At 35.5% G+C, this 72,089-nt stretch overlaps 1 protein-coding gene and 1 pseudogene across 3 annotated transcripts; both read right to left on the reverse strand.

The window, feature by feature from the left end:
• Window positions 1-17,632: 17,632 nt before the first annotated feature.
• LOC308431698 (olfactory receptor 4A5-like) lies at window positions 17,633-52,858 on the reverse strand (the record flags this gene model as incomplete). 2 transcript variants are annotated; one of them, XM_080931243.1, is made up of 2 exons in its annotated part: window positions 17,633-17,704; window positions 51,986-52,858. In XM_080931243.1, the coding sequence occupies 2 exons, from the start codon at window positions 52,856-52,858 to the stop codon at window positions 17,633-17,635; spliced, it is 945 nt and encodes a 314-aa protein (XP_080787369.1). The 2 variants fall into 2 exon arrangements, with proteins under 2 accessions (XP_080787369.1, XP_080787368.1); XM_080931242.1 differs by lacking the exon at window positions 51,986-52,858 and having other exon boundaries at window positions 17,633-18,577.
• A 15,736-nt stretch (window positions 52,859-68,594) lies between these two features.
• On the reverse strand, window positions 68,595-70,324 carry LOC308431697 (E3 ubiquitin-protein ligase MSL2-like; annotated as a pseudogene). The gene has a single exon. The product of its transcript is annotated as an E3 ubiquitin-protein ligase MSL2-like (transcript).
• Between the last annotated feature and the right edge of the window lie 1,765 nt (window positions 70,325-72,089).

The raw sequence follows: 72,089 nt of genomic DNA on the forward strand, positions 1-72,089 counted from the left end.
GAACCAACTAGATTTAATAGATATCTACAGAACATATCATCTTAAAGTAAAAGAATACACCTTCCTCTCAAAACCCCATGGCATCTTCTCAAAAATTGACCACATAATTGGACACAGAACAAGACTCAATCAATATAAGAAGAATGAAATAATACCATGCATCCTCTCAGACCACCATGGTTTACGGCTGGTCGTTAACAACAACAAAGACAACAAAACGCCCACATACACTTGGAAACTAAGCAATACTCTATTAAACAATAGCAGGGTCAAAGAAGAAATACAGAAAGAACTTAAGGATTTTCTAGAATTCAACTAAAACAAAAACAACATACCCAAATCTATGGGATGCAATAAAAGCAGTACTGAGAGGAAAACTCATAGCCCTAAGTGCTTCCAAAAAGAAACTGGAGAGAGCTTACATCAGCAACCTGACATCACAGCTAAAAGCCCTAAAACAAAAGGAAGCAGATATAACCTAGAAGAGAAGACGGCAAGATATAATCAAAATTAGGGCAGTAATAGACCAAATAGAAACAAAAAGAACCATTGAAAAAATCAACAAAACCAAGAGTAGGTTCTTTGAGAAAATCGACAAGATTGATAAACCCCTAGCCAGACTAACTAGAGGGCAAAGAGAGAGTATACAAATTAACAGAATCAGGAAGTATAGTGGAGAAATAACAACTGAAACTGAAGAAATTCAAGAAATCATCAGATCCTACTACAAAAACTTATACTCCAAAAAATTGGCAAATCTGGAGGAAATGGCCGAATTCGTAGACAGATACAAGATCCCAAAGTTAAACCAGGATCATGTAAACCATCTAAATAACCCTATAACACCTAAAGAAATAGAAGAAGTCATCAAAAGCCTCCCATCCAAAAAAAAGCCCAGGTCCAGACGGGTTCAGTGCAGAATTTTATCAGACATTTATTGCAGATATAACACCAATACACTCCAAACTATTCCAAAAGATAGAATAAGATGGAATACTGCCTAACTCATTTTTTGAGGCTACAATAACCCTCATACCTAAACCACACAAAGACCCCACAAGGAAAGAAAACTTCAGACTATGAACTTATGAACATTGACGCAAAATTACTCAACAAAATCCTTGCAAACTGAATCCAAGAATACATCAAAACAATCATTCATCCTGACCAAGTACGCTTCATTCCCGGGATGCAGGGATGGTTTAATATAAGGAAATCCATCAATGTAATCCACCATATAAACAAACTCAAAAACAAAATCACATGGTCATCTCACTAGATGCTGAGAAAGCATTTGACAAAATTCAACACACTTCATGGTAAAAGTCCTGGAAAGAACAGGAATCCAAGGTCCATACTTAAACATAATAAAAGCAATATACAGCACACCAACAGCCAACATCAAACTTAATGGTGGAAACTTGAAGCAATCCCAGTAAAATCAGGGACTCGACAAGGCTGCCCACTCTCCCTCTATCTATTCAACATAGCACTGGAAGTCCTGGCTGGAGCAATTAGAGAGCAAAAAGAGATCAAGGGAATACAAATCGGAAAGGAAGAGATAAAAACATCACTCTTTGCCGATGACAAGATAGTGTACTTGAGTGACCCCAAAAATTCCACCAGAGAATTCCTACAGCAGAAAAACAAGTTCAGCAAAGTAGCTGGACACAAAATTAACTCAAACAAATTAGTAGCCTTCCTATACTCAAAGGGCAAACATGTGGAAAAGAAATTAGGGAAAAGGTACTCTTCACATTCATCGCAAAAACTATGAAATATCTAGGTGTGACTCTAACTAAGCAAGTGAAGACCTGTATGACAAGAACTTCAAACCTCTAAAAAAGAAAATTGAGGATGAACTCAGAAAATGGAAATATCTCCCATGTTCATGGATTGGAAGTATCAACATTTTAAAAATGACCATCCTACCAAAAGCAATCTACAAATTCAATGCAATTCCAAACAAAATTCCAACCCAGTTCTTCATTGAAAAGAAAGATCAATGTGCAATTTCATATGGAATAACAAAAGACCCAGAATAGCAAAATCCATCCTCAAAAACAAAAAAACATCTGTGGGAATCACTATCCCTGACCTCAAGCTATATTACAAGGCAATTGTTTTAAAAAGTGCATGGAACTGGTATAGGCATGCAGATCAATGGAATAGAATAGAAGATCCAGAAATGAGCCCTCAAGTATATGGTCACCTGATTTTTGACTAAGGAGCCATGAACATTCAAAGGAAAATGGACAGCCTATTCAACAAATGGTGCTGGTCAACTGGCACTCAGCATGCAAAAGAATGAAAACACACCCTTTCTTACAATGCTCAAGTGTAAGTGGATCTAAGATCTCCACATTAAACCAGATACACTGAAACTACTAGATGAGAAAGTTGGGAAAACCTTAGAACACATAGGCACAGGAGAAAATTTTCTGAACAAAACACCAATGCCTCAAGCTCTAAGGTCAAAGATTAACAAATGGGACTTAATGAGATTGCAAAGTTTCTGTAAGGCTAAGGACATAGTCAAGAAAACAGAACGGCAGCCAACAGAATGGGAAAAGATCTTTACCAACTCCACATCAGATAAAGGCCTAATATCCAAGGTATACAAAGAACTAAAAAGCTAGACACCAGAGAATCAAATAACCCTATTAAAAATGGGGTACAGACGTAAACAAAACCTTCTCAACTGATGAATATAGAATGGTTGAGAAACATCTGGGGAAGTGCTTGACATCTTAGCAAACAGAGAAATGCAAATCAAAACAACCCTGAGATTCCACCTCACACCAGTCAGATTGGCAAGATCTAAAACACAGATGACAACAGATGCTGGTGAGGTTGTGGAGAAAGAGGAACACTTCTCCACTTTTTGTAGGGTTGCAAGCTAATACAACCACTCTGGAAATCAGTCTGGCAATACCTCAGAAAATTGGACATATTACTACCTGAAGACCCAGCTAGCCCATTTCTGGGCATATACCCCAGAGATAGTTTAATATACAACAAAGGTATATGCACCACAATGTTCATAGCAGCTCTAATTATGATAGCCAGAAACTGGAAAGAACCCAGATGTCCTTCAGAAGATGAATGGATACAAAATTGTGGTACATTTACACAATGGAATATTACTCGTCCACCAGAAACAATGACTTAACCAAATCCTTAAGAAAATGGCTGCATCTAGAAAATATCATCCTGAGTGAGATAACCCAGTCACAAAAGAACAGACATAATATGTAGTCACTAATAATGGGAAGCTAAGCCCAGACGTTCACACTGCCCGAGAAACAACTCACAGACTGTATGAAGTCCAAGAAAATAAAGAAAACAAAACAAGAACCACAAAAAAAAAATAGTCATGCTCAATCTTTACTCACCAAGAATACATTGACAAATTTCAGGTTGTACCCTGTATTACATGTACTGTCTGCTCATTGTTAACAAAAAAAATCTTTACACACCAAGAAAACTTTGTCTATTTCCAGGTTGCATCTTATTTTGTATGTGCTTTTTGCTCATTGTAACTGGTGGGATATTGATCACACTATAAGACCTTTCAAAAAAAGTACTGGCAAAAATGTATTATATACTTTTAAGCAAAAAAAATGCTTAATATCTGTACATTTATCTTTGTTCTTTAAAATAAAGTTGTTAAAAAAAATCTTTACAAACCAAGAAAACTTTGACTATTTTCAGGTTGCATTTTGTTATACATGTACTTTTTGCTCATTGTAACTGGTGGGATCTTGATCACACTATCAAACATTTTTAAGAAACTGAAAAAATGTATTATATAGTTTTATGCAAAAAATGCTTAATTCTGTACATTTACCTTTGTTTTTTATTTATTTATTTATTTATTTTTAACATCTTTAGTTTACAAAACAAAGATAAATGTACAGATTTCAAGCATTTTTTGCGAAAAATTATACAATAAATTTTTGTCAGTACTTTTTTTTCAGATTTTAAAATAATCTATATGAAAAGTCAGTACTTGATTTTTTTTAAAGGTTTGACAGTATGCATCGAAAACCCAATAGTTACAATGAGCACAAAGTACATGCAAAACAAAATGTAACATGAAAATAGTCAAAGTTTTCTTGTGTAAAGATTTTTTTGTTTTGTTTTGTTTTCTTTATTTCTTGGACTTCCTACAGTCTGTGAGTTGTTTCTGGGGCAGTGGGAGCCTCTGGGGGTTAGCATCCCACTATCAGTAACTGCATATTATGTCTGTCCTTTTGTGACTGGGTTATCTCACTCAGAATGATATTTTCTAGATGCAGCCATTTTCTTAAGAATTTGGTTAAGTCATTGTTTCTGGTGGCTGAGTAGTATTCCATTGTGTAAATGTACCACAATTTTTGTATCCATTCATCTTCTCAAAGACATCTGGGTTCTTTCCAGTTTCTGGCTATTATAATTAGAGCTGCTATGAACATTGTGGTGCATATATCTTCGTTGTGTATTAAAGTGTCTCTGTGGTATATGCCCAGAAGTGGAATAACTGGGTCTTCAGGTAGTATTATGTCCAATTTTCTGAGGTATCGCCAGACTGATTTCCAGAGTGGTTGTATTAGTTTGCAACCCCACCAACAGTGGAGAAGTGTTCCTCTTTCTCAGGGGCCTCGCCAGCATCTGCTGTCATCTGAGTTTTGGATCTTGGCAAATCTGACTGGTGTGAGGTGGCATCTCAGGGTTGTTTTGATTTGCATTTGCCTGATGGCTAAAGATGTCCAGCACTTCTTCAGGTGTTTCTCGGCAATTCCGTGTTCCTTAACAGAGAACGTTTTGTTAAGCTCTGTACCCCATTTTTTAATAGAATTATTTGATTCTCTGTTGTCTAGCTTTTTGAGTTCCTTGTATACCTTGGATATTAGGCCTCTATCTGATGTGGTGTGGGTAAAGGTCTTTTCCCAATCTGTTGGTTGCCGTTTTGTTTTCTTGAGGATGTCCTTAGCCTTAGAGAAACTTTGCAATCTCATTAAGTCCCATTTGTAAATTTTTGACCTTAGAGCTTGAGCCATTGCTGTTTTCTTCAGAAAATTTTCTCCTGTGCCTATATGTTCTAAAGTTTTCCCTACTTTCTCATCTAATAGTTTCAGTGTATCTGGTTTAATGTGGAGATCTTTGATCCACTTACACTTGAGCTTTGTATAAGGAGATAAGAAAGGGTCTGTTTTCATTCTTTTGCATGCTGAGTGCCAGTTGGACCAGCACCATTTGCTGATTAGGATATATTTTTGCATTGAATGTTTATGTCTCTTTTGTCGAAAATCAGGTGACCATATACACGAGGACTCATTTCTGGATCTTCTAATCTATTCCATTGATCCACATGCCCATTTCTGTACGAGTACCATGCAGTTTTCAGCACAATTGCCTTGTAATATAGCTTGAGGTCAGGGATTGTGATTCCAGCAGATGTTTTCTTGTTGTTGAGGATGGATTTCGCTATTCTGTGTCTTTTGTTGTTCCATATGAAATTCCACATTGATCTTTCCAATTCCATGAAGAACTGTGATGGAATTTTGATGGGGATTGCGTTGAATCTGTAGATTGCTTTTGGTAGGATTGCCATTTTTAAAATGTTGATCTTTCCAATACATGAACAAGGGAGATCTTTCCATTTTCTGAGATCCTCCTCAATTTTCTTCTTTAGAGGTTTGAAGTTTTTGTCATACAGGTCCTTCACTTGCTTGGTTAGAGTCACACCAAGGTATTTCATAGTTTCTGTGACGATTGTGAAGGGTACCTTTTCTCTAATTTCTTTCTCCACATGTTTGTGCTTTGAGTACAGGAAGGCTACTGATTTGAGTTAATTTTTTATCCAGCCACTTTGCTGAACTTGTTTATCAGCTGTAGGAGTTCTCTGGAGGAATTTTTGGGGTCACTTTAGTACACTATCATGTGCTCAGAAAAGAGTGATGATTTTATCTCTTCCTTTCCGATTTGTATCCGCTTGATCTCCTTTTGCTGTCTAACTGGTCCAGTCAGGACTTCCAGTACTATGTTGAATAGATAGGGGGAGAGTGGGCAGCCTTGTCGAGTCCCTGATTTTAGTGGGAATGCTTCAAGTTTCCCAGCATTAAGTTTGATGTTGGTTGTTGGTTTGATGTCTATTGCTTTCAGTATGTTTAATTATGGACCTTGGATTCCTGTTCTTTCCAGGACTTTTAACATGAAGGGGTGTTGAATTTTGACAAATGCTTTCTCAGCATCTATTGAGATGACCATGTGGGTTTGTTCTTTGAGTTTGTTTATATGGTGGATTACATTGATGGATTTCCTTATATTAAACCGTCTCTGCATCCCAGGGATGAAGCCTACTTGGTCATGATGAATGATCGTTTTGATGTGTTCTTGGATTCGGTTTGCCAGTATTTTGTTGATTATTTTTGCATCAGTGTTCATAAGTGAGATTGGTCTGAAGTTTGCTTTTTTTGTAGTGTCTTTGTGTGGTTTAGGTACTAGGGTTATTTTAGCCTCAAAAAATGAGTTAGGTAGTATTCCATCTGATTCTATTTTGTGAAATATTTTGGAGAGTATTGGTTTTATGTCCACAATAAATGTCTGATAAAATTCTGCACTGAACCCGATTAGACCTGGGCTTTTTTTGGTTGGGCGGCTTTTGATGACTTCTTCTATTTCTTTAGGTGTTATAGGGTTATTAAGATGGTTTACTTGGTCCTGGTTTAACTTTGGGATCTTGTATCTGTCTAGGAATTCATCCATTTCCTCCACATTTTCCAATTCTGTGGAGTATATGTTTTTGTAGTAGGATTTGATGATTTCTTGAATTTCCTCAGTTTCAGTTGTTATGTCTCCACTGTCCTTTCTGATTTTGTTAATGTTTATACTCCCTTTTGGCCCTCTAGTTAGTCTGGCTAGGGGTTTATCAATCTTGTTGATTTTCTCAAGTACCAACTTTTTGTTTTGTTGATTTTTTCAATGGTTCTTTTTGTTTCTATTTGGTCTATTTCATCCCTAATTTTGATTATATTTTGCCGTCTTCTCTTTTTGGGTATATCTGCTTCCTTTTGTTCTAGGGCTTTTAGCTGTGCTGTCAGGTTGCTGATGAAAGCTCTCTCCAGTTTCTTCTGGAAGTACTTAGGGCTATGAGTTTTCCTCTCATTACTGCTTTCATTGCATCCCATAGATTTGTGTATGTTGTGTTTTCGTTTTCGATGAATTCTGGAAAATTTTTAATATCTTTCTTTGTTTCTTCTTTGACCTTGATATCATTTCACAGAGTGTTGATTAGTTTTTATGTGTACTTAGGCTTTTTGTTGTGTTTTTTGTTGTTAAAGACCAGCCGTAGACCATGGTGATCTGAGAGGATGCATGGGAGTATTCCAATCATCTTATATTGATTGAGGCTCATTCTGCGTCCAATTATCTGGTCAATTTTCGAGAAGGTGCCATGGGGTGCTGAGAAGAAGGTGTATTCATTTACTTTAGGATGATATGTTCTGTAGATATCTATTAATTCTAGTTGGTTCAAAGTCTCTGCTAGTTTTGCAGTGTCCTTGTTCAGTTTCTGTTTCCTTGATCTGTCCTTTGGTGAGAGTGAGGTATTAAAGTTTCCCCCTATTATTGTTTGGGGTGAAATGTATTTTTTGAGCTTTAGTAGGGTTTCTTTTATGAATGTGGGTGCTTTTTTATTTGGAGCATATATGTTAAGGATTGAGAGTTTCTCCTGATAGATTTCCCCGGTAATGAATAAAAAGTGTCCTTCCTTATCTTTTTTGATAACTTTTTTTGGAAATTTACTTTATTCGATATTAGAATAGCCACTCCAGCTTGCTTCTTGGGGCTGTTTGCTTGGAAGATTTTTCCCACCCTTTTACTCTGAGATAGTGTCTGTCTTTGTCTCTGAGATGAGTTTCCTGTATGCAGCAAAAGGCTGGATTTTGTTTATGCATCCAGTCTGATAGCCTATGTCTCTTTATTGGGGAGTTGAGTCCATTTATGTTAATAGATATCAAGGAATAGTTGTTTCTGTTTCCTGCCATTATTGCTTTTGTGGGATGAGTTGTGTCTGTGTATTTTTCTTCTTTTAGTTTTCTTGTTGAGGAGTTTTCTTGTTTTAATAGGCTGCATTTTTCCTCATTGTATTGGGTTTTCCACCTATAATTCATTGTAGTGCTTGGTTTGTGGTCAGATATTGTGTAAATTTTGATTTGTCTTGAAATATCTTCATCTCGCCATTGATGGTGATTGATAGTTTTGCTGGGTATAGCAGCTTGGGCTGGCACTTGTGCTCTCTTAGGTTGTGCATGATGTTTGTCCAGGCTCTTCTAGCTTTCATAGTCTCTGTTGAGAAATCGGGTGTGATTCTGATTGGCTTGCCTTTATATGTTAGCTGACTTTTTTCCCTTACTGCTTTTAGTGTTCTTTCTTTGTTTTGGGCACTTGGTGTTTTGACTATTATGTGTCGGGAGGTATTTCTTTTCTGGTCCAACCTATTTGGAGTTCTGAAGGCTTCTTTTATGCTCGTGGTCATCTCATTATTGAGGGTAGGAAAGTTTTCTTCTACGATTTTGTTGAAGATATTTACTGTGCCTCTTAGTTGATACTCTTCTTTCTCTTCTATTCCTATTATACTTAGGTTCGGTCTTCTCATTGTGTCCTGGATTTCTTGGACATTATGGGTTAGGAACTTTTTGTTTTTTGCATCTTCTCTGGCTGTTTTATCTATGTTTACAATATTATATTCTGCCCCCGAGATTCTCTCTTCCGTCTCTTGTAATCTATTGGAAATGCTTGCTTCTGTGACTCTTGATTTCTTTTTTTAGGTCTTCTACCTCTAGGGTTATCTCTTTTAGTGATTTTTTTTATTGTGTCAATATCCGTTTTAAATTCCCTCTTTTAATCCTTCTTCTCTTTGGTTGTGTTTTCCACTAGTTCTTTGAGTTCTTTGAGTGTTTTTCTTTCTTCCTCTTTAAAAGCTTCTGAATCTTTTTGCTTTTCTTCCCGTTATTGTTTAAGTATCTCTATCAGCATCTTGTTTCATGATTTCAGGTCTGCATCTTCTTTTTCTGTAGTGTTTGTCATTCCTATGTTTGCTGTTTTGTGAGAGCTGGGTTCTGGAATTGCCAGGTTGTCTTGGTTTCTTTGGGATATACTCTTTCACTTTCCTCTTGCCATTTTGTTGTCAGTGATATGTTCTTGCCTTTCTCTTGTATCTGGTCTGTGTCCCTGGGTCTTCACTGGTCTAGGTGGCATATGGGCTGAGCCCTGTTCTATGCCTCAGTGTCGCCAGGTGGAAACAGAAGTTTTAAAGTTCTGTTTCTGGTCCCTGGATCAGGCAGGGCTGGGCTGACACTTCTGCTCTCTTAGGGTGTCCATGATGTCTGTCCAGTATCTTCTAGCTTTCATAGTCTGTGTTTAGAAATCGTGTGTGATTCTGATTGGTCTGACTTTATATGTTACATGACCTTTTCCAATTACTGTTTTTAGTACTCTTTCTTTGCTTTGGGCACTTGGTATTTTGACTATTATTTGTTGGGAGGAATTTCTTTTCTGGTCCAACCTATTTGGAGTTCTGTAGGCTTCTTTTATGTTCATTGTCATCTTATTCTTAAGGGTAGGGACTTTTTCTTCTATGATGTTTTTGAAGATATTTACTGTGCCTCTTAGTTGATATTCTTTTCCCTCTTCTATTTTTATTATCCTTAGGTTTGGTCTTCTCATTGTGTCCTAGATCTCCTGTATATTTTAGGTTAGCAGCTTTTTGGTTTTTGCATCTTCTCTGATTTTTTTGTTTGTTTTCCATTGTCTTGTCTTGGACCCCAAGATTCTCTCTTCCATCTCTTGTACTTTATTTGAAAAGCTTGCATCTGTGACTCCTGATTTTGTTTTTAGGTTTTCCACCTCTAGGGTTGTCCATTTTAGTGTTTTCTTTATTGAAAGAAAGTGTCCATTTCCTTTTTAAATTCCTTCTTTCATTTTTTTATCTCTTTGCTTCTGTTTTCATCTAGTTCTTTGAGTTCTTTGAGTGTTTTTCTTGTTTCTTCTTCAAAAGATTCCTATTCTTTATGCTTTTTCTCCCGTTCTTGTTTAAGAATCTCTATCATCATCTTGAGGCATTATTTCGGGTGTGACTTTCCTTTTTCTGGAGTGTTTTGCATTTCACTGTTTGCTGTGATGGGGGAGCTGGGTTCTGATGTTACCAGGTTGTCTTGGTTTCCATGAGGTACTTTCTTTCGCTTTACTCTTGCCATCTTGTTTTCTGTATTTATACGTGGTCTTGTCAGTGATTGATTCTTGCCTCTTTCTTTTACCTGGCCTGTGTCCCTGGATCTCCGAGTGTTCCTGGTGGCAGATGGCCTGAGTGTTTGTTTTGTACTCACGGGCTGCCAGCTGATAACAGACAGCCCAATTCAGGGTTCCTAGTTCTCTGAACCAACTGGGGGTGGGCGCACTTTCTGCTTGCTCAGCAGAGATCTCTCTACTTCCCAACTACTCGGAAATACTTCTCACCAGGCCTGTGTCCCTCAGTAATGAGCGTTTCTTTAAGTTTTTCCCAGCCATTCAATATTCCTCAGTTGAGAATTCTTGGTTTAGCTTTGTACTCCAGTTTTAATAGGATTATTTGATTCTCTAGTGTGTAATTTCTATGTATATGTTGGATGATTACTCTCTATCAGATGTAAGATTGGTAAAGCTCTTTTCCCAATTGGTTGCTATTTTGTCCCTTTGACAGTGTCTTTTGCACTACAGAAGTTTTTAATTTTCATGAGATCTCATTTGTTTTTTCTTCCTCTTAGAGCATAAGACATCGGTATTCTATTCAGGAAATTTTCCCTTTGTTTATGTGTTCTAAGTTCTTCCCCAATTCTTTTTCTATTAAATTCCATGTACCTGGTTTTATGTAGAGGTCTTTGATCCATTTAGACTTGAAGTTTGTATATGGAGATAAGAAAGGATAGATTTTGCATTCTTTTGCATGCTGACTGCCACTTGAATCAGGACGATTTGTTGAAGAGTCTGTCTTTTTTTCTATTGAATGTTTTTAGCTACTTGTCAAAGACCAAGTGAACATAAGTGTGTGGATTCATTTTGGGTCTTAAATTATATTTTATTAATACACCTCCCTGTCTGAACCTATACCATGCAGTTTTTTTTTTTAATACCACTTGATCTGGAATACAACTTGAGGTCAGGGTTGGTGATTTTCCAGTAAGTTCTTTTAATGTTGAGATTAGTTTTTACTATCCTAGGTTTTTTGTTTTAATTTAATTTAATTTAATTTCTTAGAACTGTATTTAAAACAACAGAGATACATGTACATATTTTTAAAGCATTTTGGCATAAAACTATATGAATATAGGTTTTTAATATTTTAAATAAATTTGAAAATTGCTCTTTCTAACTCTATTAAGAATTGAGTTGGTATTTTGATGGGGATTGCATTAAACCTGTAAATTGCTTTAGGCAAGATGGTCATTTTTACAATGTTAATCCTTCCAATTCATGAGCATGGGAAATCTTTCCACCTTATGAGTTAGTTCTTCTTAAATTTTCTTGTAGAGACTTGAATTTCTTATCATACAGATCCTTCACTTGCTTGGTTCGGGTCACACCTAGGTATTTCATATTCTTTGTGACTATTGTGAGGAATGTTGATTCGTTAATTTCTTTCTCAGCCTGTTTCATCTTTGAGTAGTGGAAGGATACTTATTTGTTTGAGGTAATTTTATCACCAGCCATTTTGCTGAAGTTGTTTATCAGCTGTAGATGTTCTCTGGTGGAATCTTTGGGGTCATTGAAGTATAATATCATTTCATCTACAAATAGTGATATTTTTCTTCTTCAATTTAATTTTATATTGCTTTAATTTCCTGTTGTTGTCTAATTGCTCCGGATAGTACTTCCAGTACTATATTGGATAGGTAGGGAGAGAGTGGTCACCCTTGTCTAGACCCTGATTTAGTGGGATTAATTCAACGTTTTCACTATTTAGTTTAATGTTGGATTCTGTTTTACTGTATATTGCTTTTACTATGTTTAGGTATAGGTCTTAAATTCCTTATTGTTCTAAGACTTTTATCATGAAAAGATGTAGAATTTTTTCAAATGATTTATCAACATCTAGTGAGATGATCAGGTGGTTTTTTTCTTTGAGTTTGTTTACATAGTGGATTATGTTGATATATTTTCTTATATTAAACCATCCTTGCATCCCTAGAATTAACCCTACTTGATCATGATTAATGATCAATTTAATGTGTTCTTAGGTTTGGTTTGCAAGAATTTTATTGATTATTTTTGCACCAATTTTTATGAGTGAATTTGGTCTGAAGTTCTCTTTTATTGCAATGTCTTTGGGAGGATTAGGAATGTGTAAAATTGTGGCTTCAGAGATTGAGTTTGGTCTTGTTACCTCTGTTTCTATTTAAAGAGTATTGGTATGAGGTCTTTTATATATTCCTCATAGAAATCAGCACTAAACCCCTCTGGTCCTGGGCTTTTTTTTTTTTTTTACGGTTGTGAGGCTTTTGATGACTGCTTCTCTTTCTTTAGGAGTTACGGGGCTGTTTAGATTGTTTATCTGACCCTGATTTAACATTGGTACCCAGAATCTATCAAGAAAATTGTCCATTTCCTTATAGGTTTTCCAGTTTTGTTGAGTACAGGTATTTATAGTAGGATCTGATGACATTTTGAATTTTGTCAGTTTCTGTTGTTATGTTTCTCCTTTAATTTCTGACATTTTAATTTTGATAGTGTCTCTGTGCCCTCTCATTAGGATTTTGAAGGATTTATTAATCTTGTTGATTTTCTCAAAGAATCAGCTCCTGGTTTTGTTGATTCTTCGTGTAGTTCTTTTTATTTCTATTTGGTTTATTTCAGCTTTGAGTTTGATTATTTCCTGCCATCTACTCTTTTTGGGTGTATCTGCTTCTTTCTGTTCTAGAGATTTTGGATGTGTTGTCAAGCTGTTAGTGTATGCTCTCTCTATTTTTTTGAAACTTCTCAGAGCTATTTTAAAGGTATTGCCATTTGAATATGTAATAATTTGTAAAGTGTGTTTTACTCTTAATGTTATTTAGATCTTGGGGATCTTGGGGATGAACAAGAAAGTAACGTTTGAGGCTTAATAGTGATGTGTTTGTGTTTCAAGTTGAAAGTGGGTCAATTCAACTACTGGTTGGTTTTGTGTTAACTTGACACAAGTTGGAGTTATCTCAGTGTAATAACCTCAGTTGAGAAAATGCTTCCATGAGATCCAGCTATAAAGCATTTTCTCAACTAATGACAAAGAGGTAAGTTCCCAGTCCACTGTGGGTGGTGTCATCCCTGGGCTGGTAGACCATTGTGCTATAAGAAATCATGTGAGAAAGCCAGGGGAAGCAAGCCAATAAGTAGCATTCCTCTATCACCTCTGCATCAGCTCCTGCTTCCTAACCTGCTTGAGATACAGACTCTATTTCCATTAGTGATAAACAACATGTGCAAGTGTAAATTGAATAAATTCCTTCCTTCACAACTTTCTTTTTGGTCATGATGTATTGTCCAGGAACAGAAACACTGACTAAGACACCATTAGTTCACCATGGTACCCAGCACACTGGCAAGACAGTGAAAAGGAACTTCGAGCATTGAAGTAATCTCTTACCCACGTTTAAAGCGTTCTTTCCCCATTCCTTCTGAGTTACCTCATTAAGCAGGGCTTTCATTGGAGCATGATGACAGTATAAAAAGGTACATTTGGTCAAGAATTTAGAGGCTTGATATTGGCTCAAATAGAGAATATAAGCATATGGGCTGGTCAACAAACAGATCTGCACCCATTTGCTGGTATCTGGGGTCATATTTCACTTGATTCCTGCCTCCCATGGTTCTGTTCCCCCAGCAAATCAATAGCAGGACAAAACTAAACACATTGGATATTAACGTTATGGTACTAACTAATTAAAGAAACCTACACCTTCAAATAGCCAAGAATCAGTGAAACAAAGAGTTTACTACAAAAAATATTAAGGGGTCTTGAAGAAATCATTACTTTCCAAATTATTTACATTTAAATTATTTTATTCTATAGATTCATGTGAGCTTTGAAATTAATTCAGGTCTGAAGTTTATTTTTTCATAAACATATTACATGAGAAGCATTGGCTGTGTTACAACTACTCGACAGACATATCATGATAATATAAAAATTATAAGTATTCAACCAAATATATACTTGACATTTGCACATAAAATATAATGAATCAGAATTACAATTACTAGGGCAAGAGGTTATGTTTTGTAAATATGGTGGAAATATTTTTATTACCACAATAGTAAGAAAACAAGTTTTTCTTTTCTTTTTTTAAACTTTATTTTAAAAAAACATAGATAAAAAAATTTAAACATTTTTGCATAAATGTATACAAATACAATTGTGTCAGTGCTTGGTTTTTTTCTTTGTTTCTTTTTAAGGTTTGATACTCTGCATTAATATCTTACTATTTTCAACGAGCAAAAAGTACATGTAAAACAGGGTGCAACCAGGAATTAGTCAACATGTTCTTGGTGTGTAAGGATTTAGCATGACTTTTTTTTTGTTTTGTTTTGTTTTCTTTTTTTCTTGAACTTCACACAGTCTGTGAGTTGTCTCTGGGGCAGTCTGAGCCTCTGGGGTTAGCATCTCACTATCAGTGACTGCATGTTATGTCTGTTCTTTTGTGACTGGGTTATCTCACTTAGGATAATATTCTCTAGATGCAGCCATTTTCTTAAGAATTTGGTTAAGTCATTGTTTCTGATGGCTGAGTAGTATTCCATTGTGTAAATGTACCACAATTTTTGTATCCATTCATCTACTGAAGGATATCTGGGTTCTTTCCAGCTTATGGCTATTATAAATAGAGCTGCTATAAACATTGTGGTGCATGTATTTTTGTTGTATATTAAAGTGTCTCTGGGGTATATGCCCAGAAGCTGAATAGCTGGATCTTCAGGCAGTACTATGTCCAATTATCTGACGAATTGCCAGACTGATTTCCAAAGTGGTTGTATCAGTTTACAACCCCACCAACAGTGGAGGAGTGTTTCTCTTTCTCTGCAACCTCGCCAGCATCTGCTGTCATCTGAGTTTGGGATCTTGGCCAATCTGACTGGTGTGAGGTGGAGTCTCAGGGATGTTTTTATTTGCATTTCCCTGATGGCTAAGGATGTTTAGCACTTCCTTAGATGTTTCTCAGCCATTCGATATTTCTCAATTGAGAACGAAGAAAACAAGTTTTTCAATTTAAAATGACTTTAAATGAATTATGTCAGTCCACCAAAAACTCAAAGCAAGATAACACATAAAGACAACTTTATCTCTTTATGATACATTCTTATCTTATCTTATCTTCTTATCTTATCTTATTTCCTATGGTTTCTGCTGCAACTGAGGCTACGTTTTTACAAAGTCCTTTTTGAATCTCTCATAGCACCAAATTCCAGCATCTCAATGACTATTTCATGACTTAAAACCTGTGCCAACCAGGAAATACTACATAGACTCAACTGACTCTGACAACCAGAAGATAAGTCACAGCCCTCTCTGGATTACAGCTTCTATGTACTAATGATGAAAAATATTTATGAGAAGATCTTGCCTCAATTATTTGGTCTCTTTTTAATCACATCTGATTCTTCTACCATAGCAGACCAGTATAAATTGCCTCAGGAAAGTAAAAATGGTTGTGGTTTCTTCTTAATCAGAGACAATTCTTTAGCTCAAACTGACCAGTGCCACAGATTCTTTTTAATTATTGAATATTTTATTTATTTACATTTTAAGTGTTATCCCCTTTTCTGGTTTTCACCTTCAATGCCCCTATTTCATCCTCACTCCTCCTGCTTTCATGAGGATGCTCCCCCTCCCAACACTGGAAAATTGAGCCATTACAGGATCAAGGGTCCCAGTCCCATTGATGCAAAGTAAGGCCACCCTTTGCTACATAGCAGCTGGAGTCATGAAGCCCTCCATGTATATTCTTTAGTTGACAATTTAGTCCCTGGGTGCTCTGAGTTGTTTGAGTAGTTGATATTGTTGTTCTTCCTATAGGGTTGCAAACCCCTTCAGCTCCTTCATTCCTTTGCCTATCTTCTGGATATGGTTTCTACAGGCTCTTCCTCCCCCTTTTATTGGGTATTTCAGCTACTGTCATCCCTGTTTGGTCCTGGAAGCCTCTTGCTTTCCTAGCATCTGAAACTTTCTGGTGGCTATTCCCAGTTTCCCAGTTCCCCAGTTCCTCTTTCTTCCTTGCTACACACCTCTGTTCAATTTCTTGACCCTCTGTACATTATCCTGTGTCCTCCCACACCTGATCCTGCCCCAATTTTGCTCTCCCCATCTTAAATTTCTCTCAAGGCCTTCTCACACTTTATCTCTTATGACTGTTTTGTTCTGTCTTCTAAATAGGACTGAAGTATCCACACTTTGGTCTTTCTTCTCGAGTTTCCTATGGTCTATTAATTGTATCTTGGGTATTTTGAGCTTTTTGCCTAATATTCACCTATAGATGAGTACATGCCATATGTGTTCTTTTATGCTGCTCGCCCTTTAAACACATGTGATCCTTCTACCAGATTCTATAGCTGACCAGTATAAATTGTGCTGTGGAAGCAAAAGTGTTTCTGGTCTCTTACTAATAAGAGCCAATTCTTCATCTCAAACTGACCAAAACCACAGATTCATAATTTAAACTATGACATAGTGTCCTTGAAGAGTTTCATCTCTTCTTTCAAACTTCACAAGCCAGGCCACCATTTTTCAGCATTGCTCTCAATATTCTCATTTTGCAAGATTTAATAGAATATCCACTGAGCTTTGAGCACCCATGGCTTTTCCAGCCTAAAATTCAGGTGCCACCATAATTCTCAGCAAAATGAGTTTTCAGGTCTGTAATAATAATATCACAATCCTGAAACTTTTTGTCGTAATTACATTTCTATTGCTGTGATAAAATATCATGACCAGTGCAACTTGGGGGAAAACGTGTTTATTTCATTTTACAGCTATAGTCTATCATAAGGGGTAGCCCAGGCAGGAACCTGAGGCATCAGACTGGAGTCAGTGACTGAAGCAGAAACCATACACAACCCTTACCTAATAGTTTTCTCCATATTCTTAATAATTATTTTATAAAACATTTGCCCAGAAATGATAATGCTAAACCAACACAATCAAAACATAATCATTGTAAATATAAAATAATCTTGATAAATGCTAAAAATACCTAAATTCTTATGTGATAAAGTTAAGTTACAAGATCATCAAAATAAAATACAAAGATGGCACAAAACTCACAAACAAATGTTGTGACATACAAAATATTATTAGTTCACAGAATAGTCAAAATACCCCATTGGTAAAATTATATTAGATGTAGAATTTATAGAAAATTGGATAAAAACAGAAATATCACAGAATGAAAAGTAGAATACTAAATAAAAATAAATTATTATCATTTTCAGTAGCAATAGAGAAAACTAGAATAGCAGTGAATACCAGGCTTGTATCTACTGAATTCACAAAAATACCAAGTGCTTCACAATGTCAAGTGTTGGAACACTGAAGTCAAACTGTGAAAATTTATTATTATATGTTGCTTTACCATTATTACCATGTTCAGTGAGGAGAAACTCTTTTTATGTCTTCAGTGAACATTTTACCCCACAGCTTTGCCATACAATTTTTAATCTCCATGTTTCTTAAGGTATATATTAAAGGGTTCAACATGGGAGTAAATATCGTATAAAAGACGGTAATATATTTATCAACTGGAAAGTTTGAGACAGGTCTAACATACATGAAAATACAAGGAACAAAAAAGAGGATAACCACCATGATGTGGGAGCTGCAGGTAGACAGGGCTTTGCGTCTCCCTTCCTGACTGTGAGACTTAAGAGAGTTTAGAATGATTCCATAGGAGACAAGAAGGAGGATAAAGACCACTATAGACATTGCTCCATTATTGCCAACTACAGTGAGTCCAAGGAAGTAGGTATCAGTACATGCAAGTCCTAACAGTGGGTACATGTCACAAGCAAAATGATCAATGACATTTGGTCCACAAAAAGGAAGCAAATATACAGAGATCACTTGAAGCAGAGCATGTGCAAATCCTCCAACCCAGGACAACAGCAACAAGAGAATACAAACCTGTCGACTCATTATGGTCAAATAATGCAGAGGCTTACAAATGGCCACATAACGATCATAGGCCATCACCACCAAAATGAAGACCTCAGAACCACCAAATAAGTGCTCTACAAAAAGCTGAACTAGACAAGCTGTGAAGGAAATGATTTTCTTATCACAAAGTAAATCTGTAAGCAACTTGGGCAAGATCGCAGTAGAATAAACAGCATCCATTAGTGATAGAAAGGCAAGGAAGAAGTACATTGGGGAGCCCAAGGAGGGGCTGGCAATCACTGTCCCCACAATGAGCAGATTTCCCCCTATTGTCACAATGTAGATGAGTAAAAACATGACAAATAATACCCTTTGCCCAGTAGGATCCTGTGTGAGACCCAGGAGGATAAACTCTGTGACATTATTAGTCTCTCCCATTTACTCTTCAATAGGTTCCTTTCAATGATTAAGAGCTCAGAAGAACAATACTTGACATGAGTTCTGAACAAAACTTAGATTTTTATTCTTCCAAGAAAAAAAAAAAAAAAAACAGCTTAATCAGCATCCTCAAAACTGGTGGCACTAAGTGATTGTTCAGTAACTACTTGTTAAGTTTCTCTTGGGAATCTCTGTAGTTCTGCTCTAATAATTTTGTATGTGTTAGAATTTCTTTCAAAGCATCAATTGAATTTAAATACAGAGGATTTTTATTCATAAATTTCAAACTTCTTATTTAAAACAAGTTTCATCTTGGAACACATGACAACAAAGTGCCTGAGTATTCTTCTTCTTAATAACTCTGCAAAGTAATGATGTCAGTGAACCATAAATAAGATCACAAGCTAGTATAGACACAGTATTCAGTATTAATGTGTTAAGACAAAATGTTACAATATGATCTGTGTAGTACTCAAAACAACACTCATCCTAGAGCATCCTTGCAATGTTATTATATTCTAAATCTTATACATAGAAGCTGTACACTTTAAAAGACTTCTATTCTTTAAATTTCTTTTATTTGATCACAAAAGCCTTGATTTGAACTGTATAACATAGCAATAGCAATACTTAGCACAGTTCTGCCTGTAGCAATTTTTATACAAATGTGATTGTCGGGATTTCAGGAACTGTGAGGCTGTTCATTTCATCACTGGCTCCCACATTTATTAAACACATGTAAATAAGCCATAATTGCCCAAGTCCTTTTGCCTGGACTGAAATGACCGGCAAATGTGTACCTCTGCACCATTAGTGAAGTTTTTTTTTTTTTTCCGTCAGATCTTGTGAGATAAAGAAGTGATGGGGAGAAATGGAAACTGAGAGAATAATAGTGATGCTTCCTACATCCTGAGGGGTTCAAATAAAAATTCAGAAACCAGATCTTCAAACAAAGAATGTTCAAAGAAAACTTCATAACTAGTATGAGAAGGTATGGTTATGGATTATTTACTAAACATTTTATGAACATGATTCAGCTTGAAAACTGTAAAATAAAGAAATTAGACATGATTTAAAGATATTTTTCAGTCTAGAAGTCTACAGCACTTTTAATTCAAAATTAAATTTTACATGATACTGTCAGTTTTCTATTTCACATTTAAATAACCAATCTCTAAGATTATATTCACAGCTTTAATGAGAAATAAATGGGATACTATAACTTCTTTTAATTAATATACCATGAAATAATAACCTTAAACACACTTGAGAGAGAGAGAGAGAGAGAGAGAGAGAGAGAGAGAGAGAGAGAGAAGCACAGTGGTAAAATCTGTGTTACAGTGTCAAGATCATTTGCTCATTCACTTACTACAGGGATCATATAGCTCTTAGTAATACTGTACTTTCAGTTACAAGAAATCACCAGAATCTGTTAACAAGATTTAGAAACATATTCCTGGGTAGAAAGAATACTCTCTGGGTGTTTTGTGATGCACATTAAAACACAGGTAAAACATATGTTAGGAATTTTTTAATCCCATTATGCTTAAGTGCCCACAAAAGCTACCTGTGAAGGAATGTATTTTACCTTGAAAGAAGAAAGGGACAATTCATCCACAAGGAATTAATAGTGAAAAAGAGCTTGTACAAAGTCAGACTGCAGCTGTGATGAACCTTCTGCATGATTCAAGCACATTTCTTCTTTACCTACTACAGACTATCTTGCCTACCTTGAATGCTTAAACCGATGAAACCACACCTGTAGAAGAACATCTGGTGCTGTCGCTTTCAGACCTTATTTTCTGTGTTCCTAATCACCTTTAATTCTTTAGTGAGCATTAGGTTGCACCAGAACAATATTTCTAAAAGCTAAAGTAATTAAAACATAGCAAATTGAGAAAGGAGTACTTAAGTTGTGTCATATTTAAATTCACCTAAAATATACTATGGGTTATTAAAAATCAGATTTCATAAAAATTGAAAATGAAAAATGCCTTTGATTTAAACTGTTGTTAATTATGTTCAGAAAAAATAATAATTAAACCATTATAAAATTGTAACTAATGACATTATAAGATTATTTTTTTTCAAAAAGATAGTCTTATAAACTTGGAATATTTTTTTAACCATATAGATCAATAAAGCCATTTTACATACAGGATTATAAAACAACTGGAAATAATTACATTATGAAAATTAAGTGCATATAAAAACCACCAATGATGCCTGCTGTTTTTCAACTTGTTATCCAGAGTTTTCATAGAAATATCAAATCATATGTGCATAGATGGCACAAATATAAAATTTTAACTCTATGAATAAAAATATAATGTGAGAAGAAGGAGTGAAAGAAATGCAAGTAAAAGACTATGGAGAAAACTGGCACTCAGGCCATCCTAAACTTATTAAAGTTATCTTAGGAAAGCCAGTACTATAAAATATTAATTAAAATAATGAACAATAAGAAAGTAATAAATCTGATTGACTACAGATGATTTCTATGGATTTACCTTTGCATATATACCAGCATATTGAGTGGTTTTAAACTACACATAAAATATCACATTCAACTGATACTAAGAACTTGGACAATAGAAAATACTAGATTTCCTAATATAAATGTATATAAAATTATACATTTTTCTTAACACATCCTACATAAAATACTCAATAAAATAATATAATAAAACAATTTGTTTGCTTAATATACAAAATGCATTTTATTTTTAACTAGGCAAAATATAAAATAAATTAAATAAATCTATAATAAAAATAACATGAATATCTTGATTTTGTGTTTATGGTTCTGTGTGTTTTTAATATTCCTAATTTACATATTATCTTTAGAAATAAAAAATTTCTAACACATTAGCAAAGATTTATTTAATGTGTTTTATTTCCTATATCATATATATTAATAATTTCATATATATGAATAGAATATAATATATGTTAATAGAATGTATATACATATATATTCTACCAGTTAATCTGAAAAATAAAGTGTTTTATACTGTATTGATTGCAAATTCCCCATTTATTTGTGTACCTTTGAAAATACATGATTACTTACAGCTCTTTAATAAACAGAGAAAGATTATCAGATGATTACATATTTTTGTAGAACAATTTTATGACAAATTTGAGAGGTATAAGTATACCCAAGTGAATATCTAAAATAAAGAAATTTTAAATATTGCATCTACACTTACTGTAAAAGTCTGTTGGAAAGTCTCATCTTCTAAGGACATATCTTCAAAAAACAAAAAAAAAATCTGTGTTTATGAAAGTATGTAACAGGTTAATTGAGTAAATATAAACAAATTTGTTCATTTACAAAATTTTCAGTTACAAAATATGGACGTCTAAATTATTATGTGAATTTATCCATTTGAGTCAATTGAAGTGAAGCACTCAAAGGCAGCCTTGCTTTAAAGAGATATGATAGCCTTGTCATACCTCACAAATACAATAGTACCTAACAATACAATCTTGTAATGCCGAGGATTATGAATTTTCACAAGTAAAGGAAGTATCTGTCTTTAAAGATGTTGAGGTAGAATCTCAGCAAGGCCTCCTCATTTCTATGTAGAAATATCTTCACAGATTTAGAATGTCTAGGAAAATTGAATCTTTCTAAAAATTTTAATGATAATAAACTCTGCAAAAAATTAATACTTTAAGGATTGATTATCACATAAAAGCCTATTCCAGCTTATTAGTCTGAGTTTTCAAAGGCCTCTAGGTCATTTAATTAAGAAAATTCCACTTATATTAGGTGGATGGGCATATCAATTTTAGTAGAAAAGTGTGTTAGAATGCTTGGAACAATGTCAAATGAAACAATGTCTCTTAAACAGGCTTCTTGACTTCTGAAATCCCTAGAGGTAAGAGGTCAGACCTTGCCAACAATGTGTAGCTGATTCCCAAGTTGATTTGAAAATCTGTAATTGGCAAAGAATATTTGCAAAGGGTAATGTGTAGAAACCTTGCTTTGAACATCATGATGCAATAACTTTAGGTAGGTATGTTTTGAACCATCCTGAAGCAGACAGCAGATAGGTAAGAACACCACAGCAAAGTGCACTGCCAATCACTCCAGAAAGACTTGAGATGCAGAGCCTGAGAGCTGGGGCATGAGGATCTGTTGCAGTTGATCATTGGTGTTGTAACTTTTTGAAAAACGAAAGTCTTGGTTAAGGTTTGACATGAAATCTTCTTCATTCTCTTCATCTAATCCTTCAAATTCCATCAAATACTAAACAATGATTTCTATTACAAAGAAAGTGCTGTTGTCCTAAATGCTCAGTACTCAAGAGTTTCTTCCAGTATTCTCTTGTTCAAGCTTGACTTAATTCCAGTGATCACATATCCTTCAGACATTTAGCTACATATTGATTCTTCTGTATCACAAAGGCCTAAATATGGGCCACAACTGTTGTTGATAGACTTATTAAACACTGGCATTTTGATTTTAGGCAACAAATGGACTAAGCTTTTAATATTAAATATGTTATTAACAGAATAAAAAGAATATGTAGTATTTGATTATTTGTGTGTTTTAAAAATAATGGTAAATATTTTATTTATGAATTCATACATGTATAAAATATATTTTCATCATGATCACTCTATTCCATAGCTCCAATTAATCTTAAGACCCTACCACCACATGTGCTTCTGAAATTTATGTTTTCTTTATTTTTTACTCATTCACTCATTCATTTGTTCATTGATTTATTCATTCCTTGTTACAGTCTACTGAGTTCAAATAAACTACATAAACATTGAGGTAGAGACATTCAAAATCCGGTCTAAACTACCAGAGCCCAAACACCAAAAAAAAAGTTCTTTCATTAGATCCATGGCTAGGAATACCTAAACATACTAAAAGCAATATAAAGAAAATAAATAGCCAACTTCAATCTTAACGGTGAGAAACTTGAAGCAATCCCACTAAAATCAGGGATAGAAAGGCTGCCCACTCTCCCCCTACCTATTCAACATAGTACTGGAAGTTCTGGCTGGACAAATTAGACAGCAAAAGGAAATCAAAGGGATACAAATTGGAAAGGAAGAAGTAAAAATATCACAATTTGCATATGACATGAGAGTGCACATAAGTGACCCCAAAAATTTCACCAGAGAACTTCTACAGCTGATAAAAATTATCAGGAAAGTGGCTGGATATAAAATTAACTCACGCAAATCAGTAGCCTTCCTATACTCAAAGGACAAACATGTGGAGAAAGAAATTAGGGAAGAGATACCCTTCACAATAGTCACAAACAATAAGAAAAACTGTGATATGAATCTAACTAAGAAGGTGAAGGACCTGTATGACAAGAACTTTAAATCTCTGAAGAAGAAAATCAAGGACTCTCTCAGAAAATGAAAAGATCTCCAATGATCATGGATTGGAAGAATCAACATTTTAAGAATGGCCATCTTACCAAAAGCAATCTACAAATTTAATGCAATCCCCATGAAAACTTCTATCCAATTCTTCATTGAGCTGGAAAGAGCAATGTGCAATTTCATCTGGATTAACAAAAGAACTAGAATAGCAAAATCCTTCCCCAACAAGAAAACATCTGCAGAAATCACCTTCCCTCACTTTAAGCTATATTACAAGGCAATTGTGCTAAAAACTGCATGGTACTGGTACAAAGGTAAGCAGGTGGATCAATGGAATAGAATAGAAGATCCAGAAATAAACCCTCATGTATATGGTCACTTGAATTTTGACAAAGGAACTGTAAACATGCAGTGAAAAAAAGGACAGGCTCTTCAACAAATGGTGTTGGTCCAACTGGCACTCAGCATAAAAAAGAATGAAAATAGACCCTTTCTTATCTTCTTGTACAAAGCTCAAGTGCAAGTGGATCAAAGATCTCCACATTAAACCAGGTACATGGAAACTATTAGAAGAGAAAGTGGAGAAAACCTTAGAACACATAGGCACAGGAGAAAATTTCATGAACAGAATACCAATGGCTCCTTCTATAAGGTAAAAGATTGGCAAATGGTACTTAATGAGATTGCAAAGTTTCTGTAAGGCTTAGGACACTGTCAAGAAAACAAAATGGCAGCCAACAGATTGGGAAAGATCTTTACCAACACTAGATCTGATAGAGACCTAATATTCAAGGTATACAAAGAACTCAAGAAGTTAAGACACCAGAGAATTAAACATTCCTATTATGAAATGGGGTATGGAGCTAAACAAAAAGTTCTCAATTGAGGAATATCGAATGGCTGGGAAGCATCGAATGAAGTGCTCGACATCATTAGCCATCAGGGAATGCAAGTCAAAACAAACCTGAGGTTCCACCTCACACCAGTCAGATTGGCCAAGATCCAAAACTCAGATGACAGCAGATGCTGGCGAGAATGTGGAGAAAGAGAAACACTTCTCCACTATTGGTGGGGTTATAAACTGGTACAACCACTCTGGAAACCAGTCTGGCACTTCGTCAGAAAATTGGACGTAGCACTACCTGAAGACCCAGTTATTCCAGTTCTCGACATATAATCCAGAGAAGCTCCAACATACAACAACGACACATACACCACAATGTTCATAGCAGCCCTATTTATCATAGCCAGAAGCTAGAAAGGATCCAGATGTCCTTCAGTAGATGAATGGATACAAAAATTGTGGTATGTTTACACAATGGAGTAAACTCAGCTATCAGAAACAATGACTATCAAATTGTTAAGAAAATGGGTGCATCTAGACAATATCATCCTGAGTGAGGTAACACAGTCACAAGGAACAAACAAAATATGCAATCACTGATAATTGGATACTAACCCCAGAAAGCTCTGAACACTCCAGAAACAACACACAGACTATTTGAAGTCAAGAAAAAACAAAGGCCAAGAAGAAAAAAAGAAAATAAGAAACCATTATGCTTAATCTTTACACACCAAGAAAACTTTGACTAATTCCATGTTACACCTTGTTTTACATGTACTTTATGCTCACTGTAACTAGTAAGATTTTAATGCATACTATCAAACCTTTAAAAAAATCTACTACTGACAAAAATGTATTCCTATACTTTTATGCAAAATGGTTTAAAATCTGTTTTTTAAAATAAAGCTGTTAAATTTTAAAAAATTAAAAGCTGAGTTATTTACAACACCCTCTGTTTTTGCACTTGTCATTTTTACCTCAATCTAGTAAGAAAATGTTCCTCTAAAGCCAGGTTGGACCTTCTGTACCACAGAAGCCTAGATACAAAGTCACAACAATAGCAGCTGATAGCTTCCATTTCAATTGAAAAATTATAACTTGTATAATAAATTAAATAAATCTAGCAATCTTAAATGCATTTTAAGGTATAAAACACATATAATCTAGATGACATTGTTGTTAGCAAATGGAATAAATTTGCAATGAACACAAATATCTAAAGGTATAATTATTGGTCAAACATGAAAAGTTGAAATTTATTAAGACATAATAGTATTTGAATTTAAAGTTTTAAATCCTAAAGTTTTCCAATTTTCTATATAAAATTTAAAGAGTTATTTCTATCCTATGATAATGCCAACAGAATATAATATAAAGCTTCCCTCTGCTTATATAAAAGTATAATTACTATGATAATTTATTGGAAACACCCCAACATTAAGGTCATGATGCCTGGGTCTTCTGATGCCAAGTAAGAAAAACCTGCCAGGGGTTTTTCACAGAATAAGGCTATAGCCTTTTATGGACCCCAGTATAAGTACTGAGAGGCTCCAAGGCCTGCTTATTTGTTGCAAGAATCTTGTGATGTCATTTCTACAACCACCCTTAGTATGAATCATTCTTCATATCTACTGATTCTTTTTTTATCTTTTCTAGATTAAACTAATATTCGGTGACCTGGAAAGATGTAATAGAAGTTCAGTTGATATTCAAGAACTAGATGTTACCAATATTATTAAAGTGAGAGAAGTTCATATATTCAAGAGAAATATAAGTCAGAATTCCTCACTTGAAGTAGAAATGAAAGTAACATGATAAAAGATCTATAAAATCCTTAAAATTTTTATAGCTACTTATCGCCAATTGAGTCTACCTAGATTCAGCTCATCCTTCTCAAGCTCTATCTTTATCTTCCCCTTTCTCTCTCTCTCTTCCTCTTCCAATTTCTTCCCTTTTCTCTTCCTACCTCTCCCTGTCCAATTATGTAACACCTTAACACAAATCTACAAATGTTAATGTCTCTCCGTATAGAACCTGGGTCTGGTGACTTTTGGTCTGCAAGTGGCTGAACCTCACAATCTGATTTTCAGAATCCATGGTTCTTTGTTACATGTAGTAGTAGCAACACAGAATCTAGCTGCCAGGGTGCCCATCAAGGCTTCACATCAAAACCCACAGGGGTATAAGTCCAGCAAAGAGGAGGCCTTCCCTTGTGCGTTCCTGTCTTTCACAGTGCCTGATGTTGACAAGAGTTGGGATGAAGCATTTATGGAAACACCCAGGACCAAGTAGACCCAGTGTTATAAAGAAAAAACAAAAAAATGAAAGTAACTTTGAGCCATGGGTAGAGATGAGTAAATCTACAGCTGTTCCCCCAATATGAATCTCAATTTTACTTAACAAAACCAGAACATTACAAAACTTAGGATAGAATAACATATAGATAATTCCCAAGAAGTCAGCAATAGTTTTTGGGTTTAGGGAAGATGGTGGTAGCTCCTTAGCAATTCTATATAAAAGTCAGGATGTTTGTGTAGACAGACAGATGGGTTCCTGAAGACTGCAAGGATAGTAGCATGACCTCATGTTTACCATTTTTTAAAACCATAACTGTCTCACACATGGCTGAAAGATACTGACTTTTTAACTGCAATAATGCTGCCCCCAACTCACTGGATACTGATAGTCAAGCGATATTAAAAAATGTAATAGCTCTAAAATTTTGTAAATTATTTTGTTTGATATTCTCCATATTTACATTTCACATATTATTCCATTCCTCCCTGTACCCATTCCTCTCTATCCCAATAAATTTCCATGAAGGTACACTCTCTCCCAATCACCCTCTCAATCTTGTTGCCTTGGCATTCCCCTACACTGAAAATAATGCCTTCCCATGAGGTTACAAGCCTTTTCAGCGTCTCCAGTCACCTATCTCTAATATCTTCAGTGTGGTCCACATACTCAATCCAATGGTTAGTGCAAATATCCTCAGCTATATTTGAAAGACTTGGAAGAGCCTCTGAGGATGCATCCAGATCTAGTTCCTGACAGTAAGTACTTCTTGGCATCAGACATAGTGCTTGGGTTTGGTGGCTGCATATGAGGTAGATTTTCAGGTGAGGCAGTCTTTGATCTTTTATTCAATCCCTGCTCCTCTATTTGACCATATATTTCCTTTTATGAGTATTTGTTCTATGTTCCAAAAAGTACTGAGGCATCCACATTTGGGTTTTCCCTCTTTCTGAGCATCATAATATCTGCGAATTGTTTCTTGGGTGTTCAACGATTTTGTGGACTAGTATCTGCTTATCATTGAGAGCATACCATGGGATTTCTTTTGTAACTAGGATACCTCACTCAGGATGATTGTTTCTAGTTACATTCATTTGCCTAGGAATTTCATAAAGTCATTGTTTCTAATAGCTGACTAGTATACCATTTTTTAAATGTACCACAATTTCTGTGTCCATTCCTCTTTTGAAGGACATTTAGGTTATTTCCAGCGTCTGGCTACTATACATAAGGCTGCTATGAACATGGTGGAGCATTTGTCCTTGTTTTATGTTGGATCAAATTTAGAGTATAAGCTCAGGAGTGAAAGAGTGGTTCTTCAGGTAGTACTATAGACAATTTTTTGAGTAACAGCCAGTCAGATTTACAGAGTCTTTGGTTGTACCTGCTTGCAATTCCAACAAAAATACAGAAGTGTTTTTTCTCCACAAATCTCAGGGTTGTTTTGATTTACATTCTCTGATGTCTAGGGATGCTGAACATTTCTTTAGATACTTCTCACCCATTTAGTTCTCCCCATTTGAGAATTCTTTGTTTAGCTCAGTAACTCATTTTAAATAAGTTTACTTGATGATCTGGAGACTAATTTCTTGAGTTCTTCACACATTTAGACCTTTGTCTGTAAAAATCCTTTTTCAATCTATTGGCTCCCATTTTGTCTTCTCGAATAATTCCTTAGCCTTACAAAATCATTGGGATTTTATGAGGTCCCATTTGTTGATTCTTGCTCTTAGAGCATAAGCTATTGCTCTTCTGTTAAGGAAAATATCCCCTGTATTTATGTGTTATAAGCTTTTCCCCAATTTCCCTTCTAATAGTTTTAGTGTACCTGGTTTTATGTGGAGGTCTTTCATCTTTTCTGTAATTTATCTCTCAGCATGCTCATTCTTTGTTTAGAGGGAGGCTACTGATTTGTTCAAGTTAATCTTTTATTGGGGTCTTAAGTATACTCTCATATCATCTACAAATAGTGATATTTTGAAGACTTCTTTTCAAATTTGTATCCCCTTGATTTTGTTTTTGATGTCTAATTGTTTTGTCAATGACTTCCAATTGTATATTCCATAGTTAAATAGAAACTGGGCATACTTTTCTATTCCCTGATTTTAGTGGGATGCCTTCTAATTTCTCTCCGTTTAGTTTGATGTTGGCTACAGGTTTGTTATATATTGCTTTTACTGTGCTTATGTATAGGCCTTATATTTCTGCTCTTTCCAAGACTTTTAATATGAAGGGGTCTTCAATTTTATCAAATGTATTCTCAGCATACAGTGAGATAATCATTTGGTTTTTCTCTTAGAGACTGTTTTTGTAAAGGACTAAGTTGATGAATTTCTTCATATTGAAGCATCCCTGTATCTTTGAGATGAAGCCTACTTGATCGTGGTGAATTATCATTTTGATATGTTTGCAAGAATTTTATTGAGTATTATTGCATGAATTTCTTGAGGAAAATTGGTCTACAGTTCACTTTCTATGTAAGGGTTTAAATTTTCTATGAAATTCTAATAGAATTCTGGACTGAGCCCATTTGGTCCTGAGCTTTTTGTTTTTTGTTTTTTATTTGTTTGTTTCTTTGTTTTCTTCTTTGGTTGGGAGGCTTTTAATGACTGCTTGTATTTCTTTAAGAGTTATGGGAATGTTTTGATGGTTTATCAAATCCTCATTTAACTTTGGCACATTTTATCTGCCTAGAAATTGTTCATTTCCTCTAGATTTTCCAATTTTGTTGAGTATAGGCTTTTGCAGTATTATCTGACAATTTCCTGAATTTCATCAGTTTTTGTTGTTATGTTTTCCATCTCACTTCTGATTTAGTTAATTTGGATACTCTCTTTGTGCCCTCTAGTTGGTCTGGTTTAAGTGTTTATCAATCTTGTTGATTTTCTAAAAGTACCAGTTTCTTGTTTTGTCTATTATTTGTATAGTTCTTTTTGTTTCTACTTAATTGATTTCTGCTCTGAGATTGATTATTTCCTGCTATCCACTTTTCTTGGGTGTAGCTGCTTCTTTTTGTTCTAGATATTTCAGGTGTGCTGTCGAGCTGTTAGCGTGTGCTCTCTCCTGTTTCTTTTTGCAGGCATGCAGAGCTATGACATAGTACTTCTATGTCATTGCATCACATAATTTTAAGTATGTTGTTCCCTCATATTTGTTAAATTCTAAAAAAATGTCCTTAATTTCTTAATTTCTTTCTTGACCATGTTATCATTAATTAGAGCACTGTTCAGCTTCCATGGGTATGTAGGCTTTTTGTTGTTTTTGTTGTTATTAAAGCCTATGTACATGGTGATCTGATAGGATTTATGAAAGTATTTCAATCAACTTATATCTGTTTAGGCCTGTTTAGGCCTGTTTTGTGGGCACTATATGGTCAATTTTGGAGAAGGTTCTGTGAGGTGCTGACCAGAAGGTATATTCTTTTGTTTTAGGGTGAAATGTTTTATAGATTTCTGTTAAATCTGATTGGTTCATAACCTCTGCTAATTTCAATGTGTCTCTGTTCAGTTTCTGGATCCGTGACCTGTTCATTGTTGAGAGTGGAATGTTGAAGTCTCCCACTATTATTGTGTGTGGTCAATATGTTTTGAGTTTTTTTTTAAACAACTTTATTTTACAAAACAAAAATAAATGTACAGATTTTAAACATTTTCTGCTTAAAATTATACATTTTTGTCAGTACATTTTTTAAGATTTTAAAATAATTTTTACATAAAATTATGAATATAGTTTTTAGTCAGTACTTGATTTTTTAAAGGTTTGATAGTATGAATTAAAAACTTAATAGTTACAAAGAGCGTAAAGTACATGTAAAACAAAATATAACATGGAAATAGTCAAAGTTTTTTGTTTTGTAAATATTTTTTTGGTTTGTTTTGTTTTCTTTATTTCTTGGGCTTCATACAGTCTGTGAGTTGTTTCTGGGGGAGTGCAAGCCTCTGAGGTTAGTATCGAATATCAGTGACTGCATATTATGTCTGTTCTTTTATGACTGGGTTATCTCACTCAGGATGATATTCTCTAGATGCAGCCATTTTCTTAAGTATTTGGTTAAGTAATTGTTTCTGGTGGCTGAGTAGTATTCCATTGTGTAAATGTACCACAATTTATGTATCCATTCATCATCTGAAGGACATCTGGGTTCTTTCCAGCTTCTGGCTATTATAAATAGAGCTGCTATGAACATTGTGGTGCATATATCTTTGCAGTGTATTAAAGTGTCTCTGGGGTATATGCCCAGAAGTGGGCTAGCTGGGTCTTCAGGTAGTACTATGTCCAATTTTCTGAGGTATCACCAGACTGATTTCCAGAGTGGTTGTATTAGTTTGCAACCCCACCAACAGTAGAGAAGTGTTCCTCTTTCTCAACAGCCTCGCCAGCATCTGCTATTATCTGAGTTTTGGATCGTGGCCAATCTGACTGGTGTGAGGTGGAATCTCAGGGTTGTTTTGATTTGAAATTCCCTGATGGCTAAGGATGTCGAGCACTTCCTCAGATGTTTCTGGGCCATTCGGTGTTCCTCAACTGAGAACGTTTTGTTTAGCTCTGTACCCCATTTTTTTAAAACAACTTTATTTTAAAAAACAAAGATAAATGTACAGTTTTTAAACATTTTTTGCTTAAAATTATACATTTTTGTCAATACATATTTTCAGACTTTAAAATAATTTTTATATAAAATTATGAATATATTTTTAGTCAGTACTTGATTTTTTTAAAGGTTTGATAGTATGAATTAAAAACATAGTAGTTAAATGAGCTAAAGTACATGTAAAACAAAATGTAACATGGAAATAGTTAAAGTTTTCTTGTCCTGTATATATATATTTTTTGTTTTGTTTTGTTTTCTTTATTTTTTTTACTTCATACAGTCTGTGAGTTGTTTCTAGGGGAGTGCAAGCAACTGGGGTTAGCATCCCACTATCAGTGACTGCATGTTATGTCTGTTCTTTTGTGACTGGGTTATCTCACTCAGGATGATATTCTCTAGATGCAGCTATTTTCTTAAGAATTTGGTTAAGTCATTGTTTCTGGTGGCTGAGTAGTATTCCATTGTGTATATGTACCACAATTTTCCTATCCATTCATCTTCTGAAATACATCTGGGTTTTTTCCAGCTTCTGGCTATTATAAATAAAGCCGCTATGAACATTGTGGTGCATATATCTTTGTTGTGTATTAAAGTGTCTCTGGGGTATATGCCCAGAAGTGGAATAGCTGGGTCTTCAGGTAGTACTATGTCCAATTTTCTGAGGTATCACCAGACTGATTTCCAGAGGGGTTGTATTAGTTTGCAACCCCACCAACAGTGGAGAAGTGTTCCTCTTTCTCAGCAGCCTCGCCAGCATCTGCTGTCATCTGAGTTTTGGATCTTGGCAAATCTGACTGGTGTTAGGTGGCATCTCAGGGTTGTTTTGATTTGCATTTCCCTGATGGCTAAGGATGTCGAGCACTTCTTCAGGTGTTTCTCGGCAATTCCGTGTTCCTCAACAAAAAACGTTTTGCTTAGCTCTGTACCCCATTTTTTAATAGGGTTATTTGATTCTCTGGTGTCTAGCTTTTTGAGTTCCTTGTATACCTTGGATATCAGTCCTCTATCTGATGTGGTGTTGGTAAAGATCTTTTCCCATTATGTTGGTTGCTGCTTTGTTTTCTTGACGATGTCCTTAGCCTTACAAAAACTTTGCAATCTCATGAAGTCCCATTTGTTAATCTTTGACCTTAGAGCTTGAGCCAATGGTGTTTTAGTCAGGAAATTTTCTCCTGTGCCTATGTGTTCTAAAGTTTTCCCTACTTTCTCATCTAATAATTTCAGTGTATCTGGTTTAATGTGGAGATCTTTGATCCACTTACTCTTGAGCTTTGTACAAGGAGATAAGAAAGGGTCTATTTTCATTCTTTTGCATGCTGAGTGCCAGGTGGACCAGAACCATTTCTTGAATAGGCTGTCCTTTTTCCATTGAATGTTTATGGCTCCTTTGTCAAAAATCAGGTGACCATATACATGAGGGCTCATTTCTGGATTTTCTATACTATTCCATTGATCCACATGCCTATTGCTGTACAAGTACCATGCAGTTTTCAACACAATTGCCTTGTAATATAGCTTGCGGTCAGGAATCGTGATTGCCGCAGATGTTTTTTTTGTTGTTGAGGATGGATGTTCACTATTCTAGGTCTTTTGTTATTCCATATGAAATTGCACATTGATCTTTCCAATTCCTTAAAGAACTGGGTTTGAATTTTGATGGGGATTGCATTGAATCTGTAGATTGCTTTTGGTAGAATGGCCAATTTTCAGATGTTGATGTTTCCAATACATGAGCATGGGAGATCTTTCCATTTTCTGAGATCCTCCTCAACTTCTTTCTTTAGAGGTTTGAAGTTCTTGTCATACAGGTCCTTCACTTGCTTAGTTAGAGTCACACCAAGATATTTCATAGTTTTTGTGATGATTGTGAAGTGTACCTTTTCCCTAATTTCTTTTTTTCACATGTTTGTCCTTTGAGTATAGGAAGGCTGCTGATTTGTTCAAGTGAATTTTGTATCCAGCACTTTGCTGAACTTGTTTAACAGCTGTAGGAGTTCTCTGGTGGAACTTTTGGGGTCACTAAAGTACACTATCTTGTCATCGGCAAAGCGTGATGTTTTTGTCTCTTCCTTTCCGATTTGTAAACCCTTGATCTTCGTTTGTTGTCTAATTGCTCCAGCCAGGACTTCCAGTACTATGTTGAATAGGTAGGAGGAGAGTGAGCAGCCTTGTCGAGTCCCTGATTTTAGTGGGATTGCTTCAAGTTTCTCGCCATTAAGTTTGATGTTGGCTGTTGGTTTGATGTATATTGCTTTTATTATGTTTAGGTATGGACCTTAGAGTCCTGTTCTTTCCAGGACTTTTATCATGAAGGGGTGTTGGATTTTGTCAAATGCTTTCTCAGCATCTGGTGAGATGACCATGTGATTTTGATCTTTGAGTTTGTTTATATGGTGGATTACATTGATGGATTTCCTTATATTAAACCACCTCTGCATCCCAGGGATGAAGCCTACTTGGTCATGATGAATGATCATTTTGATGTGTTCTTTGATTTGGTTTGTAAGGATTTTGTTGAGTATTTTTGCATCAATGTTCATAAGTGAGATTGGTCTGAAGTTCTCTTTCCTTGTAGGGTCTTTGTGTGGTTTAGGTACGAGGATTATTGTAGCCTCAAAAAATGAGTTAGGTAGTATTCCATCTGATTCTATCTTTTGGAATAGTTTGGAGAGTATTGGTGTTATATCTGCAATAAATGTCTGATAAAATTCTTCACTTTACCAGTCAGGACCTGGGCTTTTTTTGGTTGGGAGACTTTGGATGACTTCTTCTATTTCTTTATGTGTTATAGGGTTATTTAGATGGTTTACTTGGTCCTGTTTTAACTTTGGGATCTTGTATCTATTTAGGAATTCGTCCATTTCCTCCAGATTTTCCAATTTGTGGAGTATAAGTTTTCGTAGTAGGATCTGATGATTTCTTGAATTTCCTCAGTTTCAGTTGTAATGTCTCCACTTTTTTTTCTGATTTTGTTAATTTGTATACTCTCTTTTTGCCCTCTAGTTAGTCTGACTAGGGGTTTATCAATCTTGTTGATGATCTCAAAGAACTAACTCTTGTTTTCTTGATTTTTTCAATGGTACTTTTTGGTTCTATTGGGTCTATTTCTGCCCTAATTTTGATTATTTCTTGCCGTCTACTCTTCTTGGGTATATCTGCTTCCTTTTTTTCTAGGGCTTTTAGCTGTGCTGTCAGGTTGCTGATGTTAACTCTTTCCAGTTTCTATTTGGAAGCACTTAGGGATATGATTTTTCCTCTCATTACTGCTTACATTGCTTCCCATACGTTTGGGTAGGCTGTGTTTTCGTTTTTGTTGAATTCTAGAAAATCCTTAATTTCTTTATATATTTCTTCTTTGACCCTGCTATCGTTTAACAGAGCATTGTTTAGTTTCCATGTGTATGTGAACTTTTTGTTTTCTTTGTTGTTGTTAAAGACCAGCCGTAGACCATGGTGATCTGAGAGGATGCATGGGAGTATTTCAATCTTCTTATATCGATTGAGGCTTGTTCCTTGTCCAATTATGTTTTCAATTTTTGAGAAGGTGCCATGGGGTGGTGAGAAGAAGGTGTATTCTTTTACTTTAGGATAATATGTTCTGTATATATCTATTAATTTTAGTTGGTTCAAAGTCTCTGCTAGTTTTGCAGTGTCCTTGTTCAGTTTCTGTTTCCATGATCTGTCCATTGGGGAGAGTAGGGTATTAAAGTCTCCCACTATTATTGTGTGGGGTGAAATGTATTTTTTGAGCTTTAGTAGGGTTTCTTTTATGAATGTGGGTGCTTTTTTATGAATGTGAGTGCTTTTTTATTTGGAGCATATATGTTAAGGATTGAGAGTTCCTCCTGACAGGTTTCTCCAGTAATGAGTAAAAATTGTCCTTCCTTATCTTTTTTGATAACTTTTGGTTGGAAATTTACTTTATTCGATATTAAAATAGCCACTCCGGCTTGCTTCTTGGGGCTCTTTGCTTGGAAGTTTTTTTCCCCACCCTTTTACTTTGAGATAGTGTCTGTCTTTGTCTCTGAGATGAGTTTCCTGTATGCAGCAAAAGGCTGGATTTTGTTTATGTATCCAGTCTGATAGTCTATGTCTCTTTATTGGGGAGTTGAGTCCATTTATGTTAATAGATATAAAGGAATAGTTGTTTCTGTTTCCTGCCATTATTGCTTTTGTGGGTTGAGTTGTGTCTGTGTCTTTTTCTTCTTTTAGTTTTCTTGTTTAGGAGTTTTCTTGTTTTTACTAGGCTGTATTTTCCCTCATTGTATTGGGTTTTCCACCTATAATTCGTTGTAGTGCTGGGTTTGTGGTCAGATATTGTGTAAATTTTGATTTGTCTTGAAATATCTTCATCTCGCCACCGATGGTGATTGATAGTTTTGCTGGGTATAGCAGCTTGGGCTGGCACTTGTGCTCTCTTAGTGTGTGCATTATGTCTGTCCAGGCTCTTCCAGCTTTCATAGTCTCTGTTGAGAAATCGGGTGTTAGTCTGATTGGCCTGCCTTTATATGTTACCTGACCTTTTTCCCTTACTGCTTTTAGTATTCTTTCTTTGCTTTGGGCACTTGATGTTTTTACTATTATGTGTCGGGAGGTATTTCTTTTCTGGTCTAACCTGTTTGAAGTTATGAAGGCTTCTTTTATGCTCGTGGTCATCCCATTCTTGAGTGTACGGAAGTTTTCTTCTACGATTTTGTTGAAGATATTTACTGTGCCTCTTAGTTGATACTCTTCTCCCTCTTCTATTCCTATTATCCTTTGATTCGGTCTTCTCATTGTGTCCTGGATTTAATGGACATTTTGGGTTAGGATCTTTTTGTTTTTTGCATCTTCTCTGGCTGTTTTGTCTATGTTTACAATGTTGTCCTCTGCCCCCGAGATTCTCTCTTCCATCTCTTGTTATCTATTGGAAATGCTTGCTTCTGTGACTCCTGATTTCTTTTTTATGTGTTCTACCTCTAGGGTTATCTCTTTTTATGTTTTCTTTATTGTGTCAATTTCCGTTTTAAATTCTGACTTCCATTCCTACATCTTTTTGGTTGTGTTTTCCTGTAGTTCTTTGAGTTTTTTTGTTTCTTCTTTAAAAGCTTTGAATCTTTTTTGCTTTTCCTCTCGTTCTTGTTTAATTATCTCTATCAGCATCTTGAGGCATGATTTCAGGTCTGTGTCTTTCTTTTCTGGAGTGTTTGGAATTCCGATATTTTTTGTTATGGGAGAGCTGGGTTCTGTTGTTGCTAGATTGTCTGGGTTTCCTTGGGATATACTCTTTCACTTTTCTCTTGCCATTTTGTTGTCAGTGATATGTTCTTGCCTTTCCCTTGTATCTGGTCTGTGTCCCTGGATCTCCATGTGGCAGTGGGCTGGGCCCTGTTCTATGCCTCAGATTCGCCGGGTATGAACAGAATTTCCAAAGTTCTGTTCCTGGTCGCTGGATCAGGTAGTGCAGGGCAGGTCAAGGCAGAGGGTGCACTTTCTGTGTGCACTCCGCAGAGATCTCTCTGCTCCCTGGCAGCCTAGGTCTCCCACACACCTGTTGCTCAGCCTGTTCGAGCTGCCGTTCCGGTTGGCAGATGGGCCAGGCTCTGCTCTGCATCCTGAAGTCACCGCCGGGTGGAAACAGAAGTTACAAATTTCTGTTCCTGTTCGCTGGATCAGGCAGGGCAGGGCAGGGCAAGGCAGGGGGTGCACTTTCTGTGTGCACTCCGCAGAGATCTCTCTGCTTCCTGGCAGCTTAGGTCTCACACCCACCAGTTGCTCAGCCTCCTGTGTTGAGCTTTAGTAAGACTTCTTATTTGAATGTGGGTGCCCTTATATTTTGAGCATATATATTCAAAATTCAGAGTTTGTCTTGACAGATTTTAATTGTTACAAGTAAGATGTGTTCTTTCTTGTATTTTTTGATAACTTTTCTTTTAAAATCTATTTTATTCAGTCTTAGGATGGCTATTCCATCTTGTTTCTTGGGACTATTTGCTTGGGAGATTTTTACCCCATCTTTTACTCTGGTTTAGTGTCCTTTTGTCTCTGAAGTGAGTTTCCTGTTTGCAACAAAATGCTGGGTCCTATTTTTGTATTTAGTCAGGTAGTCTATGCCTCTTTATTGGGGAATTGAGTCTATTGATGTTGAGAAATATTAAGAAATAATTATTGTTTTTTCCCGTTTTTTTATTTTTGTTTTTAAAGATAGAATTATGCCTGTGAACTTCTCTTTTGATTTTCTTGTAAAAGATTGTTGTCTTGCATGTAATTTAACTATTTTGTTGGAGTTTCTATCAATTATACTTTGTAGGGCTGGATTTGTGGACAGATATTGCATAAATTTGGTTTTGTCCTGGAATATCCTGGCTCTGCCATCTGTGGTAATAAGTATTTTGTTGGACATAGTAACTTTATCTGGCATTCGTGTTTTCTTAGGGTCTGTATGATGTCTGTCTAGGATCTTCTAAATGTCACAGTCTCTGTTGAAAAGTCTGGTGTAAATATAATTGGTGTGACTTTATATGTTACTTGACCTTTTTCCTTTTAACCTTCTTTCTTTGTTTTAAACATTTGGTATCAGGATGAATTATTTTGTGGTTCAATTTATTTGGAGTTCTGTTGCTTCTTGTATGTTTATTGTCACCTCATCCTTAACTGTAGGGAAGTTTCTTCTATAATTTTGTTGAAGATATTTACTGGGCCTTTCAGTTGGTCATCCTCACTTTAGTCTATGCCTATTATACTTATGTTTGCTCTTCTCCTTTTGTCCTGGATATCCTGGATTTTTCAGTTAGGAACTTTTTTATTTTTGCATTTTATATTTCACCTTTTACTATTCTAAATCTGTACTATTCTGTATCACAAGAAAATGTTTACATTAGAAAATAGAAGGACATTTATCCAATTCAATAAAAACTTTGTACACCTACTTGTTTGTATGATTTTAATAAAAAAAACTGAGGATGAGTCAAGTCTAAATGGGCATTCTGACTCCAGCCTTCAGAAAGTTCTCACAGTAAGAATAAGTCTGTCAGCTCTGTATATCGATTGTGTTATTTCTTATTTGCCTACAAGGTATCTCTAGTACATTACAACCCACAAAACCTATTCTCCAGCAATAAGTACTTTAAATAAATATTTATTTTAGCTTAATGTCCTCCAGGGTCATACATGTTCTCCTATTAATGCTAAAATATTATATTGAATGCCATAAATGCATTCAATATAATATTAATGTCCTTTTCCTGATTATTTAGTTTCTCTTTTCAGAGTTTGAATACTATTCAGACTTATACTCTCTCTCTCTCTCTCTCTCTCTCTCTCTCTCTCTCTCTCTCTCACACACACACACACACTCACTCACTCACCCCCTCTCAAACACCGGCATTCATATGTACAAATGGGAAACAGGTAGAAAATATTTAATTGATAAAACATTTCTCAATAATTAGGGATGAGTAAAAATTTTACATTTTGACTATAAAATAACATTTTTGTAGCTATATACATATGAACGTAAGTCTATAATCACTCATGTCCCTTGATCTCCTACATTTACTGAATTAATTCATTTTCAAAAGTAGCATAAGTAATTGTAATTTTTACTATACAGTCATGCCTTGTGAACATACCGTACAATCTAATTCTCATTTTTCTTTGACCTACAAGATCTAGCAAAGTTCCTACAGCCAAAGCAAGATGTACTCTGACCACCTTCTCTTGCTCTGCAATTAACATAATAGTTTCCCTGCATTACTTACCTTTCAGGTACTACCTAGAGGTTATTTTGCTCATCATCCACTACCATAATCTATACCTAGTCCTTTCAGTTTCTTATTCAGAGTATAGTTTTTTAAGTAACGTTACAACATGATCTTTTTTTCTCTGTGACCAAAAGTCAAGCTTGAGTTTCACATTTAATACTCCAGCCTAGTCTGGTCAAACATACCTTTGTAGAAGCGGTCTTCTCCCCATCAAGGTAAAACTTGGCTTCTTCCTAATCTGACCACTATCATCTGTGCCTCAGCAAACCTCTAGACTTCCAACAGAACCTGTCTCACCTACTCCTTTACTGCAACTCACTAGTTATTGCCTGTGTTCAAAAGCTGTGTACAGGCCTAGTTTGGCCTTTCCTACTTTCATTGCAAAAGAACACTAGGCTACAGCCAGAATCCTCTTCACTTATCTACCAATTCACAAGATTGTCCCATATCAAATCAAATATGTCTAGTCAGAGCTATCTTTCCTCACAGGACTAACTTGTAACAAAAAGCATATCCTATATATGAACCCAGTCCCTTCTGTCCACCTGACTTCATTCTACCCAAGATATCAAAATCCTAGACCAAGTTTGCTCATATGTCTTCTTAATTCCCCAACTTAGCTATGCTATAACAAACTCAGAACTAACAAAGGAAGTATACATGCCCCAAACTAATCTTAAGAATGCCAACCATGTGGAAGATCAAACCATTTTTACTATTTCAATATTACTGATGAATAAGCATAAGGAATTTTTTCATCTTCTGATATCTTCAATAAGCTCAATACAAAGAAAATCCAACATTTGAAAATGGCATACAATTTTGTGATTAAAAACATCGAAGGTATTAAAACTGGAATAAAAATGAAATTGAAGTAAAAAACAAAGAAAGAAAATCAACTCACAAAACCTAAAGGGAAATCTGAAATGTAGAATAAGCAAGCAGAGGACAAAACTTTAAGTCTTGAGTATAAAAATAGAAAATCTAGATCAAATGAGCAAAAAAGAAAAAAAAGACAGGAAAAAATTTAAACACATAAACACACACACTCACATAAACACACACACACACATACACACACATAGACACACATATACACACTGAGAGACAGAGAGAGATAAAAAGAAAGAGGATTGATACCAAAAGAGATAGTGTGGAGGAAAAGACACATGGGGAATTCCAAGCACTAGGATAAACATAATATTTCCAATTATAGGCATATATGAAGAATCCAAAGTTAAGGGGGAAAAAGGTAGAAAAAGTTTCAGGATATAAAAAAAAAAACACAAGTCACATATTACATAAGAAGTTAAACTTGCAATTAGAGCATTTGGTTTTGAATGGAAACTTCAAGATCTGGAAAAGTTTGGAACAATGAATTTCAAGTCCTGAAGGCTATAATGTCCAACTAACAGAAATGTATTCAGAAAAAGTACGTGCCATGATTGCAAAAGACAGAAAAATGTCCACAACATAAATCTAATAGCTAATTTTATATCAACTTGACACAATCTACAGACATCTGAGAAGTGAGAACCTCAATTAGAAAAATGCCTTCATAAAATCTGGTTTTTCTTTATTAATGATTTATTTAGAGGGGCCCAGTTTATTGTGGGTAGAGCTATTCCTGAGGTGGCAATCTTAGGTTATTTAAGAAATTAGTTTTTATTAGTATTATCTGTTCAGCTGGATCTGTGGATGGAAATTGTTTGAATTTAAATTTGCCTTGAAATACCTTTATTTTCTCCATCTATATTACTAGAGAGGTTTGCTGCATATAGTAGTCTCAGTTGGCACTCCTCGGTTATTCTTAGTTATTCTTAGAGGTTTTAAAAATCTAGACACTTCTAGGTTTTAGACTTTCTGTTCAGAAATCCAATATAATTCTGAAAGTTCTGCCTTTGTATGTTACCTGGCATTTTCCCCTTCCTGATTTCTATATCCTTTCTTTGTTCTATAAATATTGTGTTTTTGTTATTATGTTGCAGGAGGATTTTCTTTTCTTGTTAGTCTATTTGGGGTTCTAGAATCTTCTTGTATGTTTATATGCATCTTTTTGTTTAGATTGGGAAAGTTTTTTCTATGAATTTTTGGAGAATGTTCTCTGTGCCTTGATATAAGTACCCTTCTTCTTCATCTATTCCTATATTTCTTAGGTTAGGTATTTTTATGTTTTGCCAGATTTTGTGGATGCTTTTTGTCAGGATTGCTTTTTATCTTTATGACTAAGATAAAAAACTCAAGTGATAGCACATGCTGGCAAGGACACAGAGCAAGGGAATACATTTCCTTGCTGGAGTGAATACAAACTTATATAACCATTTTCTTAGATAACTAGGGATTATCTAGTCTCAAGACCCGACTGTACCACTCTTAGGCATGAACCCAAAAGATGCTCCAACATTTCACAAAGACATTGGCTCAACTGTGTTTATAGCAGATTTATTTATGACAGCTAGAAACTGGATATAAGTTATAATAAAGAATGAAATAAATCATTTTCAGAACAAAATTATACAAGTATAAATAATCATATAAAATAAAATAAATCAGTCTCAGAACATCAAATGATACATCTTTTTCTATTAGTTTTTGCCTGTGAAGTTTTATGAGATACATGATATCATGCCCTTATTATATGTTGGAGCATCTCTGGGGTATATACTCAGAAGGGGAATAACTGGGTCTTCCAGTAGGATTGTACCCAATTTTCTGAGGAACCACCAGACTGATTTTGAGAGTGGTTATACCAGTTTACAACCCCACCAACAGTGAAGGAGTGTTCCTCTTAAGCCACATATGAAGATCTTTGATCCACTTGCACTTGAGCTTTGTGAAAGGAGATAAGAAAGGATGAAATAGCCATATGTTAAACAATTATTGTACTATAAGCTAACCTTCCAAAATTATATATACTTTTAATAGAATCATCTTATAATGAGGGATGATACTCCACTGAACACCACATGATAGTGTGCACAACCCACATTACTGATAATGGCATTGCTCTAAAAGACTTCTATTCTTTAAATATCTTTTACACAGTCTGAAAAGACTGGTTTTGAACTGTGTCACATAGCTGTAACATAATTGTGCACACTATCATCTTTAATACATACATAATCTAATTCTGAATGTTAGATTTCTCAGAACCTGCAATTCTGACCGTTTCATTGCATTCTCTCAGATTTATAATTATTATTAAATCAATTATTATTATATTAAATGAATGGAAATGAACCATAATTGCCCACACTTTTTTACCTGTACTGAACTTACCCACAGCTGTCCTCTGCTTCTTCTCCAGTAGTGAAGTTTTATTTCTCAGTACTTGTGTAATATGTGAGTCAGGGTCAAAAGAAATGGAAACTAAGAGAGAAAACATTGCGATACTTCCTATGTCCTGAGGGTTTCAAATAGAAATTCAGTGTCCAGGTCTCCAAACACAGAATGCTCAAACAAAACTTCCAAACTAGCTTGAGAAGGCATGTTTATGGACCATTTACTAAATGCCATGAACCTGTTTCAGATAGCAAACTGCAAGTTAAAAAACAAATTAGAAGAAATAATTTGAGAGTTTTCCAACTTAGTAGTCTACAGCACTCTTAGTTCCAAACTAATGTTTTTCATGAAACTGTTATAGTTTTTGTTTTATAAATTTGAAAAACCATTATCTAAGCTTATATTCTCAGCATTAATAATGCTAATCAGAAATAAATTGGATACTACAACTGCTCTGAATAATGACTCTGGATTTATTATTCATAATGTATCATGAATTAAACCTAGATAAACTTTGAAAGAGAGAATAATGAAGCAGTGAATTTTGTGGTCTCTATTTTTTTCTTTTTTAAAGACTTTATTTTACAAAACAAAGATAAATGTACAGATTTTAAACATTTTTTGCTTAAAATTATACATTTTTGTCAGTACTGTTTTTTCAGACATTAAAATAATTTTTTCATAAAACTATGTGAATATATTTTTTAGTCAGTACTTGATTTTTTCAAGGGCTTGACAGTATGCATTGAAAACCTAATAGTTACAATGAGCGTAAAGTACATGAAAAAAAAAAAACGCAACATGGAAATAGTCAAAGTCTTCTTGTTTTGTAAATTTTTTGTTTTGTTTTCTTTCTTTCTTGGACTACATACAGTATGTAAGTTGTTTCTTGGGGAGTGCAAGCCTCTGGGGTTAGCATCCCAATATCAGTGACTGCATATTATGTCTGTTATTTTGTGACTGGGTTATCTCACTCAGGATAATATTCTCTAGATGCAGCCATTTTCTTAAGAATTTGGTTAAGTCATTGTTTCTGGTGGCTGAGTAGTATTCCATTGTGTAAACGTACCACAATTTTCCTATCCATTCATCTTCTGAAGGACATCTGGGTTCTTTCCAGCTTCTGGCTATTATAAATAGAGCTGCTATGAACATTGTGGTGTATATATCTTTGCAGTGTATTAAAGTGTCTCTGGGGTATATGCCCAGAAGTGGAATAGCTGGGTCTTCAGGTAGTACTATATCCAATTTTCTGAGGAATTGCCAGAGTGATTTCCAGAGTGGTTGTATTAGTTTGCAACCCCACCAACAGTGGAGAAGTGTTCCTCTTTCTCGTCTGCTGTCATCTGAGCTTTGGATCTTGGAAAATCTGACTGGTGTGAAATGGCATCTCAGGGTTGTTTTGATTTGCATTTCCCTGATGGCTAAGGATGTTGAGCACTTCTTTAGGTGTTTCTCAGCAATTCGGTGTTCCTCAACAGAGAACGTTTTGTTAAGCTCTGTACCCCATTTTTTTAATACGGATATATGATTCTCTGGTGTCTAGCTTTTTGAGTTCCTTTTATACCTTGGATATTAGGCCTCTATCTGATGTGGTGTTGGTAAAGATCTTTTCCCATTCTGTTGGTTGCTGTTTTGTTTTCTTGAAGATATCCTTAGCCTTACAGAAACTTTGAAATCTCATTAAGTCCAATTTCTGAATCTTTGACCTTTGAGCTTGAGCCATTGGTGTTTTGTTCAGAAAAATTTCTCCTGTGCCTATGTTTTCTAAGGTTTTCCCTACTTTCTCATCTAATAGTTTCAGTGTATCTGGTTTCATGTGTAAATCTTTGATCCACTTGCACTTGAGTTTGTACAAGGAGATAAGAAAAGGTCTATTTTCATTCTTTTGCATGCTGAGTGCCAATTGTTCAAGCACCATTTGTTGAATAGATTGTCTTTTTTTCCATTGAATGTTTATGGCTCCTTTGTCAAAAATCAGGTGACCATATACAGGAGGGTTAATTTCTGGATCTTCTATTCTATTCCATTGATCTATGTGGCTATTACTGTACCAGTACCATGCTGTTTTTAGCACAATTAACTTGTAATATAGCTTGAGGTCAGGGATAGTGATTCCCGCAGATGTTTTCTTGTTGTTGAGGACAGGTTTCACTATTCTAGGTCTTTTGTTATTTCATATGAAATTAGAAATTGATCTTTCCAGCTCAGTGAAGAACTGGGTTGGAATTTTGATGGGGATTGCATTGAATTGTAGATTGCTTTTGGTAGAATGGTCATTATTAAAATGTTTATCTTTCCAATTCATGAGCATGGGAGATCTATCCATTTTCTGAGATCCTAATCAATTTCTTTCTTTAGAGGTTTGAAGTTCTTGCCATACAGGTCCTTCACTTGCTTAGTTAGAGTCACACCAAGGTATTTCATAGTTTTTGTGACGATTGTGAAGTGTACCTTTTCCCTAATTTCTTTCTCCACATGTTTTCCTTTGAGTATAGGAAGGCTACTGATTTGTTTGAGTTAATTTTGTATCCAGCCACTTTGCTGAACTTGTTTATCAGCTGTAAGAGTTCTCTGTTGGAATTTTTGGGGTCACTCAAGAACACTATCATGTCATTGGCAAAGAGTGATGTTTTTATCTCTTTCTATCCGATTTGTATCCCCTTAATCTCCATTTACTGTCTAATTGCTCCAGCCAGGACTTTCAGTACTATGTTGAATAGGTAGGGAGAGAGTGGGCAGCCTTGTCCAGTCCCTGATTATAGTGGGATTGCTTCAAGTTTCTCGCCATTAAGTTTGATGTTGGCTGTTGGTGTGCTGTATATTGCTTTTATTATGTTTAGGTATGGACCTTGGATTCCTGTTTTTTCCAGGACTTTTATCATGAAGGGGTGTTGGATTTTGTCAAATGCTTTCTCAGCATCTAGTGAGATGATCATGTGATTTTGATCTTTAAGTTTGTTTATATGGTGGATTACATTGATGAATTTCCTTATAGTAAACCATCCCTGCATTCCAGGAATAAAGCCTACTTGGTCACGATGAATGATCGTTTTGATGTGTTCTTGGATTCGGTTTTCAAGGATTTTGTTTAGTATTTTGCATCAATGATCATAAGTGAGATTGGTCTGAAGTTCTCATTCCTTGTAGAGTCTTTGTGTGGTTTAGGTACGAGGGTTATTGGAGCCTCAATAAATGAGTTAGGTAGTATTCCATCTGATTCTGTCTTTTTGAACAGTTGGGACAGTATTGGTGTTATATCCCCAATAAATGTCTGATAAAATTCTGCACTGAACCTGTCTGAACCTGGGCTTTTTTTGGATGGGAGGCTTTTGATGACTTCTTCTATTTCTTTAGGTGTTATAGGGTTATTTAGATGGTTTACTTGGTCCTGGTTTAACTTTGGGATCTTGTATGTGTCTAGGAATTCATCCATTTCCTCCTGATTTTCCAATTTTTTGGAGTATAAGTTTATGTAGTAGGATCTAATGATTTTTTGAATTTTCTCAGTTTCAGTTGTTATATCACCACTTTCCTTTCTGATTTTGTTAATTTGTATACTCTCTCTTTGCCCTCTAGGTAGTCTGGCTAGGGGTTTATCAATCTTGTTGATTTTCTCAAAGAACCAAATCTTGATTTTGTTGATTTTATTCAATGGTTCTCTTTGATTGTATTTGGTCTATTTCTGCCCTAATTTTGATTATGTCTTGCTGTCTACTCTTTTTGGGTATATCTGATTACTTTCATTCTAGGGCTTTTAGCTCTGCTCTCAGGTTGCTTATGTAAGCTCTCTCCAGTTTCTTTTTGAAAGCACTTAGGACTACGAGTTTTCCTCTCGGTATTACTTTCATTGCATCCCACAGGTTTGGGTGTGTTGTGTTTTCATTTTTGTTGAATTCTAGAAAATCTTTAATTCATTATTTTTTCTTATTTGACCCTGCTATCATTTAGCAGAGCCTTGTTAAGTTTCCATGTATATGCAGAATTTTTGTTGTCTTTGTTGTTGTTAAAGACCAGCCGTAGACCATGGTGATATGAGAAGATGCATGGGAGTATTTCAATCTTCTTATATCGATTGAGGCTCGCTCTGTGTCCAATTATGTGGTCAATTTTCGAGAACATGCCATGGGGTGGTGAAAAAAAAGTGTATTCTTTTCCTTTAGGATAATATGTTCTGTATATATCTATTAATTATACTTGTTTCAAAGTCTCTGCTAGTTTTGCAGTATCCTTGTTCAGTTTCTGTTTCCTTGATCAGTTTATTGGTGAGAGTGGGGTATTAAAGTCTCCCACTATTATTGTGTGGGGTGAAATGTATTTTTTGAGCTTTAGTATGGTTTCTTTTATGAATGTGGGTGCTTTTTTTTGGAGCATATATGTTAAGGATTGAGAGTTCCTCCTGACGGATTTCCCCGGTAATGAGTAAAAATTGTCCTTCCTTATCTTTTTTGATAACTTTTGGTTGGAAATTTACTTTATTCGATATTAAAATAGACACTCTAGCTTGCTTCTTGGAGCTGTTTGCTTAGAAGTTTTTTTCCCACCATTTTACTCTGAGATAATGTCTGTCTTTGTCTCTGAGATGAGGTTCCTGTATGCAGCAAAAGGGTGGATTTTGTTAATGTATCCAGTCTGATAGTCTATGTTTTTTTATTGGGGAGTTGAGTTTATTTATGTTAATAGATATCAAGGAATAGTTGTTTCTGTTTCCTGCCATTATTGCTTTTGTGGGTTGAGTTGTGTCTGTGTCTTTTTCTTCTTTTAGTTTTCTTGTTTAGGAGTTTTCTTGTTTTTACTAGGCTGTATTTTCCCTCATTGTATTGGGTTTTCCACCTATAATTCGTTGTAGTTCTTGGCTTGTGGTGAGATATTGTGTATATTTTGATTTGTCTTGAAATATCTTCATCTCGCCATCGATGGTGATTGATAGTTTTGCTGGGTATAGCAGCTTGGGCTGGCACTTGTGCTCTCTTAGTGTGTGCATGATGTCTGTCCATGTTCTTCTAGCTTTCATAGTCTCTGTTGAGAAATCGGGTGTGAATCTGATTTGCCTGCCTTTATATGTTACCTGACCATTTTCCCTTACTGTTTTTAGTATTCTTTCTTTGCTTTGGGCACTTGCTGTTTTTACTATTATGTGTCGGGAGGTATTTCTTTTCTGGTCCAACCTATTTGGAGTTCTGAGGCTCCTTTTATGCTCGTGGTCATCTCATTCATGAGGGTATGGACGTTTTCTTCTACGATTTTGTTGAAGATATTTACTGTGCCACTTAGTTGATACTCTTCTCCCTCTTCTATTTCTATTATCCTTAGGTTCGGTCTTCTCATTGTGTCCTGGATTTCCTGGACATTTTGGGTTAGGAGCTTTTTGTTTTTTCCATCTTCTCTGGCTGTTTTTTCTATGTTTACAATGTTATCTTCTGCCCGAGAGATTCTCTCTTCCATCTTTTGTAATCTATTGGAAATGCTTGCTTCTGTGACTCCTGATTTCTATTTTTGGTGTTCTGACTCTAGGGTTATGTCTTTTAGTTTTTTCTTTATTGTGTCAATTTCCATTTTAAATTCCCTCTTTCATTCCTTCATCTCTTTGTTTCTGTTTTCCTCTAGTTATTTGAGTTCTTTGAGTGTTTTTATTGTTTCCTCTTTAAAAGCTTCTGAATCTTTTTGCTTTTCCTCCCATTCTTGTTTAAGTATCTCTAGCAGCATCTTGAGGTATGATTTCAGGTCTGTGTCTTCCTTTTCTGGAGTGTTTTGAATTCCGATGTTTGCTGTTATGGGAGAGCTGGGTTCTGCTGTTGCCAGGTTTTCTTGGTTTCCTTGGGATATACTATTTTGCTTTCCTCTTGCCATTTTCTTGTCAGTGATATGTTCTGCCTTTCCCTTGTATCTGGTCTGTGTCCCTGGGTCTCCACTGGTCCAGGTGGCAGATGGGTCGAGCCCTGTTCTATGCCTCAAAGTCGCCGGGTGGGAACAGAATTTCCAAAGTTCTGTTCCTGGTGGCTGGATCAGACAGGGCAGGGCCGGGCAAGGATGGGGGTGCACTTTCCGTGTGCACTCCGCAGAGATCTCTCTGCTCCCTGCCAGCCCAGGTCTCCCACCCTCCAGTTGCTCAGCCTCTACCTATTTGCATTCTTCTACATGCAGTTTACCAGTTAGACCAGCACCAGGTTTTTAAAAATGCTATATTTTTTCACTGTATGACTTTTGTTGTCTTTGACCAAGACCAAGAGACATATATGTGTGTGTTTTTTCTGGGTTTACAATTTTATTCCATTGATTGACCTGTCTTTCTCTGTACCAATTCCATGCAGTTTTAATATTATGTTGGACAGATTATGATCATGATTGTTGATTCCTCTAGAAGCTCTTTTATTGCCAAGAATTGTTCTTGTAATCCTTGATTTTCTGTTATTCCAGCTAAAGTTGAGAATTGTTCTTTATATCTCTGTAAAGAATTGAGTGGGATTTTGATGGGGATTGCTCTAAATCTGTAGATTGCTTTTGGTAGGATGACCATTTTTACTATGTAAATTCTACCAATCCATGACCATGAGAGATCCCCCCATTTTCCAAGTTCTTCTTCCATTTCTTCAGAGACATGATGTTATTGTCATAGAGATCTTTCAGTTGGTTGGTAAATGTTACACCAAGATGCTCTATATTAGTCACTAATGTGAAAAGTATTATTTCCCTACTTTCTTTCTGAGCCTATTTTCTTTGAGTAAAGAAAATCTACTGATTTGTTTGAGTTTACTTTATATTCTGCCACTTTGCTGAAGTTGTTTATTAGATGTAAATTTTTATGGTAAAATTTTTGAGGTCACTTATATGTATTCTCACATCATATACAAATAGTGATACCATGACATCTTCCCTTCCAATTTGCATCTCTTTGAGTTCCTTTTGTTTTCTAATTGTCTAAGTAGAACTTTGAGCACTATACTGAATAGCTTGGAAGATACTGGGCAGCCTTGTCTGTCCCTGATTTCAGTAGAATTTCAAGTTTCTCTTCATTTAGTGTGATGTTAGCTGTCACTTTGCTGTATATTGCTTTTATTATGTTATTATATTAGGCCTTGAGCTCCTGATATTTCCAAGAATTTTAATATGATAGGGTGTAATATGTATAAGAAATTTTTAGTATCTAATGAGATGATCATTTTCTTTCTTTTTTTGAGTTTGAGTTATTGAAGAATACATTGAAGGATTTTTGTACATTGAACCAAGCCTGCATCTCTGGGATGAAAACTAGTGATCATAGTCATATGTTCATGATATTTTTAGATGTGTTCTTGGATTCAGTTAGAATTTCATTCCATGTTTTTGTATATATATTCATAAGACAATTTCGTCTGAAGTTCTCTGTCTTTGTTTCCTCTTTATGTAGTTTATGTATCAGAGTAACTGGTTTCATAGAACTAATTATATGGTATTTCTTCTGATTCACTTTTGTAGAAACCTTTAAAAAAGTGTTGGTATTAGGGCTTCTCTGAAGGCATAACAGAATTCTGCACTAAAACCATCTGGCCATGTTTTTCTGTTTGTTTTGTTTTGCTTTTTGTCTTTTCTTGGTTGAGAGATGTTTAATGACTAGTTTTTCTTCATTGGTCATGGAATTTTAGACAATTTATCTGATTCTGATTTAACTTTTGTGCCTTGTATCATTTTTATAAAACTATCCATTTTCTAGATTTTCAAGTTGTGTTGAGTATAGGCTCTTGTAATTCAAGCTGGTGATTTTCTTAAATTTCACAAGTTTCTGTTGGTATGTCTCCTTTTTCATTTCTGATTTTGCTAATTTTGATACTATCTTTTTGCCCTTTTGTAATTTGGCAAGGAGTTTATCTGTTTTGTTAATTTTCTTAATGAACCAGCTCTTGCTATTTTTTTTTTTAATTCTTGTATTATTCTTTTTGTTCTTATTTGGTTGATATCAGCCCTAGATTGGTTATTTTTTGCAATATCCATTACTTGGGTGTATATGTTTCATTTTGTTCCTGCGCTTAAGGTTTCTTCCTATGTTTGTAGTAGAGCAACTTTCCAATTTCTTTATGAATGCACTATCTTTAACATTGTAATAACTTTTCAGTTTGAAGTAATACATCACAGGAATAAAGATACATTATAAAATAAATATTGATGGAAATAAAAATAATTATTACATATGGTATCATTCTTTTTTTTATCTAGGAATCCAAGGAATTAACTAAATTTTCATCATATTACATAAGGATTTTAATAAAGTAACAAAATATCATGGTTTAACTTCATTACTATTTGTCACAATTATTACAAAAATGTAAGTTAGAAAACACACATTTAAATACAATGCTATGAATTAAGAGAAAAAATGAAACTTTTAAATGATGAAAAATAAGACCAAAAGTACTGAAGATTCTAGCACATGCAAAGAGATAGCTTTTCTTTTCCAAAAAGAAATATTTGATAGAATTAAGCTATCAACTCTTCTCTAAACTTTCCACATATTCAACAGTATATAAGCCAAAACTATTCCTATTTTGGAAATAATGATTAAATTAAATTATTTAATATTTTGTAATTTTACAAAGCCTGCTTCATTGAAATTTATATAATAATAAAGCATTAATTAGGAAAACAGTTAATTCACCAAATTAAATGGCTTAGAAAGATACAAATGTCATGAGCATAAGATATAAGGAACATGCTATGCCCTCAAACAGAAATATTTTCAGGTCTACAAAAAGACAGTTATTAAAATAATGAGAAAATATACCTCAGTTTACAAGGCACATCAAGTATATCATCTATTTCTCTACTCATGAAAATAAAAACTATAAGAGTAAGTAAAATGAAACGTATGTCATTACTACTCTATTATGCTTTCAGATTTCAAAACAATGTAAGTACAAAACAAATTATATTTACCTTAAAACCATAAAACATTTAAAAGAAAGTATTTACAGCTAAAGTTTAATTAAATAAGAATAGTTATTGAACAAAATATATGAAATAATTCTTGAAAATATTTATCAAAAATGAAAAAAATATGCAATTCATCAAAAAAGTTAAAACAAGTAGCTCATGAATGAATGCTATTATATACGGCTGCACTAATTATTACAAGTTTCTCAACAAATAGCAATATTTAACACTTATATTCAGATACCAGTGGTTTCACAGTATCAAGTGGTAGTGTTAATATTCAAGCTGAAACTCACACTACAAGGGTTCCTTGGAATTACTTCCTAATGTTTAAGCTTTATTCTAATTGGACTTAAACTTTTTTGCAGGAGCTTTTCAATAGAGTTTTTCATTTCTGAATTTCTCAAAGTATATATTAAAGGATTCAACATGGGAGTGACAACAGTATAAATAACAGTGATGGATTTATCAATTGAAAAGCTAGAAACAGGTCTAACATACATAAAAATACAGGGAACAAAAAAGAGAAAAACCACAGTGATATGGGAGCTGCAGGTGGACAGAGCTTTGCGTCTCCCATCATGACTGTGAGTCTTCAGAGATCTTAAGATTATCGCATAAGACAACAGAAGGAGAATAAAAATAACTATACACATGGCCCCATTATTGCCAATAACAGAAAGGCCAATGAAGTAGGTGTCAGTGCATGCAAGTAGCAATAGTGGGTATATGTCACAGCCAAAGTGGTCAATGATGTTGGGACCACAGAAGGGAAGATTATATACAGCAAGAACTTGAAATAAAGCATGTGCAAAGCCTCCCGCCCAGGCCACCACCAAGAAGAGGATACATACCCGTCGATTCATGATGGTCAAATAATGTAGTGGCTTACAGATGGCCACATAGCGATCATAGGCCATTGCCACCAGGATGACAATGTCAACCCCACCAAACAAATGCTCTATAAAGAGCTGGCTTATGCAAGCTCTGAAGGAGATGGTCTTTTTCTCACAAAGCAAGTCTACAATCAACTTGGGTGAGACGGCAGTGGAATAAACAGCATCCATGAGTGACAGAGAGGCAAGGAAAAAGTACATTGGGGAGCCCAAGGAAGGACTGGCAATCACTGTCCCTACAATGAGCAAGTTGCCCACCATTGTAGCAATGTACATTAGTGAAAAGATAACAAATAAAGCTTTTTGCCCAGCAGGATTTTGAGTGAAGCCCAGTAGGATAAATTCTGTGACATTGTTGCTCTGCCACATTTATTCTTCTATCAGTCTTGTTTCAAACAAAGAACTTGGGAGAATCTGACCTGCCAAGTACGGTGAACAAGATCACGAGTCCATTCTGTTATGGGGGATATATTGTCTTCTACAGTATTTAATGATCAGTATGCATTTAGTAAATATATATTGATCTTCAAGTTGTAACAAACTCCATTCGTTTCTGCAAATTAATCTATGAGTAATAGATTTGCTTATCAAAATAATAGTGGATCTTTTGACATGAAGGCAGAGAGGGATTTGCTTTAATCATTAAGTAAGATATTTTAAACACATTACTTTTTGGCCTTGATATACCAAATGTATCTAGAAATTTTACTCCTAAAGTAATGCAAAAATGGATGTGCCATCATTCCCGAGTTTGTCAATTGAGAAAGAGCAACTTTTCTCACTGGTGATATCTGTGAAAATTTGTCTAAATTTTATGCTTGGGTGGTATCCACATTAGCACCGGTCTTCAAGAATTTACTTCAGTGCTGTTATTGTGGATTATTTGAGATAAATACATCACCTCACAAGATTATATTAGTCATTATTTGTATCTAACTTGAATGAAAGTTTAAGGTGATTCTAAATTGAATTAAATAGCTCCAGTGTTATTCAGATAGCTTTGTTTATTTCAATTACTTCATATTTTAATAGTTTTAATTTAACTTATTGCTTGATAAACTGAGCAGTAACATAATTATATCCACAAGCAGGATTTTCACAGTGTTTTATTATACATGAACTAATGAATTGCTCATAACAAGTACTGTATCATCAGATAGCTAGGCATAGAGATAGAGGAAAAAAATTAAATAGAAAAATGGAATTATTGGCAAGATTACATGCTATTTAATCATATGGTTAAGATAAGACTTAAGTTAGTCTTCATTAATTTAAGCATTTAGGATAAGAATGCTGAAAATCCTCACATGAAAATTCATTGTCCACAGCACGAAAAGCAGAACACTTAAATAAAAATGCCAAACCATTACATGAAGCCAGGAGCTCAGATAATTTTCTAAATTTAATTATAAATCTGTCTTTGCATCCTAAACCACCAGGGGATTAGACCATATTTCAGAATCTTTTTCAGTCTCACATTCTCTAATGGTCTATATACACTGTTGCTTCTGACTTTTTCCATTTCTCTTCTGCTCTAATTTTTTTTGGAATAGGATTTCCAAGTTCATAACTACTTCCCAAATGATACTACTAATAAAATTCTTTTAAAAACTCCCATGATCAAATAATAGCCCTACTTTTATTGTACATGGTGTAGCAAGAAAGTGTCTGAGAAATACTTAGAACATTGGTCATGATAGATCTGTGGACTATGAAGTCAAACACCCTGTTACAGTATAAGGTACATTCTGTTAGTGTTCTCCTGATTTTGACCATCTCTGTGATTCTCCCTCTGTCTCTGATTTTCTATGTATACCACAGTGAGTTCCATTTTAAACCTCTCCTAGATAGCTCTGTTTGTGTTATTTGTCTAGGGAGTGCCTAAAGCACACCTCTGTGCTTCACACATCTCACTGCTGGCTATGAGTATTGTCAGATATTTCACTGTGAGCATCAGCTGAGAAAAATCCATGAGGATTTCTTTCCACTTATTAAGTGTTTGGAAGTTATCTGTGTTTTTTAAAAGAGCAAAAGTTAGCCTCAGAAACTGCTTTCTAGATTTCCTTTAAAATCATATTATACCTTAAGATTTAAAATTGTAATTCTTAAAACTTTATTTGCTCTATTATATGCAATAATTTGCTTATTATATACATACAAATCACTATCAATACTTACTTTGAAGAAATATATTTGGACAACATCAGGCAAGATAATCCCGTTTGCATGAACTTGGTATCGGAGAAAGATATGTGCAGAGTCAGAACTTCTTTGGTAGAGGGTGGGGTGCATCTTTTAAATGTCTCAGTCACATCTGTGCTTCCATCTGAGTCAGAACACCATCACTGACATTTTTAAAGTCCCTACATATTATAGACATACCTGTTATAGAACACAGAGACATCGAATACCATGCCCAGTTCTATCTTCAATATTTTTCTTTTTACACAGTTTAGTTGGTCTCAGATTTGAAAATCATTGATTTTCACCAGGTCAAACCTTGTAGTGCCTAGCATAATTATTTATACAATATTAAAAAGTAAAGTATGTAAACTATACTATAATACACTTATATATAATGTAAATTATCCAATAATTGATTCTACAATTAGAAGAATATGTTTATATTCATTTTAAAATATTGTAATCCCACAGCTAGAAAAATAATTATTTACTATTATTTATTATTATTAAAGATAATAGTTACTAAAATAATTTCATATCTGAAATGTAGACTTATATTTTTAAAATGTTCTTTGTTTAGAACTTTTATCAACCATATAGAGGAGTGCCATTATATCACTTGAAAAAATAACAGACACAAATAAAAAAATTAAAAACAGATAATCAATGTAACTCACTATCAGAAGTAAAGTGAGTACATTTTCTCTCATTTGTGAGTTTTAGACTTTCAACAGATAAATAAAATCATAGATTAACAGAAGACATGAGAGTGCAAGAACACTCTTGATGGAAAGAAAGAGGGCTCCAAGCAACAAAGTAGGTGAAGCAAATAAGAGTAGAAACATGGAGGAGGATGTTTTCTCCAATTGCAACAAATGTTTTCCTCAAAATATCTTACATACTACCATAAAATAAAGTTTTTAATGTCCTATATAGCAATGCATAATAACCAGCTAACAAAACTCTGTGGTGGGTAATGCATTCTTTTACTGTTTTCTCTATTTAGATATAGTCACCTCTTATTTGGACAATTTCAAGATATACACATAAATTACAGCATAAGCAATTGGAATATAGTAGCAATTTGTCCTTGTACACCTAAAGAACATTTGATGATAGGAAAGAGTTATTTTTTTCAATTTTAATATATCTTAAGTGATTGTGCACTTAAACAAAATTACATAAACAAAACGCCTCATAAGTTGAAAATATTAAATTATTCTGGCTATTCCTCAGAAAATTGGACATAGTACTACCTGAAGACCTAGTTATTCCACTTCTGGTCATTTACCCTAGAGATGCTTCAACATACAACAAGGACACATGCACCAAAATGTTCATAACAGCTCTATTTATAACAGCCAGAAGCTGGAAAGAACCCAGATGTCCTTCAGTAGATGAATGGATGCAAAAATTGTGGTACATTTACACAATGGAGTACTACTCAGCTTTCAGAAAAAAATGACCTTATGAAATTCTTAAGAAAATGGCTGCATCTAGAGAATATCATCCTGAGTGCAATAACCATGTCACAAAAGAACAGACATAATATGCAGTCACTGATAATTTAATACTAAACCCAAAAAGCTCTGAACATCCCAGAAATGACCCACAGACTGTGTGAAGTTCAAGAAAAAACAGAAAAGAAAAGAAACATTATGTTTACTCCTTACACAAGAAGAAAACCTTGACTAATTCCAGGTTACATCCTGTTTTATATGTACTTTATGCTCATTGTAACTAGTAAGATCTTAATGCACACTATCAAACCTTATTAAAAAAAAGCCAAGCAATGACAAAAATATGTTCCTATACTTTGATGCAAAAATGCTTAAAATTTTTACATTTATCTTGGTTTTGTAAATAAAATTGTTCAATTAAAAAATAAAAAAAATTATTGTTATTTATAATATATAAAATATTTCACTTGCTTTCTAGACAAATGGAACATATTATATCCCCAATGAAATTAGTATGTGTAACTAATATCAAATATACTTATAACTTGTGATGAGTTTAATTGTGTAGCATCTTATTTTCCATGTTCAGAGAGTTCCTGTGGGAGTATATGACTTAAAGTATCAGCTTTTTTTTTTTTTTTTTTTTTTTTTTACTATTACAGGGATCTTTACCTAACATTGCAGTTCCAGAAACACACAACATACTTTTTGTTTCTATGTGAGAAAACTGAAGGTTTTTTTAATGGTATATCTTAAATGATTCTCTGTATCTATTTGCCTCCATTGCACAGATGACTGAGTATAGACATACAGTAGTTGATGAACTAGCACCAAGAGATTGCAGAAACACATTTCTACAAAATTTCATATTACCTCATTTATTCACCCTGATGAAAGAACATCCAAGTTAAAACTTTTAGGCAAAATATTTGAATTTAGTTTCCAAACTTACTATAAAAATGAAATCACCTTTTTAAAATATTCTTCATAAAATACAGATATATTATAAAAATCCACCTAGTAATTACAAATTGTCAACATTTTTCATATGGCTGTATTCAAATAAAAATCACAATTGTAAAATCAATTATATGAACTTTGTTTTCTGAGACACTTTGAATTAAAGTCATCAAAAGGGTCTTGACTAATGAACTATAGCAACATCCATGTGGCTCAGAAAGGAGCCAGTTACTCAACAAGACAAACCCAAAGTTTAAATTACTGAATCATTGGAGGTAAAGATTTCTTGTGACTAAAAAGCCTTCAAACTCTGTCACTCAGATAGATTCTCCACAAAATTCTTTTTTTTCTTGTTAAAAACATGTCTCCGTGTATAGACTATCTCAGGAAACTGAAACCTTCCACAGACTGCCACAAATAATGTTAAAATATAAGGACTGGATACAAAAAATGTTGAATATCAAGTCTTCTTGGCCATTTGATCAGGATAATATTTCTTTCATTTACATTCACAGTTCTATCATGAACTTTTTGTACCATCACTATTTAAATAGATACACTTGTTAAACTATTTGGAACAAATTCAAATGAGATCATCTCTTTATGAACATACTTTTCCAATAATCCCTAGAGGTAAAAGTCTTGAGTCTTGTCAAGAATGAATAGTGGACAGCCAGGTTAATTTAAAAATCTATGATGAAATGAATTGAGCAAGAAACTATGAGACTATGTCAAACTATGATATGATTAAGTAAGGCATTCAATTCTTAAATCTTTCCAGAGGAGGAAGCAACCTGAGTCCCAGTTTTCAGCATCACCCAGCAAAGCATAGTCCTGTACTAGTATTCAGAGAGTATCTGCCCAGCTCCTTTGAGCTGCAGAGTTGGAACTACAGTTTGTGAAGTTGTGATATGTAAATGTCGGAGAGACAATGGTTCTACTGTTCTGTATGGATGGATGCTTTTGATGAAGGCCTTTGGGGTTTTTTTTGTGATAGAGAACTGTAAGGATCTTCACTGCATTCATGTGACCTCTTAATTACTATATATTATTAATCAAATAACTCTACCAAGCATAGTTATATTTTAAAAAATGAGTCATTTACAACATCCTCTGTTTTTGAACTTGTTATTTAGACATCAATCATGTAAGAAAATGTTCCTCTGTTCTTAAAGCTAAGTTGGAACTTCTGTGCCACAGAAGCCTAGATACTAGGTCACACAATGGCAGTTAATAGATTCCACTAAAATTGCAAATCAATAACTTTTGTAATAAATTAATTAAATCTAGCAATCTGAAATTCATTTTAAGGTATAAAGAACATTTATTTAATCTAGATGACATTGTTGTTAGCAAATGGAATAAAGGTGCAATGAACACAAATTTCTAAAGGTATAATGATCACTCAAACATGGAAAGTTGAAATATATTGAGACATAATACTATTGGAATTAAAACCCCTCCTGAAGTTTTCCAATTTTTTTAAACGACTTTACTTTACAAAACAAAGATAAATGTACAGATTTTAAACATTTTTTTCTTAAAATTATACATTTTTGTCAGTACTGTTTTTTCAGACATTGAAATAATTTTTACATAAAACCATATGAATATATTTTTTAGTCAGTACTTGATTTTTTTCAAGGGCTTGACAGTATGCATTAAAAACCTAATAGTTACAATAAGCATAAAGTACATGCAAAACAAAATGCAACATGAAAATAGTCAAAGTCTTCTTGTTTTGTAAATATATGTATGTTTTTTTGTTTTCCTTATTTCTTGGACTTCATACAGTCTGTGAGTTGTTTCTGGGGGAGTGCAAGCCTCTGGGGTTAGAATCCCCCTATCAGTGACTGCATATTATGTCTGTTCTTTTGTGACTGGCTTATCTCACTCAGGATAATATTCTCTAGATGCAGCCATTTTCTTAAGAATTTGGTTAAGTCATTGTTTCTGGTGGCTGAGTAGTATTCCATTGTGTATATGTACCACAATTTTTGTATCCATTCATCTTCTGAAGGACATCTGGGTTCCTTCAAGCTTCTGGCTATTATAAATAGAGCCACTATGAATATTGTGGTACATATATCATTGTTGTGTATTAAAATGTCTCTGAGGTATATGCCCAGAAGTGGAATAGCTGGGTCTTCAGGTAGTACTATATCCAATTTTCTGAAGTATCGCCAGACAGATTTCCAGAGTGGTTGTATTAGCTTGCAACCCCACCAACAGTGGAGAAGTGTTCCTCTTTCTCCGCAGCATCGCCAGCATATGCTGTCATCTGAGTTTTGGAACTTGGCCAATTAGACTGGTGTGAGGTGGAATCTCAGGGTTGTTTTGATTTGCATTTCCCTGATGACTAAGGATGTCAAGCACTTCCTCAGGTGTTTCTCAGCCATTCGGTGTTCCTCAACTGAAAAACGTTTTGTTTAGCTCTGTACCCCATTTTTAATAGGGTTATTTGATTCTCTGGTGTCTAGCATTTTGAGTTCCTTGTACACCTTGGATATTAGGCCTCTATCTGATGTGGTTTTGGTAAAGATCTTTTCCCATTCTGTTGGTTGCCGTTTTGTTTTCTTGACGATGTCCTTAGCCTTACAGAAACTTTGCAATCTCATTAAGTCCCATTTGTTAATCTTTGACCTTAGAGCTTGAGCCATTGGTGTTTTGTTCAGAAAATTTTCTTCTGTGCCTATGTATTCAAAGGTTTTCCCTACTTTCTCATCTAATAGTTTCAGTGTATCTGGTTTAATGTGGAGATCTTTGATCCACTTATACTTGAGCTTTGTACAAGGAGATAAGAACGGGTCTATTTTCATTCTTTTGCATGCTGAGTGCCAGTTGGACCAGCACCATTTGTTGAATAGGCTGTTCTTTTTCCATTGAATGTTTACTGCTCCTTTGTCAAAACTCAGGTGACCATATACATGAGGGCTCATTTCTGCATCTTCTATTCTATTCCATTGATCCACATGCCAATTTCTGTACCAGTACCATGCAGTTTTCAGCACAATTGCCTTGTAATATAGCTTGAGATCAGGGATAGTGATTCCCGCAGATGTTTTTTTGTTGTTGAGGATGGATTTCGCTCTTCTAGGTCTTTTGTTATTCCATATAAAATTGCACATTGATCTTTCCAATTCCATGAAGAACTGGGTTGGAATTTTGATGGGGATTGCATTGAATCTGTAGATTGCTTTTGGTAGGATGGCCATTTTTAAGATGTTGATTTTTCCAGTCCAAGAGCATGGGAGATCTTTCCATTTTCTGAGATCCTCCTCAATTTCTTTCTTTAGAGGTTTGAAGGTTTTGTCATACAGGTCTTTCACTTGCTTAGTTAGAGTCACACTAAGGTATTTCATAGTTTTTGTAACGATTGTGAAGGGTACGTTTTCCCTAATTTCTTTCTCCACATGTTTGTCCTTTGAGTACAGGAAGGCTACTGATTTGTTTGAATTAATTTTGTATCCAGCCAGTTTGCTGAACTTGTTTATCAGCTGTAGGAGTTCTCTGGTGGAATTTTTGGGGTCATCAAGTACACTATCATGTCATCGGCAAAGAGTGATGTTTTTATCTCTTCCTTTCTGATTTGTATCCCCTTGGTCTCCTTTTGCTGTCTAATTGCTCCAGCCAGGACTTCCAGTACTATGTTGAATAGGTTGGGGGAGAGTGGGCAGCCTTGTCGAGTCCCTGATTTTAGTGGGATTGCTTCAAGTTTCTCGCCATTAAGTTTGATGTTGGCTGTTGGTTTGCTGTATATTGCTTTTATTATGTTTAAGTATGGTCCTTGGATTCCTGTTCTTTTCAGGACTTTTAACATGAATGGGGTGTTGAATTTTGTCAAATGCTTTCTCAGCATCTAGTGAGATGACCATTGAAAAATCAACAAAACCAAGAGTTGGTTCTTTGAGAAAATCAACAAGATTGATAAACCCCTAGCCAGACTAACTAGAGGGCAAAGAGAGAGTATCCAAATTATCAAAATCAGAAAGGAAAGTGGGGACATAACAACTAAAACTGAGGAAATTCAAGAAATCATCAGATCCTACTACAAAAACTTATACTCCACAAAATTGGAAAATCTGGAGGAAATGGATGAATTCCTAGACAGATACAAGGTCCCAAAGTTAAACCAAGACCAAGTAAACCATCTAAATAACCGTATAACACCTAAAGAAATAGAAGAAGTCATCAAAAGCCTCCCAACCATAAAAGACCCAGGTCCAGATGGGTTCAGTGCAGAATTTTATCAGACATTTATTGGGGATATAACACCAATACTCGCCAAACTATTCCAAAAGATAGAATCAGATGGAATATTACCCAACTCATTTCTTGAGGCTACAATAACCCATGTACCTAAACCACACAAAGACCCTACAAGGAAAGAGAACTTCAGACCAATCTCACTTATGAACATTGATGCAAAAATACTCAACATAATCCTTGCAAAGTGAATCCAAGAACACATCAAAACGATCATTCATCATGACCAAGTAGGCTTCATCTCTGGGATGCAGGGATGGTTTAACATAAGGAAATCCATCAATGTAATCCACCATATAAACAAACTCAAAGACCAAAATCACATGGTCATCTCACTAGACGCTGAGAAAGCATTCGACAAAATCCAATTTTTTTTGAATAAAATTTAAAGATATTCCTATCCTATAATAATGCCAAAAGAATAGACTGTAAAGCTTTGCTCTGCTTACAAAAAAGTATAAGTATTATGATAATTTATTGGAGACACCTTCACATTAAGGGTATGATGCCTGGGACCCCTGATGCCAAGTAAGAAAAACCTGCCAGGAGTTTTTCACAGAATAAGGCTATAGCCTCTTATGGACCCCAGTATATGTACTGAGAGGCTCCAAGGCCTGCCTATTTGTTGCAAGAACCTTGTGATGTCATTTCTACAACCACCATTAGTATTAATTATTCTCCATATTTACTGATCTTTTCTTCTTCTTTTTTTCTAGATTAAACTAATATTTGGTGACGTGGCAAGATATAATAGGATTTCAGTTGATATCCAAAAACTAGATGTTACCAATAATATTAAAGTGGGAAAAGTTTATATATTCAAGAGAAATATATGTCACAATCACTCACTTGAGGTAGAAATGAAAGTAACATTGGGCCATGGGCAGAGATGAATAAATCTACAGCTGTTACCCCAATATGAATTTCTGTTTTGCATAACAAAACCAGAACATTACTAAACTTAGAATAGAATAACATATAGATACTTCCCAAGAAGTCAGTAATAGTTTCTTGGGTTTTGGGAAGATGGTGGTAGCTCCTTAGAAATTCGATATAAAAGTGAGGATGTTCATGTAGACAGACAAATGGGTTCCCGAAGATTGCAAGTTTAGCAGTATGACCTCATGTTTACTATTTTTTAAAACCATAACAGTCTCACACATGGATAAAAGATACTGACTTTTTAACTTCAATAATGCTGCCTCCAACCTCACTAGATTCTGGTAGTCAAGAGATATTAAAAAATGTAATAGATATAAAATTTTTAAATTATTTTGTTGGATATTCTTTGTATTTACATTTCAAATTTTATTCCATTACTCCATGCACCCATTCCCCTCTACTCCCAGAAGTTACCATGAACGTACACCTCTCCCAATCACCCTCTCAACATAATTGCCATGGCACTCCCCTACACTGAATAAAAATGTTTATATTGAACCAAAATCTCTTCTTCCATTGATAACAGCCAAATCTATCCTCTGTTATATATGCAACTGGAAGCATGCGTTTTTCTATGAGTGCCCAATGGTTCATAATTTAGACCATTGGAGTTGTGGAGGGTTTTATTCATTGATAATCTTCTTCCCATGGAGTTGCAAACCCTTTCAGCTCCTTTAGTAACCTATCTCTAGTAACTTTATTGTGGTCCTTGTACTCAATTCAGTGGTTAGTGCATGCATACTCAGTTGTATCTGAAAGACTCTGGCAGAGCTTCTGACGAGGCATCCATATCTGGTTCCTGACAGTAAGCACTTAATGGCATCAGACATAGTGCATGGGTTTGGTGGCTGCATATGAGATTTATTCCTAGGTGAGACAGTCTTTGATATTTTCGTAAATCTCTGCTGCTCTATTTTACCATGTATTTCCTTTTGTGAATGTTTTGTTCTATGTTTTAAGAACATACTGAGCCATCCAAATTTGGAATTTACTTCTTTTTGAGTATTTTAATATCTGTGAATTTTTTTGAGTATTCAGAGAATTTTTTGGACCATTGCTTCTTATCAGTAAGTGCATACTATGGGGTTTCTTTTGTAACTGGGATACCTCACTCAGGACGATAATTTTTAGTTTCATCCATTTGCCTAGGAATTTCATAAAGTCATTGTTTCTAATAGCTGACTAGTATACTCTTTTGTTAATGTACCACAACTTCTGTGTTTCTTCCTCTTTTGAAAGACATTTGGGTTATTACCAGCTTCTGGCTACTATACATAGGGCTTCTATGAACATGGTGGAGCATGTGTCCATTCTATATGTTGGAGAAAATTTGGGGTATAAGCCCAGGAGTGAAAAAGTGAGTCTTCAGGTAGTACTATAGACAAATTTTTGAGTAACAACCAGTCAGGTTTCCAGAGTGGTTGGACCCACTTGCAATTCCAACAACAATACAGAAGTGTTTCTCTCTTTCTCCACAAATCTCGGGGTTGTTTTTATTTGCATTCCCTGATGTCTAGGTATGGTGAGCATTTCTTTAGCTACTTCTCAACCATTTAGTATTTCTCATTTGAAAATTCTTTTTTTAGGTCTGTAACTCATTTTAAGTAGGATTATTTGATTCTCTGCAGTCTAACTTCTTGAGTTCTTTGAATATACTGGATATTAGACCTCTATCAGATTTAGATTTGGTAAAAATCTTTTCCCAATCTATTGATTCCCATTTTGTCTTCTTGAATGATTCCTTAGCCTTACAAAATCATTGGGATTTTATGAGGTCCAATTTTTTGATTCTTGCTCCTAGAGCATAAGCCATTGGTCTTCTGTTCAGGAAAATATCATCTGCGTTTATGTGTTATAAGCTCTTCCCAGATTTCTAGTCTAATAGTTTTTTATGTAGAGGTCTTTCATCCACTTGCACTTGAGCTTTGTACAAGAAGATAAGAAAGAATTGATTGGAATTCATGTGAATGCTGACTGCAATTTGAACCAGCATCATTAGTTGAAAAGGTTGTCCCTTTTCCATTTAATGTTTTTAGTTCTTTGTCAAAGATTGTTGCTACCATCTCCGACCAGCAGAAAAGGAGTGACTATACAGTATTCTTCTCAAAGCAGTTTACTCATGAACCTTACAGCATGCAAGTAAAAACCTCTCTCTCTCCTTTCTATCTCTCTTTCTGTTTCTCTTTCTCCTCCTTCTACCCCCAAGCACAGTCCCTTTATCCTCTATCAACTCCCCCTCCTCAGTCCATGTTGCGTACCTGTAGTTCATGGGTCCACTTCATCATAATCTCATGTCATGGGTGCGCCTGTGCAGCTCACATAGTGGGAGTGGCTAATCTTTGGGGCTGGATGAAGTCAGGTGCTAGTCACAAGACTAGGCCGGAATCCCAAGCACCATCTTTGGACTGCCACCACACCCACTCTCCACAAATCCCCCTTCTTTATAATTTGGCTAAGAGAATGTCTGCCTTAGGTTGCCCCCTGTGGCAGTACCCCTTACCCGTTGTTGGGAGACAAACAACATTGGTTCCATCCCTGTCTTAGGTTGGTGACATGCCCAGGGAGTCTTACCCATCACTAACTACTTCTCTAGCATGCCAAGCCACACTTGAGGGGACTGCCTGCATCTCTACAACTCAAAAGCCTGTATCAATAAGACTTGAGTTCTGCACTGTCAAAATTGTATATGGCACATGCACCAGAATGCCAGGATGCTTATGAGGACCAAGCAAAGGGCTAATCTAGCTAGTCCAGCCCATTCTTTCAGCCTTGGTGTGGTGACAGTGATCCAAAATCTGTTTTAGGCCTGAATAACATCATTGCTGAGGGGGGCCTGTACAGGCCAGGGAACAAAGCGCAGCATTCTAGTCTCCACAGCCAAATGATGCATGGAGGCATTAAAACACATGCTATAAAAGCAATTATCATTACTACAATTTAAAATTCTATTCTCAGACTGATTATACAACTGAGTGCAATTATTATTCTGAGAAATATTGGTAATCATCTAAAAACATAACAATCCTTTAAGGGAGAATACTCCATCCCAAGGGGTGCAATATCCTCATCCCAGGGTAAGAAAGGCAATTGCAAGGAGGTATTAGATGCAAAGAATTGAGGGAAAACTTATGCTGAGTGCCTGAGAGGTAAAGGCTTAGGGAACACTGATAGGAGCCCCTATCGCAATAGTCAGTCTTCACCAGCGGGAGCATCAGCAGCATCAGGCTCATCCACAGGGTCGTTGTTTCACTCATTCTGGACCATTCTGGTCAACCTCTCTGGGACCCACAGTGACTGTCGATGTTCCTGAGGAAACACACAAACAGACCCTCTTGCCCAAACCATCACTGGATCAGAGACACTGCCATTTACCACTCAGGACATCTTTCAACATAACCAGGCCTTTGGGAGAAACATCAGGATTGACGTGAGGCTCAGAAGCAACCTGCCAATGCTTGTCTTCATTTTATTTTTTTTAACAACTTTATTTTAAAAAAAAGATAAATGTACAAATTTTAAGCATTTTTGCATAAAAGTATATGAATACATTTTTGTAAGTGCTTGTGTTTTTTTTAATGTTTGATAGTGTACATTAAGATCTTACCAGTTAAAATGGGCATAGAGTACATGTAAAAACAGGTTGTAACTTAAGACAGTTTGTTTTGTATCTTGCGTCAGCCACAAATGTACATATAATGGATTCAAGACTAGACTATGCATTTGATCAATTACTTCTAGATGAAGTTTTTAGTATTTCATGTCTATTCTTTCTTTTTTTTTATTAAGAACAAAATTTAACTGGTTGGCTTACTTGTTCTGAGGTTCAGAATTTTTTTTTTTGTTTTGTTTTCTTTTTTTCTTGAACTTCACACATTCTGTGAGTTGTTTCTGGGGAAGAGCCTCTGGGATTAGCATCCCACAATCACTGACTGCATAATATGTCTGTTATTTTGTGACTGGGTTATCACACTCAGGATGATATTCTCTAGATGCAGCCATTTTCTTAAGAATTTGGTAAAGTCATTGTTTCTGATGGCTGAGTAGTATTCCATTATGTAAATGTACCACAATTTTTGTATCCATTCATCTTCTGAAGGACATCGGGGTTTTTTCCAGCTTCTGGCTATTATAAATAGAGCTGTTATGAACATTGTGGTACATGTATCTCTGTTGCATATTAAAGTGTCTCTGGGGTATATGCCCAGAAGTGGAATAGCTGGATCTTCAGGTAGTACTATGTCCAATTATCTGAGGTATCGCCAGAATGATTTCCAGAGTGGTTGTATCAGTTTACAACCCCACCTACAGTGGAGAAGTGTTCCTCTTTCTCTGCAACCTCGCCAGCATCTGATGTCATCTGAGTTTTGGCATCTTGGCCAATCTGACTGGTGTGAGGTGGAATCTCAGGGTTGTTTTGATTTGCATTTTCCTGATGGCTAAGGATGTCGAGCACTTTCTCAGATGTTTCTAAGCCATTCGATATTCCTCAACTGAGAACCTTTTGCTTAGCTGTGTACCCCATTTTTTTTTGCATTTTCCACCATTTACTCTTGTTATCAAAAATTGTTCGACTCTTCTTGCAAAACAAAAACAAAATCGTACATACTGGACACATACATCACATTCTTCTTCCTATGGCATCAGCTCACCCCCGCCCCACCAAAAGAGACCAAAAAGTTTTTTTGGTATTTTTTTTTGTTTTTGTTTTTTGTTTGTTTTTTTTTTTTAAAAAAGCCCAATGACAACAACAAAACAACTACCTGACCACATCCACAGAAAATGACACCAGGATACACTACAAAACAGGAGGTGTCATCTGCTCTGTGTCCAAAGGATTCTTCTCCATATCTTTATGAGGCGAGTAACCATCATTGAACATGCTGTGTGCCAAACCAAACAACTCCAACACATCAGATCTCACTAGATGGTGAATGCAGTAGAAATTGGAACTTCCCTAGCAGTATTTTTTTCTAAAATAAGCACTGCCAAAGCAGCAACTCTGAAATCACAAGGTTCTCTCTACACCTAGTCAGTCCTTGTTTAACCTGGGCTGTGCTCTTTCAAGCAACTGACTAGACTTTCCGTCAACAGAATGTTTATCTTCCCCATAAAATTAATAGGAAGAAGTACATCAAAACTGAAACAGTTTGTGCTTCACATGCAAAAGAGCATTCTAAAGAAAATCCTCCGAGCTTTAGACCTACCTAAATGCACAGGCTTCATTAAAGGCAATTTTTTATTAAGGCCTTGATAAAGAAGCCTTCATCTTGAACAGCACCCAAAAAAATTAAATAAAGAGGAGCATATTCATGGTAAAGCCTGTGGCAAATAGGAAATAAATAAAAATCAAAGAAGTTGTCAATGGCAATAAGTAAAATGCATAAATCTGGGAACATTTGGGGCATTATTCCAAAAATTCTTTTAAATAAAACCCAATTTTTAAATTCTTTTTATATTTTTTAAAAATTCTGTCATGAACTATATAAATTCAATTATATTCAGAATAAAACAGCTCTTCACTTTATTTATCAAATAGAACATTGCTCAAAGTGAAAGGACTTAGGATTTTTCTTATATTAGTAAATCAGATAACTAGAAAAAAGGTTGAACTCATAAATACTTAAAGCATGAACAGCTTAACATTTGTGGTCTGACAAAATTTATTTGTTCACTTTTTTAAAAGATTTCTTAAACATTCTAATGAGGGGGAAATTTTCTTTCATAATACTGCTGATTTAAGAACTGCTACATACACATCAGTAGCCAATTTTCGTGATCAGAAATGGTATTATGTCAGCACAAAGGTTGAGCTGGACACATCAGCTTTCAACAGGAGAAATATCAATGCAGCATCTGAAAGCAACACAAAGTCTCCTGATAAACTAATGGCTACTTTTCCACCAAAAAAAAAAAAAAAACCACAATCTTTATGGACTGACTAGATACTACTTCCTTACATTTAATCATCAACTTTGATTATGCACAAAGCATGACCATAAACAATGAGGTTATTGTTTTTTCCTTGCCAAAGTTCATTCTGTATAAATCAGTTGCATCAGCATTTGTTCTCAAACTATGAAGTTCTGTAAGAACTAAGAACATACAGTTGTAGGGTTACTCCTCCATTATCTGCAAACTATTTCCCCGACACTAACACATATAACTTAGCAATGAAAACACTTGATACAAGTGATCTATATGCAGGAACTCCAGCAAGTTAAACCAACAGAACCATAGCTGCCGTAAAACTGTAGCTATTTCCTACCAAGGGGTAGGTTTAAAGACCCACTGGTTTAACAGTCGAATCTCATATCTATAGCTTCATCCAAACTTTTATCATCATATGTACTGGCAGCTAAAAATGTGGTTACAGGAGACCCTGTGACATTAATTACACTGGTGCTGGTACTTGCATTACTCACAGCAATGCTAGTCACATTAATGCCCAAAGTGAGCCTGGTCTGCTCCAAGGCCTTTTCTGGCACCGCAAATGCCTCCAGCTTCTTCTCCCCATTGGCCATATAGGAGTTTTGGCAGCCACGACATATACAATCTAAGCAGGCTTTCCTGTTAGAGTAGCAAGGGCAGCGCTGGCCTTGGCATGTAAGAACACTTGGATTTTGAGTAGCACGCCCACATTTGCATCCTTTCTTTTCCTGGGGCTTTTTGTACACAGTCTTGGTAGAGCTTCCTGGCATAAAATGATGACTAGGTATCTTTTCCTTTACTGCTTTGTCTTTTTTAAGAATACCTGGCTTGAATTTAGAGTGGGATTTCATGGATCCATGTTCATAACTCTTTTTCTTGCTTTTAGTAGATAAAAGTACAGTCTTGCTGATCTTGGGTGTCGTGCCTCCATTGGGAACAGTTGCTATAGGTTGAAGAGAGATTTTGCTTTCCTGCTTCACAGTCACAGGAGCAGATGCCCTCAGTGTTGGGCCTCGGATAATGGTAGAAATTGGAAGTGGCTGAACTTTCTCACTGTCACTTTCAGATCTGGATCGTTTTCGATTCAACTTTGCTACCTTCGGAGTTGCTGCAGTACATGATAACCCATGAAGTGCAGGGCTGGTAGACATGAAAACATTATGGCTAAGAGACTGAGAAGAAAGCTGCAAAAAAAGGTCCATTGGATACAGTGGCTTCCAAGTTTGGCTGCAAATTGGGACAGCAAACTTCTGTATTTGAAACAGTTTTCTAAGCTGCAGAGTACTTCCTCAACACTCAGCAAGAGGGAGTCACCAGGTTTTATATCTTCACTGAAACTATCAATACCTGTGGAGCATAAGTCAGTGGCTACCGTGTCACAGACAGGTGGCAGGCTGTCAGACAGATCCTCAGTTTTTATATCAACAGTATTACACACGTCAATTGTATTTGGATGTTCAGGCGAAGGGATATTTATAACAAATCTATCTATTGAAAGCCCATTGTAAGTAGGCAAACCATTGATAACAGAACTGCCAATGGCAATGCTGAGGGTGCTCTCAGACATTGGAGATAAACTAGCTTGAGGATCAGCTGTGGGTTCTGAAGTTGAAGGTAAAGGGGAATGTGTCAAACACAGAGTGAAGGATGAATCTGAAGGTTTCTCTGTCTTCTCACAAAACAATGATCCATCATTAAGCAAAGCCAAAATATCAGAAGAACAGTCAACGGCTTCTATTATGTCCCGGGCCAGTGTCGTCTGGGTTATGTATTCACACAGTTTCTTGTAGCAATTCACTAGGATGCTTAACTGCTTGTTTTCCTCAAACTGCTCATAGTCTTTGCACCAGCTACATGAAGGTTTCATCATCATTTTCTTGCCTTTACAAGTTTTGCAGACATAGTGTTGGCAGGTGGAGTTGGTGGGTGCAATAGGATCTTGAAGCAAATGCCCGCAAACACAGCACTAGAGGGACTGTTTGAAGTAAGGCAAGAGCCTGTTAATCTCTGTAAACGCCTTGGGGTCTCCGGGGTCTTAGTTGAGCACTAGGCGGCTCACGGAAATGTAGAGAGCAGTAGCATTCACCGGGTTCATTGCAGACACTTCGACACCAATGGCTCCCGGTTGAAAACAAATTCCGGATCCAAGTTTGTAAGCAGCCAGGGAACAATGGCGAATTTGCAACAATTCAGGAGAAATCTGAGCAGAACCACTCGTCAAAGCAGCAACCAAAATCCGTGCAAGTTTGTGAAGCAGAAGCAATTCTCCCACACATGGGGCCTTGGCGCCCCTCCTCCTCTGCAAGTCCCTGAGACTTGCAGACAGAAGAGAGACAGAGAAATCAGCAATCGAATTCTTCCAAGGTGGCCGCTGCTGGGTACTCCAGGCGGGATCAGTGCTCGGTCTAGCCCCGCAGCTCGGAGGCGGCCTGCACTCTAGCAGCATGTCCTGCTGCTGAGGCACCTCCGGATGGAGCTGGAGTGCACAGGAGCAAGCCCAGTAGGGTCCAGGCACAGAACGCTTCTCTTCAGATGGCGGGGCCCTTACTCCATCTCAGCACCTGGTTTTTGTGTGGTTTAGAAACAAGGGTCATTGTAGCCTCAAAAAAATGAGTTAGGTAGAATTCCATCTGATTCTATCTTGTGGAATAGTTTGGAGACTATTGCTGTTATGTCCGCAATAAATGTCTGATAAAATTCTGCACTGAAACCGTCTGGACCTGGGCTTTTTTGGTTGGGAGGCTTTTGATGACTTCTTCTATTTCTTTAGGTGTTATAGGATTATATAGATGGTTTACTTGGTACAGGTTTAACTTTAGGATCTTGTATCTGTCTAGGAATTGATCCATTTCCTCCAGATTTTCCATTTTTGTGGAGTATAGACTTTTGTAGTAGGATCTGATGATTTCATGAATTTCCTCAGTTTCCATTGTTATGTCCCCAGTTTCCTTTCTGACTTTGTTAATTTGTATACTCTCTCTTTACCCTCTACTTAGTCTGGCTAGGGGTTTATCAATCTTGTTGATTTTCTCAAAGAACCAGCTCTTGGTTTTGTTGATTCTTTCAATGGTTCTTTTTGTTTCTATTTGGTCTATTTCTGCCCTAATTTTGATTATTTCTTGCCATCTACTCTTCTTGGTTGTGTCTGCTTGCTTTTGTTCTAGGGCTTTTAGCTGTGTTGTCAAGTTTCTGATGTATGCTTTCTTCAGTTTCTTTTTGGAAGCACTTAGGGCTATGAGTTTTCTACTCAGTACTGCTTTCATTGCATCCCATAAGTTTGGGCATGTTGTGTTTTTGTTTTCATTGAATTCTAGAAAATCTTTAATTTCTTTCTTTATTTCTTCTTTGACCCTGCCATCCTTTAACAGAGTGCTGTTTAGTTTCATGTGTCTGTGGGCTTTTTGTGGTCTTTGTTGTTGTTAAAGGTCAACCTTAGACAATGGTGATCTGCGAGGATGCATGGGAGAATTTCAATCTTCTTATATTGATTGAGGCTAGTTTTCTGTTCAATTATGTTGTCAATTTTCGAGAAGTTGCCATGGAGTGCTGAGAAGAATGTGTATTCTTTTATTTTAGTATGATATGTTCTGTAGATATCTATTAATTCCAGTTGGTTCATAGTCCCTGCTAGTTTTACAGTGTCCTTGTTCAGTTTCTGTTTCCATGATCTGTCCATTAGTGAGAGTGAGGTATTAAAGTCTCTCACTATTATTGTGTGGGGTGAGATGTATTTTTTGAGCTTTAGTAGGCTTTCTTTTATGAATGTGGGTGCTTTTTTATTTGGAGCATATATGTTAAGAATTGAGAGTTCCTCTTGACAGATTTCCCCAGTAATGAGTAAAAAGTGTCCTTCCTTATCT

Source organism: Micromys minutus, assembly GCF_963924665.1.
Source record: "Micromys minutus genome assembly, chromosome: 17".
NCBI classification, from domain to species: domain Eukaryota; kingdom Metazoa; phylum Chordata; class Mammalia; order Rodentia; family Muridae; genus Micromys; species Micromys minutus.